This window comes from Colossoma macropomum, unplaced genomic scaffold (genome assembly GCF_904425465.1).
Source record: "Colossoma macropomum unplaced genomic scaffold, Colossoma_macropomum, whole genome shotgun sequence".
Classification (NCBI taxonomy): Eukaryota; Metazoa; Chordata; class Actinopteri; order Characiformes; family Serrasalmidae; genus Colossoma; species Colossoma macropomum.
Window position 1 is genome coordinate 1 of NW_023495399.1, and position 62,339 is coordinate 62,339.

General features: G+C 38.0%; 1 protein-coding gene and 1 long non-coding RNA gene across 2 annotated transcripts; one reads left to right on the plus strand and one right to left on the minus strand.

Moving 5' to 3' along the window:
* Positions 1–8,609: 8,609 nt before the first annotated feature.
* Positions 8,610–10,684, minus strand: LOC118802051. Its single transcript, XR_005006618.1, has 3 exons — positions 9,787–10,684; positions 9,401–9,533; positions 8,610–8,783 (listed from the first exon to the last, which is right to left on the minus strand). It is a non-coding gene; the product is annotated as an uncharacterized LOC118802051 (long non-coding RNA).
* A 16,515-nt stretch (positions 10,685–27,199) lies between these two features.
* On the plus strand, positions 27,200–57,201 carry LOC118802050 (NACHT, LRR and PYD domains-containing protein 12-like). Its single transcript, XM_036562502.1, has 9 exons — positions 27,200–27,297; positions 32,324–32,881; positions 35,615–37,567; positions 41,169–41,342; positions 45,291–45,464; positions 50,320–50,493; positions 52,769–52,942; positions 55,824–55,870; positions 56,061–57,201. Exons 2-9 carry the CDS (start codon positions 32,400–32,402, stop codon positions 56,612–56,614), a joined length of 3,732 nt encoding a protein of 1,243 aa, XP_036418395.1. The 5' UTR covers positions 27,200–27,297; positions 32,324–32,399; the 3' UTR covers positions 56,615–57,201.
* Positions 57,202–62,339: the final 5,138 nt, after the last annotated feature.

Here is a 62,339-nt window from a genome sequence, read left to right on the forward strand (position 1 = left end):
GTGACGTCTTTAATTTGGCTTAAATTCAGTTGGAACGTCTTTCTAGTGCAATCGAAGGCGTCACAATGACAATAAAGGCGCTTGCATGAGGCGGATACCGGCAGGCGCCTTTAAATCCGCCCCTTTTTTCGTGTTTGTCGTGGTGACGTTTTTAATTTGACTTAAATTCCGTTGGAACGTCTTTCTAGTGCAATCGAACGCGTCACAATGGCAAAAAAGGCGCTTGCATGTGGCGGATACCGGCAGACGCCTTTAAATCCGCTTCTTTTTTCGTGTTTATCGTGGTGACGTCTTGACTTTGGCTTAAATTCAGTTGGAATGTCTTTCCACCGCAATCGAAGGCGTCACAATGACAACGCAGGTATGAAGGACCCGGTCTGCCAAAATGAAAAATAAATAAAATAAAAAAAGACTCAGTAAATTAATCAACAAATAAAAAAAACTGAATTATGTATATATTGCTTATTTTGATTGTAATTATACACATTTCCTTTTTTCTGCAGTGATATATTTCTCAGTTTATTTATTTCTATATTATTTATTATTTTTATTAATGTTTATGTTCATTTTTATATTTTTTTCTGTATCTATATTTTTAACAATTGTTTATTTTTATTGATTAATTAATTCATTTATTTTTTCATTAATTCATTTATTTATTTCTGTATTTCTTTGTTCATATGATAATGAAGGGGCATGTTTTTCACGTTCAGGCTTAGCAATCAAGACCAGGAGTTGAAGAGTTGATTCAAGTAGAAGAGTGATAAAGACAAAATGTCGGGGCGAAGGTCGATCTCTGAGCTGCTCAGAGAGGCAGCTGCTCGCCTGGATGAAATGGAGCAATGTATGTATTTTGAGCTATGATGTAAAAGTATATATTTATATATATTAAGGGTTATTTTGGTCTCTGACTATACTTTGATGACTTCGTAGTTTTAGTATCAGCCACTATACCTTCAGACCAATGTCTTAAACGAATTACAAATACAAAGCTTACGTGAATTAGCGTTAAGATGCATAGATTGTTTAGAGAGTGAGATCGTATATGCTTAAAAAACTGCTTGGCACGGCCAACTCAAGCTGGTTTAACATTAGCTGATTAACGTTAACCTCCAGCTTAGCCTTTTGACCAGTAGCTACTGCATTTCCCGAAAGCGTCGTTAAGCATACGCCGTGGTAACCGTGGAAAGAGAGAGTGTTAAAAATGATAATCTGTCATTTAGCTATGGTAGTTGTTCAACGACACTTTCAAGAAACGCACCCCAAAATAGGATATGTTAGCATGACCAAGTTCATCAAGCTTGCCATGCCAACCATGACAATGTTTGCGGCTTGTCAGGCTCTTTGACTGTCTGAAAACAGCTACTAGCAAAGCTGGTCTTAGCTGGATTCTTTAGCAGAAATGTCTTATGGTGATGGCCATTCAGGTAATAATGCTCTTTGCTATTTGGTGATCGATCAGTCTTGACTACATGCTGCAACGTTTTCAGTTGTTGAAAACGTAAATGAATGCATTGTGTTCCTGTTCCAGCCGCATGTTCATGCTTGTTTGCTGATGCTCTTGTCAACTAAAAGTGCTTGGCACTATACGCGTCCACGTACAAGAGCGTGGGTGGAGAGCATAAACATATGTGTTAAGGAAAAATTAATTGCATTGTCTTTAGTACTTTCTCTATCCTGGATTAAAATAAACCCAGTGAGCTAAATAATTAATTCTAAATAATTGTCATGTTAACAACATATTCTTCTGGCACTGTATCAGGTACTGCATCTGGCACCACTGGGACTGTTTTGGGTACTGCATGTGGCACTACTGGGACTGTTTCGGGTACTGCATCTGGCACCACTGGGACTGTTTCGGGTACTGCTTCTGGCACTACTGGGACTCAACTTTTCTCTCAGCACCCCGCTGTAGATTTGGTAATGGAGGAGAGTCTGGAGACAGGTTCAGTTGAGGGTTTGTACTCAGTGTGTTACAGATTAAGGGACAAGTCAGGAGTTTACAGAATTTAAGGTTTCTGAATATTTTCTGAATATTTTTCAGAATTTCTGTGGCACTTTAAATTTGAGTTGCCCATTAGGATAAATGTACCAGGGAGTCAGACCCCTCGCCTGGTGATGGACAGATGTAGATTTTTAATTCTACTGCCTGATATTTTATGTCTGTCTGTACAGCAAACTCATCTGGCACTTCAGTGTCAAGGAGTCCAGTGTGTGTTGATGGTCAGCACATGCCCAACAGTGTACTTTATCTCTCAGGTGATCCTGGAAAGTCCATAAGAAATTGCTTTTTAAAATGTTAAACCTTACTGGACAGAATCAATCTGAACATCTCAAGCAACTCAGAATTTTTATGTATATTTTTTGCATTTCATATTTTTTTTGATATGTAAATTAAATCTGACTCTGTTTTTCTGTTAAGCTTGGATTACAGTACCAGATCCAGCCAAGGCAGTTCAGCTGTTCACCCAGTCAACACTTGAGGCTAATAAAGACACAGACAACCTGAACTTCACCCTGAGCTTGAGGGATTCCTTGGTGGAAAGGAACAGGGCTATCATTACTTTTTACAAAAGGCCAGAGGTGCAGTTGTCTAATCCACTGCAGTGCAAATTGACTGGTAATGATCCTAATTATTGATTAAATAACACAGTCATAAAATATACTGAGAATGACGCATAATATACCTATTAAGTACCACCTAAGAATGTGCGTATGATGGGTGATTGACATATGACCTTGTGGGACGAACAATGATTTTTGGTAAATCATTTATTGATACATCATCTTTGGTAAATCATCATTTAGCCTGTTTCTTATTTATGAAATTACGTGGCCTGATTTATTTAGTCACACTGGGGCTGTAGTTATCCTCCAGTTGCTGGCTTGCTTCTTTTTTCTTTAGACTTTCAGTCGTTCATTATGGCTACATTTATAAGAAAAATGAGGAGATATTAATAATAGACTTTAAAAAGTTAATATGTGTAAAATCTCAGAGACCCCAATTACAGAGTTATTGTCAAACATTCACAAAAACCAATACAAAGCAATATTGGAGACGCAGCATCAAAGCAAAATTTGTATGATCTCCAGAGGAACTTGATCACATGCCTCGTCTGCTGGCCTTTAGAATGTAATGCTTACTCAGAGGAGGCAGTTCATTAGATACGTACTGGGTACGTTCTCTGTATTCTCACATATGAAACTTTGATTTGCTTGATTCTTGAAGTCGTCTCAGCAATGGTAAGCAGGGACGAAGTCTGCTTCACTGCATTGCCTGACTTTCAGTGTTTCAATCTGAAAGGTGACACAGCAATCGGTGAGGGAGTCAACAGGTATGTGCTGTCTACAGTGATGGAACATCTTCAGAATGGCTTCCTTCTTGAGGAAGAGACGGGTACATCTACTGATTCTGGTAGCCTTGCAGCCTTTAAAACACACTTTTGTCCCTTTAAAATGGACACCCGTCAATCAAAATTAATTGTGTTAATTGTGTAAAGACTTTGCTCTTTGAGGGCGAGCAAGACCATCTTGTTCCTTCCGCATCTCGGGCACTTTTGGAAAGTGATTTTTGTGTCATAGCTGGACGCATAACTGGGCACTGTTTTTAAATGATGGCCCACGTCTTGCTGGGTTGAGCCCTGCCATAGTGCATGTACTCTTTGGAGGCGAGCAAGAGACGGCAGCAATTAGCGTATCTGACTGCGTGGACCAGGATGTTCGGGATGTCATCCACCTGGTTTGGAAAAAATATTTTTAATGTTAGTTTATTTACCAAAGCCATTTTTAAATATGTTTACTTTCTTCAAAAGACACATTATTTGTAATGTCTGTTCTGATCTTGTAAATTTGTTTGCATTTGAACCTTTTTGCAAACTCTCAGTTTTCATCGAACCCTCTGATGTCTTTAATCAGTTGGAAGGAACCCAGGAACTTTCTGAGGACCAGAAATCCATGGTCCTCTCTGTGAGCTGCCCTGGGACTTGCCTGGTGTTACGTCAGAAAACAGGTGGTGGCTTAGGGAGAAAATTCTTCTCCATGCCGTAAGATTTTATTTTATTCTTTAAGTTTAATACTTGTGAAGTTCAGCCTGACTCTGCCTCTGGATTTGAGGGTTATTCTGCAGGAAAGTTAAACGTCTTCCTCCGAGATAGAAAATGACATTTGGGTTTATGTTAGTTTGCATAAAATCAAATATGCAGTAATGAATGTTAAAATGTTTAATGGTGTTCTTGAAATAATGAAAGGACATGAAATGAAAACAAGACATTGTTTATGACCCAGATGTGTATTTATGCTGTAAAGACTGCAGGTGTGACATGATGCAGCTCTAGACACCCTGCTGGGAAAGAATTCTGAACATACACAACCTTGTTCAAGCTTTGATTTCCACCAAGAGTCCTCTAATAATGATGATTTAAAAGAAATGCTGGACATGTAGTCAATGAGTTTCACACGTTTAAAATATTTTTATTTATTTTCTTCCTGTTGATACAAAACAAATACTGTGTTTTCTGATATCATTGGATTTTACACTTACAGTACTGTATAAAGCCCTTTTTCAAACAACCCTAAAGAAATGGCAGTTATGTTGTCTTATGTTATGTTATGTTATATTATGTTATGTTATGTTATATTATGTTATGTTATGTTATGTTATTTTATGTTATGTTATGTTATGTTATGTAATGTTATGTTATGTTATGTTATGTTATGTTATGTTATGTTTTGTTTAGTTTGTGCATATTACTTTCTGAAGTTTCAGAAACTTGTCAAACATTTTGTAATACATTTACAGGGTTCTTGGAAGAACTACCAAGCAAGTGAAGCAAATTAAGAGAGGCCTGAAAGACACTGGTGTTTTGGAGCTTTTCAGCTCTGGACCAGACACTGTGCCAATCTTATTCCCAAGGGCCACTGAGGCAGAGATAACATCTCAAGTAAGTCAAACAAATAACAGCAGAGTTGCCCATCTATGATAAAGTTCAGCCTTAAAAAAGCAGTAAAGCTACTGCCTCTAAGTCTAAGAGCTAAGAACGCTCATTCTTAGATGATTCTGGATGAGATTATCTGGCCACGGGAGGAAGATGATGACAAAGACATCCTTACGCTGGAGGACCAGTGCCGTGTTCTGGGCTTTTTCCAGAAGTTTATAGAAACTGGTATTTTGCCACATTTGATGTTATAATAACTTAATTTCTAAGATTTATATATATGATAGAATATGACAACAGTTGCTGATACTGTTTTGGGGGGGTCTTTTTCAGGGTCCTCTGAGGTCTTGAAGAGTTTGCTGTCATTCTGGACTGGCTGGGATGTCCTTCCTCCATCACTGGAGGTGGAAGTTGTTGATTGTGACCTTCCCCAATCATCAACAGGCTTTTTAACTCTAAAGCTTTCGAAAAATACTGCAAATTATGAAGATTTCCACCGAGACCTGATAGCGAGCATCTCCTCCTCCTCCTCTGGATTCGGTCAGATTTGAGCCAAAGACAACATTAACACTTTTTTTGTTGAAAAGCTTTATTTGCATTTCTTTGTTTAATAAAATTGGTGAGATTTCATACATGCATTACTGTTAACTGTTCAATTAGAACAATGTTCAATAAAAAGGTTTAATTTACAAAAAAGTGTTTTAAACATTTAATTTTATTAAAGTAATAACATACATAAACATAAACTACCTAAATGTCAAAGCCTGGAGTCACAGTAGGTGTCAACGAAGTTATGATTGCAGAAAACCAACCAATAACACTACATATGAGGACCCTGAGAGGAGAAAACACCACGATAGTAAGGAAGTGTTGTTACACTGAATTGGGTTAGAGAACTGAGGGCTGGAGTCCAGCGCAGTTTGTTGATTTCTCTGCTCTGACCCAACAACTAACTCTGGGAATCACTGCTGAGTTGAATGGGGTGTGTTTGAGCAGAGGAATCGGCCAACTATGCTGGACTCCTAACTGGAGTTTTATATCATACCCAGTTTTATGCCCCCATCACACATGATGAGACCACCTTACTCATCTGACCAATTTAAAAAAAAGGTATTTGTTGCATGCAAAATGTAGCTTTGGACCAAAAATTTAAACTTAGAATTACAGCACAAACATTTGGCCAGCATGTGTGCTTTTGTGAATAGCAGGGGTACAAACACTCACTGGCCACTTTATCTGAAACATGTATAAGACATTTCCTGCTGGTATAGTTAAAAATTGCACCACATATATTCCATGCACATCTGTGTTGATCATTTCTAGCTTCATCACTGGTCGTTTCCTGAGTTTGCTGTTGCCTGGATATATTTGGATGTGACGATGCTCTTGGCTCCAGCAGTGTTGCTGTACCATTTCAGTGTTCCTGCTGGTCCACCACTCAAAACATATCAGATCAACAATGATTAGTAACTGACCAATGATGAATGGTGGCTAAGCTGTTGTTTCTAATAAAGTGGCCAGTTAGTGGAAGTACAACATAGGTGTTTCTAATAAAGTGGTCAGTGAGTGGAAGAACAAGGTAAGTATTTCTTGTAAAGTGGCCAGTTAGTGGAAGCACAAGCTAAATAAGAATTAATGAATGGTTATTAATTGCAAAGGCAATGACCTCAACAATTATGACCCTTCAACAGGGTATGCTACAATTCTAGGTAAACAAAATGATAACATCATAACGATAGGATGCCTGCACATATTTGCTATATAGGCATCACAGCAAACTCAGAGAAAAAACAGTGCTCATATGTTTTTAGTGCTGGCTCTGCTTAATAATTACCATCTCACAAGGTTGTGTGCTATGGATATCAAATAATATTAGAATAACATCCAAAACCCAAACATGTCAGCAGATGTCTGTCCTTTAAACATCTGAAAGTATATCTGTTAACACCACAACTGTCTCACAGTACAGATTTAATACATTGGAAAAAGGACCTCGTGGATTTGGCCGTCTCTGCACTTCCACTTCAGATAGTGGCCGGGGAAGCTGAACCTCAGGAACTGTGACTCCTTCGTGGTGGTATCCATGTGGACCTTCCCAGTCAATCCCATACTCAGGATCAACCTAGAATTATATTGAACATTAAAATTTGAGCAGCACATTATTTGCCTTTTTTCAAAGTGTATATTTAAGGAGGACCAAAAAAAGAAGCACAGAAAGAACAAGCATGTTTTGGTACGTGTGTAATTCATTATGGCCAGCATAAGGGCATGCTTGAAAATGCATAAACTGTAACCAGTCATTGAACATATCACTAATAATGTAAGAATGTGTGGTAAAGTACATCATTGTTATTTGATGAACTACTTAATACATGAAAAAATTAGTATTAATCCTAAATTCCTTAGCTTGTACAAAATTGTTTGGCTATCTATAGATAAAGGTTTACTTCTAGCCTTGTTTCAAACATACCTGGGGAGGGTCTTGATGCCCCTCAAGTTGGTTCTGCATCCATAGTTGAAGTGGTGACTGGTTCTCCTCTGTGCGCAATCTATGGTGGTTCCAGCCATCCTTGAAGAACTGCAAATGCCTCTGAATATGTGGAAGAAAGGTCCAGTGCAGTGCGTAGATGTGGTCTCTTCATCTGGGCTGAGTAGGCCCTCCCTCTCCAGGTTGCAGAAAATGGTGTAGAAGAGACCTAAAACTCCCCCAAAGGCATCTCTCCACGATCTGTCTATCCTAGGTAGAGTGAGAAAGCATGAAAAAATGTAGTTGACTAAACCCAAAGAAAAAGCGTTTTAGTTGGACTCTACCAAAGTCTGTTTGAAAATGAATGTGAACACAAAGTCTTTACAGAATGGTTCCTCTGATTGTGTGTGCTTCTCCCAGTGATGTGGGAATTCCTATTTAGGCCTCTAGTGGACACCATGAAATGTGCAGCCTGAACATTTTCTCCTCCTTTGTCAGACCTGACACGTGAAGGCACTCCATAGGTATTGACCACTTCAGGGAAGCTGCCTGTGACTGTTGAGGCCCGGTTGTTGGTGGCAGCATTAAGGTACACAATTAGACGACTAAAGCCGTCAATGCCACCATGAACTACTATTCCCCATCTGTAATTTAAGAAATTGAAAATCGTAACATATTACAGAAATGAAACTACTTACTAGTAGACACTACTCTGTTATCTGAAACATACTATAAACACACATGAATTCCTAATTCTATTTTATTAAACTTAATAAACTAAAGAATGTATTTTATGTTTTTACAGTACAGCATATAAACTTCCACCAATGTTTTAGATGATGGAAAGAATTTGGTAATTAAATATAACAAAGTGATTAACAATGAACACGCCTCCTCATGAAGTCATAAGAAAGATACATTTAATTTCCATATACATAATGTCTCTAATGCTCTACACTCCGTGTGCGACTGTATGTTCAGTATAAACCAAGGCTGCCCAGGTCCAGTCCTTGTGATTTACCACACAAGGGAATTTTTTAATCAAGACCTTCAGGAGCTTCTGAGAATTAGAACCAGAAGTGATGGAACTAAACTGTCTATGTTGCCTCACTAAGAACAGATATGGGCAGCCCTGGCACAAATAAAACCATACATGCAAAAAGAACTGTATGATTTTACACTGTATGAACTGTATGATGTATTTAAAACAGTGTTCATATAAGCACATCCTTACCGAATAAGTTTATGGTTGCCATCTATATGCCACAAACTGTTAGGAGCAGGCACAGAATACCTTCTGCGGCGCACCGTCTGCAGCTGAAGAGCACGCGTTTCACTTCCTTCTGGATCTTCACGGCACACAGCTTCTTGAACGCGACGTCCTTCATAAAAGTAAATGTACAGATTTCAGTTAAATGCTTTTTTTCCTATAAATTAAGATTCTAAAGGTCATTATTATATGTCTACTGCACAAACCAAAAATAGCCTTCATCTAGAGATGCCACTGATACGATACCAGGTATTGGTTTTAGCTTGATATCAGTAGAAAATGCTGGATGGGCTATAAGTGGGAAATTAATAAACTGGATCCAACTTTGTATAAAATCTACCCTGAAACGGTCAGTCACACTGTGTGATGTGATTTTAGCTGTGTCGTTACAGCATCATAGACTACTTTTACACTTTCATATTAAGTTAAATGAATCAATTAAAAATTAGATCATTTAACAGCTTAGTAGATTTTGAAGAAAAAAAATATCAGAACGAAGGACTCGATCTCGGTATCTGTTTTAAAAAATAAAAAAGTGGTATCATGGCAACTCCGTCTTCCTCATGAGACTACGGGGAAGCTGAAACTGCTATCGCTCCATACATTGTCCCATTACTCTTAATAGCATATAAATATTAGTTTTAAATGTATTTTACGTCATATATAACCTGTTACACTTGCACAAGCAGACTGTCATCATTACTTTAATGCCTGCAAAGAAACACTCACTTTGTATCCGAATGCCTCGAGCGTTGAGATGCCAGCCATCATTTTATATCCTGTATTTGGATGACAACTGAGGATCTCGCATACTTTTGCATCCAGCTCTTCATTATCAGTGTTGGTAAACATGTCAGAGACCCTTAAAATAAGAATTAAGTTGTGTTGTCAGATAACAAAAGAACTTCATCAGGCTTACTATGCAAGAATTTTGCACTCCTCCCAACAGTTAGGTTAGCATGTTTTTAAAAGCTGAGCATGCATATAGACTGTTAGCACACTTTGCATGCACACGTACCTCAGACCATGCACTGTACCTCAGACCGTGCTCTGCCATTCGCCGGTAAACTGTTCTTTCACTCCATAAAGACCTGCAACGTCACGAACAGACAGACCTGCTGATGAGTAACTCTCGATGGCTCCACAGGCCGGATGTGAGAAGGGCGTCCGAATGTCTGAGTTTGATCTGAATTCTGCAGAAAAAGCCGATTATTCGCCTCCTCTAAAGCTCTGAACACTATGGGGTCGACATCTGAATCAGCAGAGGCAGCTAAATGGAGCAGACTGTCCCCACAGCCTCCACACGAACCAGTAAACAACCCAGACCTGCATTTTCAGCCACATCAGCCGAGACTCTCAGATCTCTGACTGTCTGCTGCTGTAAGAAGCCGTTACTGTACTGTCTGGTCCTTAGTTACCGCTGAGAGAGCAAGACATGAACAGTCGATCTACAGAGTCTGACATCGATCAACTGATAGGAATATTAAGACGCTGTGACATCATTGACTGACAGCCCCTTTATTAGCATAAGGACAAGGAAATACTGAAATAAATAGAGAGATAAATAAATGTAGAAATGAATAGTTATGGAAATAAATTAATAAAAAAAGAAAAAGGTTAATAAAGAAACATATCAATAACAAAATAAATGCTCTTATCTCGGTTCTGTTGCAGGGAGACCCGCTGCTTTGGCTGCTGGCTGGACCCAAAAGGAAGTTCGGCACTTAGTCCAGCAGTACTTTACCCTCAGGTTAACATAACCAGTCACCTTATTGGCTGGCTGGATCAATAATGTAAAATATCTCCACAAATCAGTGAAAAGGAGATGTATGAACTCAATAAAGTTTATTTTTTTAATATTTGTGTCCTTATTTATTTTATTTTATTTTCTCAGCTCATTTCATATAGACTGAGTTTGGTTCTGACTCAGAAGTACTTATAACTAAATATTTTACAGTTGTTACTCTTAGTTCTCTTCTTTTAGAATGAAGAATGAGTTATTCATGGTTCTAATGTTCTGTAGCTTAACTCTTATTAATAAACTGTGTTTTATTCAGGTTTTTATTTAGGCTTTTACAACCTGGGTCACCTGTGGAATCTGCTTTTGCTGTTGATCAATATGAGGACCACAGCTGTGAAAAAGAAAGGTAAGGAAATCATTATAAGGCTGAGAGACGAGAATAAAGCAGTAAGAGACTCCAACCAATCCTGAGGCTCACCAAACCTGACCGTGTAGAACTTTATTAAGAAGAAAGAGAATCAGAGAGCTTTGTAACCATTAAGGCCTCAACAGCCGACAGCAGAAGAATCAGCACCGAGCAGTGCAGCCTCTGTATTTCTGTTTATAAAGTCTTCTGCACACAGCAGCCACTGACAAACCCACACCTGCCTCTTGGTGACTTTATGAATAGGACTTATTTACCAGGCCACACATTCTGCGCAGCGTGGCGTAATATGGTTACACTGGTCACTGCTGAGTTTTACTAATCTAGCCCATTATCTAAAATAGTGTTTGTCAATATTGTTGAACTTTTCTATTAAACGCTTTAAAAGTCTTTCCATTTTATACAAAACTGTAAAAAACAAAAACACAGACGAATCTGTGGTCCGCATAGACGCTATTAACAACACTGATCACGGAAGACAGTTCATTTACCTGTAGATTCATAAAATGTACTTCCTAGCAAAATCGAAAGAACGCACAATATAAACACACAGCTTAGCTCTGTCTGTAGCTTTTCCCCCTGAGAGGTAGCTGGTTGGTCATGGGGTTGAAATGCTGCAGAAACAAAAACAGACAAAAATAACCATCATAAAAACACTGTTATCTACAGCAGATACTATTAAGAGAAGTGTTTTAGCACTATTGAATGTAACAAAATACAAAACAGTGAACAAAATTAAATCACTGTCTCTGTCGTTTGCCTGTAGTTTGCTTTTGTCTGCAGTGACCCTCTTCCTCACAGACAAATCTGGGGTTTACAGACACATCATTGTCTGATCATTGCAGCACATTCATATGAACTGAGGTGGTGATAAAAGGCTGTGCGTTCATTTTTGTGTAGTAACCGTTTATGATTATATAACGTTGAGGTGTCCCAGAATGTCTAACTAGCTAATTTGCTTTTATATTACTGGACAGCCTCTTTTTTCAATGGCTTTTACCTGCTTACCAAGCTAACACTAACTACTAAGCTAGCTAGCTAATTCTGAAAAGTGCAGCATTAAAGTATGCTAGCTAACGTTTGCTACACAAACAATAGACAAACCCAAAACACAATAAGACGTAACAAACATATATATTTGGAAAACTCCACATATAGTAGAATCGCACACGGCTGGTGTTTTAAGCTTTGTTCGCAGACTTCGTGTACTTGGCGCTTGATTCATGTTGCCTCTACGCACTTCAGCGCAGCCTCTTCATCCAACACTATGGCGCTCTTGGAAACTGGAAGAGCCGTAATGCCTGCAGGAAGATCGCGGAGCCGTCTTTGCGCGGTGACTCTAAGGTGGAGCTCAGGTGGGTCCTGGATTTCCTTAGTATTGTCCCAGCTGGTTACTGTTGTCACAGTAGGTGTTATTCCAAACACACGAACTGTGTTTAACAGATTTATGATATTCACAGTCATGTCTAATTACCATCGAATGTGGATGGCCAATCACAGCGCTCCATTTTCCGCGCGACAGCAAGACTGATCAAATGGATGCAAAAAATGAAGCTGTTGGCAGATTTAATATAAAATAACCAAGACTATCAGATCTGGCTCCATCTTTGAGGCTCGAGATGCAGCTTATTCTCATGGATGAAGTTTTTCTATAGGTAACCTAATTTATATTCTGAGAAACAGTCCTAGAAGTTCACACTGTGCTCTGCTTGAGTATTTTAGGAAGTGTTGATTTGTTCTGTCCATTTGCTCTACAGGTTTGCGCAAGGCTTACGTATGAGGCAGGGTGATATGAAGACAGAAGGTATAGCAGAAAGTTCAAGAACACTGTCAAAGATGCCTCATGTGTAAGAAAAGTGTGCACACGTGCTGTGAGGCACTATGAAAGGACAGTACAGCGCCTTGGGGAGGAAAGGGAGTTTGTGGCCATTGACGAAAGCAACTTCCGACAAAAACAAAAGGTCTGTATCAATACAGGATTTAAAAGAAGCAAATCCTACATGTTTTATTCTTCCCTGAAATCCACTTATGATATTTGAGTGGATGTCTGTACCAAAAACAGTCATAATTCATTTTTACATGACCATTTTCCTCTTTTGATCAGGTAAATTAAACCGGTTGGTTTTGTTACTGAGCCTTTTAGATAAAGGTAAACTACCTTTGCTCTGACTGGCAGCTCTATATTGTATCTCATTCAAAAAGCAGGGACTAAACTGCTGTATACTGAATAAACAGATATATATATATATATATATATATATATATATATATATATATATATATATATATATATATATACATATATATATCATATCTAGATATATGTATGTTATTTTTCCGCAAGAATAATGATTTTAAAATGGGCTAATTTTGCAGCTAGTGTTTGTAATGTGGACTGGGTAGTTTGAAAATGTTACAGTTTCACATTTATTACATTATAATTAACTTTATTTACAGAGCTCAGTTATCTAACATTCAAACCATCCATGTGAAAAAGTAACTGTTCCCTTAATCAGCCCTGCTGAATGTGAAACTCACTCATATTGAAGTTCACCATCAGAGTTATGGTATCACCATAAGCACTAGGCCATGATCAAAAGAACATCCAGAAAAGGGTTCAAAACATTTCTAAGGTTCTAGAAAATCTAGAAAATTGCGCCAAAAACGAAAACCCAAAGAACATTGATGAATCTTCACTTGAGTAACTGGCCAGCCAGAATTTCCTCAAAGGCACCGCAGCAGATCATCCAAGAAGTCTCCAAATGTTCCAGGAGAACATTCACAGAATGAGGTCTCTCTGGCCTCAGCTGTGTTCATGACCCAGCAGCGACAGTGGCATTCATTTGAGGGCAGCAGTGCAGAAAACACTGGTAACCAAAAGAAACATAAATGCTTGATTCACAATTACAAACAAAAGCACCTGGACAGTCTCTAAGCCTTCTGGGAGAATGTTCTGTGGACAGACCAGTCTGAAGTGTGACCTTCTGGATAACAAGAATGAATGAATGGCTTGAAACTAATCCTGCATTTTACAGCAAGAACACCACCCCAACAGTCACGCTTGGTGGTGGTAGTGGGTCAGTGTGGGGATGTTTCACTGCATTGGGACCTGGAGAACCTGCTATTATTGAAGGATCCATGAATTCTGTTCTCTACAGAGAATTTTAAGTGGACTGTCTGTCTTCTTAGGTGCCCAGTCAAAATGTTAACTTGAACCCAAAATCCCAGTGAAGCATGAGCGCACTGCGAGTGTCATCATCAGTGACGAATGGAGGGCATATAGGGGTGTTCTCAGCCATTTGGGCTACAGACACTTCACAGTAAATCATTCAAGATGGTTTGTGGATCCTGCAACGAGCTCACACCCAGCATTTGGAGAGGGCATGGTTAACCTACAAATCAGCAGTGTGGCAGATGAGGGGGAACAGAACTGAAAAACCTTTGAAAGAACATCTGAAAGTGATAGAACGGTCACACTGATTTGGTAACAGGCATAAGAAAGGTACTCTTTGTCGTTGACTTAAGGACATAAGGTTTCAGTTCCCTGTGTAAAAGTGAACTGAGACTCATTTAGTGGAAGCATGATAAAGAACACAAATCTCTGAGTTTGTATAACCAGTGCACATAAAGTTGCTGGGCTAACTTCTGAATTATTCATATGTTTTCAAATTACTGTGTTCCAGCTGGTCATGTACACTAATTGGTCATTTTTTTTAAAAGTCCCTACCTTGTAGCTCCACTTTGCTGGTGTACAGTTAGAGACTGTAGCTCATCTGTTGATGCACAGTTTGTGTTTTTGGTGGTGTGGTGTTTTGTGTGTGTGGTGGGCCCCTCTTAACCTAGCAGACACACTGACATGCCTGTGCCACACACAATAACATGTCAGTGTTACTGCTGTGTTTAGAACCCAAATAAAATCTGGTCAGCAGTGGGCCTGTGGTCAGAAACTGACCAGGGGACTGACAGAATGTGCTGTAAGAGATGGACTATAGTCTGTGTTTGTACAAATATACAGTTGACCTTTAAGGTTGGTGGAACTCATTAAGTGACCAGTGAGTGGAAGGGAAAGAGAGACGTTTCTAAAGATGAGGACTTGGGCTTAGTGCGTTTACTGATTGTCTGTTTTAGACCCCGTAGCCTACATGTTTCTTGCATTTTCATTTTTTTCCCTGGAGTCCACTTATGGTACTTGTGTGGTTTTATGAACCACAATGGTCATAATTCATTTTTATACAATCATTTTTACACCAACCTCTCTTTATTCCTTAGAATTAAGCAGACTGTTTTTGTTACTGTGCCTTTAAGACTAATACAGGTAAATCAGCTCTGTTCTGATTGGCTCACCTGTATTGTGCCTGATTCAAAAATAAGTGATATATACAGTTGTATGCAAAAGTTTGGCCACCCTTAGTCAAATTTCATGTTTTGTTGATGTTCTAAGTGTAAAGAAATCACATTCTCTACAGAGACCAGACTTCTGCACATTTTAATGAACAATTACTGTTTATGTGCTGAATTCGACATACTGGGGAAATTGATTGCATATTTAATATGTTTTTTCCTGATCAAAATCAGGAAATAAATAGAAATTGTGGTGTAAAACTTGCAGAATAGCGTTTGTTCTCTGTAGAGGATTTCTTAGCTTATTTTCAAAATGAACAACAGATGTTCGAACTTTTTTACATAATAAGAACAATGAATTCAATACAGGCTGTTTTTTCAGCTTAGCTTCCATGAATGCATAGACTGGGCAGTGAACAGTACATTAGCAGCTAATGCTGTTCTGTAATTCTCCTTTCTGGACATTTATAAGAGTTAATCAGCAAAGCTGTATTTTTCTTATGGCATTTTACAGTCATTACTGATCTCATTTAGTCTAACTGTGTTCAGTTTCTGTAACCGGTACAGGTAATGCATGTCTGAAACGCCTGAAATGTTACTGTGAAATATGTTTATTCAGCAGTTTGTTTTATTACCTGTTTTTTTGTTTCTTTTATTATTGTGAGAGCTTTGGTACGTGATGCCAGTACCTCCATGTACACTATTCAGATTCAAAATTACATAATAATTACTTTGAGGGCCACAAACGTCATGGCCTCATGAAGAAGTAATGATTTAGTGACGCTAAATATTTCGCCACTTTACTTTGAGAGTCACAAACATCATGACCTCATGAAGAAGTGATGATTTAGTGATGCTCATCATTCTTGTTCTATGAAGTTTTGTCTGACCATTCAGTTTGTCCCAGTTGACCTGATGAATGAAGACCTGTATGAACATCATGAATAACTCGTCACCTGATGATATTTATATCTTAATCACTACATGAATTAATATAGTGCTCCTGCATTAAAGCATGAGACATGCTTACTTTATGCATATTCATGATGAGTCATGATGTATTACATGTATGATTAATGATGACTCACTCATGAAATAAAGCATGAATTAAAGCCATTTCATGAACCCTGATTGTAAAGTGTTACCACTTTTTTAATTCTGATATTAATAATCTCTCTCTGGAATTTACAATCAGGGCTGAATTTAGTGATTCTGGGTGAAAGGCTGTGAGTTCCTGAGTGGCGCCGACAGCTACACTGCAAAAAACATATTGTGGAGAGAAATCGTCTTAAATCTAGTATTAAATCTGTTTGACGTCGTTTTATATTTTGTATCATTTTGAGAGATTAAGATTATTTAACTAAGTATAATAAGTTAATTATCAAGTTAATAAGATTATTTAACTGAATTCTAGGCATTTCTTACTTTTTATTAAGTAATTTTATTGTGAAATTCTCTCATTTTAAAGTCGTGTAGTGAGTTCCATTCTGGAGGCAGCTGCCCAACTGGTCACTGCCTTCAAAGGTTCCTCTCTTGTTGGGCAGCATTTTAGCTGAAAAGGAACCTTAGTAGGCATCTCATTCAGGACGGAGCTTCAGAGCCATCATACGTCAGAACTTTCACTGAGCTGTACACGTTTTACCTGTTTGACTCTCAGATGCTGGTCAGTTTACACTCCCTTTAGTGAATAAGGACAGTTCTGAACACTGAATTCACTGTCCTCATCCACCTTAATGAACCTGCTTTATTTCTCACACATAAAGGATAAAAACTACCTATAATTTTATACAAAATGCTAAAATTATACCACACAGTCTGTTAAGCTGCTAATATGCCTTTTATTTAATGCGTTCTGATCTGATTTATGAGCTCCTAGTCTGAAATTTAGCCTAACGCTAACACGGATGTGGCTGTGATGAGCAGAGCAGTACAAGACGAGCAGAGCAGCTAAAATAAGCATCTGTGGTGTTTATTTTAAAATCATTTTATTCTGAATTTCTACATCATCCAGTATGTTAAAGTATTTCTCGTCGTTCAGGGAGAACGTCGGTTTACAGCGCTGGTTCCGCCGTGTTTCCCCCACCAGACGCTCGGCAGGTGAACTGATTCAGTCATTCAGAGCTGTTTTCTCCCTGTAACAGCTCCTCTTCCTCAGCCCCTCAGACAGCGGCTCTCCACTACTGTAATGTTTGTTCCTGATAATAGAAAAAATCTCTGAGTACAGAATCAAATCAGTTATTATTTACATATAAAAAGCGCTACTAAACAGTAAACAGCCAAAGTTTTAAACTGAACTCTCGTTTAAAGAGCCAGTGTGTTTACACAGTTAGCCCACTAGCTAAGCTAACTAACGTTAACTTCACCTAATGAGTTACAAACACAGCCTGTCAGGTCAGGTTAGACAAGCAAACTGCCTTTCGAAAATATCGAAAATGATATCAAGGCATGTCACAAAAAACACAATAGATGTTATGAATATCCATTGAAGAAGAGGAGAAAAAAGGAAGAAGAAGGAGGGATAGAATTGTTTGTGTGTGGGTGTGTGTGTGTGTGTGTGTGTGGGTGTGTTTGTGTGTGTATGTGTGTGTGTGTGTGTGTGTGTGTGTGTTTGTGTGTGTGTGTGTGTGTGTGTGTGTGTGTGTGTGTGCGCGTGTGTGTGTGTGTGTGTGTGTGTGTGTGTGTGTGGGTGTGTTTGTGTGTGTGTGTGTGTGTGTATGTGTGTGTGTGTGTGTGTGTGTGTGTGTGTGTATGTGTGTATGTGTATGTGTGTGTGTGTGTGTGTGTGTGTGCGTGTCCTCATTATGAGATTGTATTATGTACAGTCCCAGTCAAAACGATAGCTTTTGCGCACTCGTGGCACTCGTTCTCTCAATCATCTTCATGAGTTCGCCACCTGGAACGGTTTTAATTAACAGGTGTTAATTTAATTGAGAGGCTGATGAGTAATACATTATTCAAATTTACAAAAAATTTACAAAAAGCTTTTTTACAGACATTGTAAATAAATAGTTTTTTTCTGTATTTTTCATGTTAAGAGAATATACCTGTAAAATACAGGAAAATCACCTTTTTCAATAAATCTGCTGTAAAAATACAGTCAAAGTCTGTTATTTTAAAATATAAGAATCCACATTTTTTCATTCTTTAAAGTTTATTTAATTTAGTAAACATCATTGTAAAAACACAGTTAGCAGAGTAAAAACACAGTAATCAGTGTAAAAATACAGACCAAAAAAGTGTTTTATATTTTTCCTACTCTGTGTGGATTTATTTAAAAATACAACAAAAAATACATTGTTTTTTTAAGCGCGTTTGCTGTAATTCTAAGTAATAAACACATTATAAAACCTAATGAAAATTAATACAGGGTAGTGTTACGACCCCTGGTCGTAATAAACCCTTTGTGTGCCTTGTGCTGGCATTTTGTGTTTTGCCTGTTGTGTGTCCCCTTATGGGCAGGTACATGATTGGCCAGACGGGGGCGCACAGAGGTATAAGAGGTCACCGAGCCACCATCTTGGGAGATGTTCAGGCAGAGAACTTGAAGAGATGAGAATTCCCACTCTGCAATGTCTTCCTAGAGGGCGCTCCCGAGTGAGTCCAAAATGAATGGGTTAATATTGAGCATTTGAGCAAAATCATAGTTTATAAATGCTGAGACATTTTTAATGTAAAAGAATGCGACCATTTCCTGAACACAGAACAGCATAGAACATTTTAATAGTGCTGTTACATTTTTAAGAGCTTTTAAACTCGAGTTATAGGAGTTTAAAACAAGTCCTCATGTACGTCCATGACATCAGTGAGCACAAAAACAGCCAATGAGCTGCTTGCCAATCAAATCATCATGCTCTAGCAGTAATGCCAGCGACCTGCTGCCCAAAACCCGTTTGCTGAAGTAAAAAGGAAACATACAGGTGAGATTTCTTTGCTTATTTAGTGAAATCCATCCTTCTACTGTCTAAAACTAAAGGAGAGTTCTGGGCGAGAGATTAGAAACTATTTTAACTTTTCATTTTTAGCCGTTGAGCTCCATTCATTGAGGACTCACTTGCGGGTGCCCTCTGCTGTTTAGCAGTCCTGTTTTTGATATAACTAGAGGAATAGGGAGTGGCCAGGCTCCTCATAAACCGGCTTTAGTTCAGGGCTTTCTCCCCTCTGACTTGACCTGGAAGAATACCTGTCCAGACCAGCACTCTTCACTTCTGTCTGCTTTGCTTCGCTTTGTGACTGTTTGATTGAGCTTTGGGAGCTGGGGGAAAATAGGGGACGGGTGACGTGTTGTTTTGGTTACCTTTTCTCCTGTTTAAGGTAGGGAGTTTGGGTAGCCTTTATGTCTTCTGTTTCTTTTGTTTTTGATTTAGTAAGTTTGAAATCATGAGTTGTTTTGTTTGTTATTTTGGCTAAAGCTTTTCCCTGAAGCCAACAACCCAGCTTTTCAGTTACGGCCTGACCCTCGGCCGGGTCGTAACAGTAGCAATAATAATAATAATAATAAAACAACACCATTGCCTGTTGTAACTTAACAGTAATTTGTTGTTTTAAAACAGTAAATGTATGGTAAATTAATTTAAGCTTCCATATTATTGACTGGTAAACAGCATCAGACCAGATATTTTGACTAAAATGATGAGGTTTAAATAATTCAAATAACTATCAAACCATTCAGTAATTCATAACACTTCTCTTTAAAATAGGCAGTAATTGTAATATCAGCTCAAAGGTATATTATTGTCTTACATTTGGTAGAATTAAAGTTTTGAAACCACAAAAAATAAGTTTAGCAGACAGTTGTGTGTTCACTGGACAAAATCGTGGTTATGGTCTGTTCAGCCAATGAATGTGGAGAATCCCTTTTTGAATCTGAGCGCGAGCTGCACCAGGAGCACGTCGGTCACACTGAATTACACAGGAAGATCCCAGCCTGGCTGCCCTGAAGTCCCTGTTCACACTGTGTCCTCATGTTCAGCTCCGAGGTGATGACTTGGTTTTATTTTTTTACATACCTGCTGCTTTGCTGCAGTGAAAACGGCTTAGTTTGCATTTAGTTTCTTTATTACGAATAGCAGTGTTAGCAGCAGTGAGCTAACAGTAGTAAGCTAGGTTAGGTGATTTAGTGCACTGATTTAACAGGAGGGTCAGCTGAGTTGACTGAGTGTCCGGATTTAACATTATCAAAAGCTGGAGCGTTCACCCCAGAGTCGCCAGGGTCGCTGTTTTGCCACCAAATTGGGCTCGTTTGAAAATGAAGCCGTGAGTGAAGTTTTGAAAGAGAGAGAGAGAGAGAGAGAGAGAGAGAGAGAGAGAGAGAGAGAGAGAGAGAGAGGTGCAGTAACCATTAGGTAGCTAGTCAATGCAAACAGAATTAAAGGACAAACCTAAATGTTTACTGATGTCTATCAGGAGTATTTGGACAAGTTATAGTATTCAGTGTTCAGTGAAATAATCTCTACAGTAAAGGACCTTAAATAAAGAACTGTGTAAAAGTCACAGGCAGCCTAGAAAATACTTCAAAACAATTCATCTAAAAGTGTTTTTGCTGGTTATTCACATGCTGGTTAGAAGAAAACAGTTAGAAAAACACAGTTCTGAATCCTGATTTCTCACTGCAAATCAGAAGGGATCTGTTAGATTCCAGCACTCCTGATTTAATTTAATGAAGGATTGATTAGATAAGCTAGTGCTGAATCTCTAATACCTGTCTCCTGTCTGTATAGTGCACTATGTGAATTATGACGTTTTGGCTTCTTTTGCTCTGAATGTCCTGTAGTGAACTGGACTGGTGGTTGAATCACCAGCATCTCTGTTAGACACAGAATGCAGTGTTTGATTGCAGGAGCTTATAGCACCCAGTGTATGATCAGCCTAGCATTGCATAGTATTGCATATATGCAATTTACAGTTTCTTTTGCAGTTGAATTCTTTACATTTTGAGCCAGTTTCCACTTCTGGTGGGAAGGTTTTAAGTACACTATGGACTGGAGAGTTTTGCTGGACCTGGCAACCCTGGTTAATCCCTTTAACGAGTTAAGTTACATCAGTCTTAGAAATTTAATGTGATGGTGCAGCTGTTAAGTTCAGTTTAAGCAAACAGTATCAAACGTTACTTAGTAGTGGTCACTATTGTATTACTGAGCTTATTTAATGTGCTAACCTGGCAGTAACAGTAAAGGTGAAAGATGTAGCTCTTGATAGAAGTACAAAGAGCTGCATGTGATTATTGTTATCAGCCTGACTAGGTCAGCAATGAAAGCCCAGTAAAAATGTTTGGGAGCTCTACTTGTGCTTTTTTCTGTTTTTATTTTTTTTATTTTATTTTTTTTTGTCTTTTCTGCCCCGGTCAGGCAAAGTGACGTGACCAAGGTATGTTTTTTGGTTATGTTCACACAACATTAGAAAATGAAATAATGATGCAGTATGAAGGATGGAATGTTGCTGTTTGTGCTACAGCTTAGCCTGACAGATTAATCACTTTTATATTTAGATTTATATCACAAGCTGCAATATTTATTATAGAAAATATAAATTAACAAGGTTTAAATGAGGAAATTTCAACAAATCATACAGAGCTTGTGAACTGCCTGTAGATGAGTTTTATCAACGCATGTGCTGTATATGTGATAACCACCAAATAGTAGTCTTGCTCACTCAGTGTTCCAGCGCCTCAAGCCAGAAAAAGTGGATATTCTGGTTGTCTTGGCCAAAAAAGATATAATTTATATTACTTTATAGAAGATAACTGCATTTAAATCCATATTGCAATATTGGGCAGAAAAATTGCAATTAGATATTTTCCCCAAATCATTTAGCCCTCAGTACAGCTTGCACATACTATGATTTAAGATTATTATTATATTTTTTTTAGAAATTTTTCATAAAGACTATATCATCAAACTGCCGCTCATTATGCCTGAATATCAGACAGTTACAATGACAGACATAGAGAGAAAAGTGGCAAATCAGTCATCATAAGTCAGTAACTTCCAAATGATAAGCTAATTCAGATATTAAGCCTACAATTACAGATGAAAACAGTAACAACAACAGTGGTCATGATTTCAGATTTTTTGCATTTTACGTTACAGTGGTATGCATGCTAAACTGATTTAAAGTGCACAGGATCTGTCAGGTTACAGGCTAAAGCAGATAAATGTTTGATTTTCTTTTTTCACAGGTGAGGCAGTGGTCACTGCTTTAATGGTAGCTAACAAGATCATCGAGAGATCCCACAGTGTCCAGAGCCTGGAGTTATGGAATTATCTTCCTTATAGATGCCTCCTAAGATGACCGTCACCTTTCTCAGAGTTGATCTGTTATGTAGTGATGGTTAAGGGTGACTGGACTGAGACTGAAGAAAACACAGTGCACAGTGATAGTGAACTTTTCTGGAAATGTGGTTTGTATTTTAAAGATTAGGACATGACGTTCTATGAGATATTTGATGTGAGCATTGCATATAATTAAAGTCCTAATCCTTAAAATACAAACCACATTTCCAGAAAAGTTGTGATATTTTGTAAAATGTGATAAAATCAAGAATCTGTGATTTGTTAATTCACTTGAATCTGTATTAACTGACTTTTGCTGCCAGACATCTTACCGTGTAGCTGCTACACATTTTGTGAAAGTAGCTACAAAGTAACTAACTACTAATTTTTCAGTAGCTGTCCCAACCCTGCTTGCTTGTACAGCAGCTTTTTTTCGTTTCACTTGTGAGATGATTTGTTATTTGGATGGCCCACTGTAGACGATTTTTAGATACTCATTTTTAACGAACTTTAAATTAATTCTATTTTTAACTAACATTCAACTAAATATCTATTAAATGCAACTGAACTTGAAGTTGTGTGTGAAAGATTCTATTAAACCATCCCTAACCATAGACCTAACCCTAACCCCAAGCAAAAACCTACTCCTAAACCTGACCTTAACCGTAATATTGTTGATAATCACCTGAGTATCTCCATAAAGTCTGGTAATAATATAAGTATCTGTAGATCACCTACAGGGACTGTCCAAATAAAGTGTGACTTTTTTATTGATTCTGTAGAAATTCTGCTATTTTTGCCCGTTGCTTGTCTTGATGACTTAATGTGGGCTAAACTGTTCCGATAAGAAGCTGAAGATAAGATTACTAAATTTAGATCAGATTTACTTCTGTAATACAAATTTGTGAAAAAAAATTATCTTAACCTGTCAGATCTTCAGTTAAGACAAAAAGATAAGAATTTTCTGTAACATGGCTGAATCCTCACATCTGATGGTGGTTCCACATAAGAAGTTAAGTTCTTTGAGTTCTTTTAGTCTGTTAGGTCTGCGATTGTGGAATGAGCTTCATCACAGAGATTCTGAATCTTTACATTTTTTTTGGAAAAGACTCATCGAGATTAATGTGTTATTTAAGTACTTGGTTTTTGCTCTTGTGGTATTTCACTTATTATTATTATTATTATTATTATTATTATTAATCATAATAATAATTATTATATAATATATATTTATTGTTCATTTATCCATGTTTTCTTATTTTATATAGGTAATTTATCTTCTGAAAAGCACCTTGTAATGAGTGTTATGATAGTGTGCTATATAAAAAAATATTTTGAATACAATTATTATTGTATTCTGTGTTGAATCCTATGGTAGGATTTTGCCAAATGTTTGAGTGTTTTCATGATGTCAGTTTCAGTTTTTGATTTTACATATTTTCACTGGACTTTTTGAAATGACAATATTAATAAAGCTTTACAGCTCTGCTAATGAACGGTAGGTGGGATATTGAGATGTTACGCTATTCTGGTTGTTCTATTTCTGACCAACCAGGAGTTTTTCTGTTGTCTGTATCACATCTAGCTTGGAACACTAAACTTGAATGTTCGGTGTATCATCATTTTCTAGTAGAATTACTGATTGTAGAGTGAATTTAGCCACTAATTCTACTACAGAACCATGTATGCTCAGACTTCTCAGGTCTTTTCAGTTTTGAAAATAGATGTTTTCACAGTGCGCTTAGATTAATCTAATACAATTCAAAATCATATTATTATTATTATTGTTGTTGTTGTTGTTGTTGTTGTTGTTAAAATGTGTGTTTTGAGTTTGAAATCACAAAGTCGGTCATCCCTGGATATGTAGCTTTTAAACAAAGTGTTTAACAGTTAATAATATTACACAGATCTGTAATATAAGAGGAATCAGATGTAAATATATATGAACTGTGTCATCTTGTACACATAGACCTACTTCTGCTGTGGAACAGAGAGAAAGCTGGTGTGTTGTCCAGATAGAGACGCTGTGTGGTTTAAATGTTATTATATCTGTATGAGTCAGACACACCATTCATTTTTTTTACATTTAATTTTAAAGTTCATTCCTAATTGTTGAATTTATATATATATATATATATATATATATATATATATATATATATATATATATATATAGCCAAAAGTATTTACTGACCCATCCAAATCATTGAATTCAGGTGTTCCAATCACTTCCATAGCCACAGGCGTATAAAAAAAGCACCTAGGCCTGCAGACTGCTTCTACAAACATTAGTGAAAGAATGTGTCGCTCTCAGGAGCTCAGTGAACTCCAGCGTGGTACCGTGATCGGATGCCACCTGTGCAACAAGTCCAGTCGTGAAATTTTCTCACTACTAAATATTCCACAGTCAACTGTCAGTGGTATTATAACAAAGTGGAAGCGATTGGGAACGACAGCAACTCAGCCATGAAGTGGTCGGCCACGTAAAATGACAGGGCGGGGTCAGCGGATGCTGAGGCGCATAGTGCGCAGAGGTCGCCAACTTCCTGCAGAGTTAATTGCTACAGACCTCCAAACTTCATGTGGCCTTCAGATTAGCACAAGAACAGCGTAGAGAGCTTCATGGAATGGGTTTCCATGGCCGAATGGGTTTCCATATTTTTCAGGAGTTGGGCTCGGCCCCTTAGTTCCAGTGAAAGGAACTCTTGATGCTTCAGCAGACCAAGAGATTTTGGACAATTTTATGCTCCCAACTTTGTTCCAACATGACTGCATACCAGTGCACAAAGCAAGGTCCATAAAGACATGGATGAGTGAGTTTGGCATATTAAACCCTATGGATTAAGAATGGGATCTCACTCAAGTTCATATGCGTGTGAAGGCAGACGAGCGAATACTTTTGGAAATGGAAATAGAAATAGAAATAGAAATACATACATACATATACATATATAGGGCGGCATGGTGGCACAGTGGGTAGCGCTGTCGCCTCACAGCAAGAATGGCCTAGGTTCGATTCCCAGCCGGGTGACCAGGGTCATTTCTGTGTGGAGTTTGCCTGTTCCCCCTGTGTCTGCGTGGGTTTACTCCCACAGTCCAAAAACATGCAGTCAGGCCAATTGGATGTGCTAAATTGCCCCTAGGTGTGTGTATGTCTGTCTGCCCTGTGATGGACTGGTGACCTGTCCAGGGTGTATCCTGCCTTCCGCCCAATGACAGCTGGGATAGGCTCCAGCACCCCACCATGACCCAGAAGGATAAGTGGTTTAGATGATATATATAAAACATATGTTTGGTGACAATTCCTTTTTCATTCAGTGTGGGTGTTTATGCCTGTGTTGTGTTTTGTGAATTGTCTGCTTTGTTAAATTATCTGTATCATTCATTTTATACTGTATCAGTTGTAAATCTGTCTTTTTAATCATAGAAACTGTAGTAACACAAATTTCAGTCCACAACTCTTTATTCTAAGATATTTTCCCCCATTTTGTGATTCATAGTGATTCTGTTCTGTCGTCCAGACTGATTAATTTATATAATTAAAAAAGTACATTTTTGTGGATATTAAGCTTTCAGTCTTTTCAGCTAATGGGGAAAGTTATAGATTATGTTTTGTGTTTATGTTTGGAAAATATGACAAATTTTAACAGCACTGTGTCTTATCAATGCAACACTTTTATATCAGTCTTTGAAAAGTCATAAATTTGATTATATACTGCAGTGAAATCTCTTAACCTACTGGGACCCACATCAGATCCCAGAGATAAGACCAGTGTTGTGAAAAAATGGCACCTGAAATATTTTGAGAGTGACTGGAGCAGCCAGTTATGACAGAAAGATACGATGGTCTTACTGGGTGATGACTGTACTAAGAGCTTTGGGCATCTGGGCTCATAGTCCTAGCAGATAAAACCAGAAAATAGTTATGATCTTTTTAAACAGACTTTCCAACCAGTAAAGCGTCAATGGTGCCTGACTAAACTACAAGTATTCCAGTGCGCCTGGAAGGAGAGCCTTATACACTAGAGAAGGGCACTCACTGCAGCACGCTCGGTTTATCTCTCCTCTCTGGCTGAAAACAATAAGATTGATTCTACATTACTGTTTAACACAGTTTCTAAATTAACTAAGAACCAATCAGCTACTGACCCCCAGCCACCATCAGCCGAAAGAAATAATGATTTTTTGGATATCTTCAATGATAAAATTGAAACGATCAGGCAAAAAATTCAAAATGCAGTTATACTCTACAAACCTGCAGCCTTACAAAGCCAATCCAGATTTTGAGTACATTATAACTATAGCAGAGAGGCTGGAATTCTTTACCTCACTATATCAAATAGACCTGATTAAAATGATTTCCTCCTTTTTGCATACTAGATCTAATTCCTACAAATGTACTCAAAGAACAATGTACTCAGAAATGCAAAGTGATTTATACAGTAAAATGAGCAAAATATTGGAAAGATTATGGTTTCATCAAAATTAACTAAACTTTTAGATTTTCTTCATGCAGCCTCTTGTGTAGAACAGTATAAATAACAGAAATAATGAATGAATGAATTAATAAATACATAAATAAAAAACCTTAAGTGAATAAAAATAATTATTTTGTTAAAAACCACATTCTTTCCAAAAAAAAAAAAGCTGAAAGGTGATTCATTATCGGTTTGTCCACAAGCTTTAGGAAACATCTATGAGGGAAAGTTGAGTGGACCTAAGTGATCACTGCACCACTTCCTCAAAGGACTAAACCGAAAGCAGCTCCGGTAAACAGGTAAGGAAAACTGTGACATGTCGCCCTCATAGTCCGAGAGAAGACCCCCCAGATCAGCGCTCTGGACTCAACACGGTGAGATTATCAATAACAGAAATGAGGAATATTGACTGAGATTAAAGCAGGACCGGGTGTTGGTGTTTCCTCCCGGTTTAAACCCGTTTTAATCCGAACTCAGAGATGGATTAAAGTTATGCACTCAGGTTACAAGATGTCTGAGGGTCAAAGACGTCGACACAAACATCAGAGAGATTAAAGGACTAAAAGGTTTTAGTATAAACAGGTTTGACTGTAGAGAAACACTACAGAACTATACAGTGGGAACAGCGAGCAGTGCTGGTTATATTCAGCTCTACTCCTGTTTTAGTCCGATAGTTGGACCAGTTTGATTTAATATATTTTACATTTTTATGTTACTGAACTCGCAGATTGTCTGAATGTAAAGCGTGTTGTTAATGTGCAGTAGCGCTGTTTCACCAGAAGAGGGAGCATAAAGACTGCAGAGCAACATGCTGTCTCTACAGGAAGGTCGATCTCCAGGACCAGGGTTAACACTGCTTTTGAAGAAAATAGTTGGTCATGATTTGAACATTATGGAACTGGAGAACCTAATATTGAAATTCTTTCCCAATGTAATAAAATGTAACAAAATTAATTTAGTCAAAGATGTAACAATAATAACTGGCCCATCAATGTAATACAGTAACACTGTATAATAACTTTGACATCATTAACTTATAATTCAACAAATAATCTGTACATCAAACTTTGAACATCTACAAATGTTTATATGTCCATGTAAATGTTTATGTCCATTCATATTTGCAAGTGACATGCAGTGGTATTCAAAAGTTTTGACACCCTGATCAAATTAGACAGTTTATTGATATTCTAAGTGGAAAATATAGAGAACACACTCTGGGACATTTTAATACACACTCACTGTTTATTTGCAAATCATTTTTTAGTCCAACGAATGTGGAACTTTCTTAGAGATAAATAAGCTTAATTCTTTATCAAGTGTGACTTGAGTTTATATAACTTAACGGTTTAGTTAAAAATCCTGTTAACAGTTGTGTGTAAATCATGTGTTCTTCAGTTATAGATTTGTAGTGGTTAATGAAAAAAAAACTGATCATAGTTTATGTTTCCAGTAAATGTGCTTCTCAGTTTCCTATGCATGTTAACACTTTCAACTGCATCAACAGGGTTACATTTATTTTTGACTTCATGTTTGCTTTACTTACAGTCACTTATGACCAGACATTCACTGTATCTGGTAAATATTACATTCAGTCATTATATACAAGTATTTCACAGTAAAACTAAAGTAGGCCAAAAATGAAATGAATCAATGACCTTTAATTATGAATTTTAACACAGTGAAAACTTATTTTCCAAATACATTTAAATAGTAATGCTCTAAAGAAGGAGTCTGGACAAAGTCAGTAAGTCAGATGAAAGAAACATGTTATAAAAAAACACCACAGTAAAGTGAGGGGGAGCACTTACACCAGTGTAAGGTTGAGCATAAACCACACCTTTAAATGCATTTGAATTTATTAAACCATCTCAGTCCTAAGTCAAAATGCCAGTGCTTCAGTTTAGTTGCCTTCATGAAAGCAAAAGACTAAAAGCAACATCAGGTGATTTCAAAAGGCCTGAATATACTGTGGTGTTTTTTGAGTTGTTTTTTTTTCAGTTGAGGCCACTGAGTTTGAAGAAATCGAGTGGCACATTAACAATCTTGAAGGTGGATGGTGAAGAAGACATGGCCTGAAGGAATGGATAAATAAGTGCAACGATTGCCCCCTCCTGGTTGTTTCCAGCCAGCCGAGAGCTAGATGGCTCACTGAGGAAGACGATGAAGGAAACGGTGTGGCAAGGCTCGGCAGCAGAGTCCAGCTGGAGCCTTGTGAGAGAGAGAGAGACAGCGCATCACTCACTGTGCTACAACAGTGAGGGCCCCTGGAAGCCATACTCTGTACAGCTGCAAGTGGTTGCATTACAGCTATGTCTGGTGCTGGAGGGGAAAGCACTACAGGTGCTTGTGGATCTGCTGCCAGAACAAAATGATGATGCTGACCACGGCCCTCCAGCGATGCTTTGGGCAGGCGCCAGTGGCACTGGTGGTCAAGTGGCTACTCGTGGAGACTAAATGGAGAGCACATATGCATGCTGTTGATGGAGCTGAGCTCACTGGTTCGAAAGGCATACCTGGCATTCGAGAAGGCTGTGTGGGAGAGGTTGGCACTAGGGCACTCCCTGAGTTTGCCACAGCAGGAGGAGCTGAGACGGCATGTACAGGTCACTGCACCAGCCAGCCTTTTAGTAGCTGAGAGAGCAGAACTCAGCCTTGGCGTGAAAATGCCAGGGCAAGCAACACTGTGCGACGCGGCAAAGGAGCTTGAGGAAGAGACGACCTGCCAAGCAGCCCCTGATGAAAAAAAGCAGCGCCAAAGTGTCTGGTGTGCTGGCGCTGCAGGAAGAGAGGGCACCATGCTAGTCAATCCCATGAACCTTTGTTAGTGGGGAGACGTAACCTAGCCATAAAGATCCGCTGCCACCACGGACTTAGGGTTTAGTGCTGTATATCAGGAGACAGCATAGTGCCCTCAATCCAGGCGTCCACCCTTGCAACACTTGCCACCTGGGAGGTGAATACCATCTGACTCAAGTCAGTCACCATCAGCTGAGTTGATGTGAGAAGGGATAAAGGACAGGCTGGGACTCCCCGCACTCCAGAGACTTTATTTGGGCTGTGTGGGTCGCCCAGGATGGCCAGCCCTTGGGGGTACTATATGGCATCCACCATGTGCCATGTTGCTGTGAGGAGCTTATGGGGTGTGGCCATGCAAAATGGCTTTTGGGGGGCATTTGCCCATATGCACAATGTTTTCTGCATCGTCTTTTAGGCTGACACTACTTCTGAAGATAGAGGGATAAAATGTAAAAATAGAAAGGGAAGAGCTGGTGTCTTCAGTAAGCTGGTCACTTAAGTTAAAAAATGTTCAATAGATACATGCAAAAATGTGTATTAAGACTTGCTGAGTGGGTGCTTAATTGGTGGACTGATAAAGCAGATTATGCTGGCAATTATAACTTGATTTGGCATCGAGAAAGAGGCATGGAATGAAATCTAACTGCAGCTTAATGTAATATCTGTTTTATTCCAATGTACACTATATGGACAAAATTATGGGAACACACTTCTTAATCATTGCATTCAGGAGTTTCGCTCAGTCTCATTGCCACAGGTGTGTAAAATCAAGCACCTAGCCCTACAGTCTGCCTTTACAAATAAATGTGAAAAGAATGGATTGTTCTAAAGAGCTCACTGAATTTGAGTGTGGTACTTTAATAGGATGCCGCTGTTGCAACAGGTCAGTTTGTGAAATTTCATCCCTTCTAGAGCCACTGCAACTCAGTCACAGAATGTCAGACCAAGTAAAGTTACAGCGCAGGGTCACCAAGTGCTGAGGCACATAGTGCATAAAAGTGGCCAAGCTCTGCTGACTCAATAATTGCAGAGCTACAAACCTCCTCTGGCATCAACATCAGCACAAAAACTGTGTACCAGGAGCTTTATGGCATGAGTTTCCATGCATGCAATCCTTACATTATCAAGCACAATGCCAAGCATTGGATGGAGTTTTGTAAAGCACCGCCACTGGACTCTGGAGCAGTGGAAATATATTATGTGGAGTGACAAATCACGCTTTTCTATTTGGCAGTCTAAAGGACGGGTGTGGGTTTGGCGAATGCCAGGAGAACATTACCAGGCAGGTAACTGACTGTACTGTGCCAAGTGTAAAGTTTGGTGGAGGAGGGATGATGATATGGGGTTGTTTTTCAGGGGTTGGCCTAGAACCCTTAGTTCCAGTGAAGGGAAAACTTAATGCTTCAGTAGACCAGGACTTTGAGGACAACTGAATGCTTTCAACTTTGTGGGAATAGTTTGTGGAAGGATGTTTTCTGTTCTGCATGACAGTTTTTGCATGCCCCAGTGTACAAAGCAAGGTCCACAAAGGCATGGTTGGGTGGGTTTGGTGTGGAAAAACTTGACTGGCCTGCACAGAGCCCTCATCCTCAACCCCTAGAATGTAGCTTTTGAATGAGGCCATCTCATCAAACATCAGTGTCTGATCTCACAAATGCTCTTCTGGATGAATGAGCAAAAATTACCTTAGACACACTCCAAAATCTTGTAGAAGGCCTTCCCAGAAAAGTGGAAACTGTTATACTTGCAAAGAGCAGACCAACTCCATAATAATGCCTGTGGTTTTAGAATGGGATGTAATAAAAGCTCCTGTAGGTAATGAGTAGCTGTACCAGTACCTTTGTCCATATAATGTATAATGCCATGTATATGTGTGTGTGGGTACGTATATAAAATGTGTATATATTGTTACGACCCGCTCTAGGGTCAGGCCATAACAAAGAATAGGAGTGGGCTCTCTCCCCAGACCAGCTGCCAGACCAGACACCGGACACCATTTATACCAGAAAATGACAGGTTTATTTTCTTCAAAAACTCAATAAAGTTCAGGTGATGGCTTCAGGGACGAGCAGTTGCCAAAATAATAAACAAAACAACTAATGATTTCAAACTTAACTGACCTGAAAACAAAAGAAACATATAGGCTACCCTAACTCCCTACCTTAAACAGGAGAAAAGGTAATCAAAACAACATGGCACCCATCCCCTACTTTCCCCAAGCTCTCAAAGTTCAATCAAACAGTCACATTTTTAACAATAGCAGCAAAGCAAAGCAGACAGAAGTAAAGAGTGCAGGCTGGTATGGACAGGTGTTCTTCCAGGTCGTATCAAAGGGGAAAGAGCCCTGAATGTCTCCCAAGATGGTGGCTCAGTGACCTCTTATACTGCCAGGCGCCCCCGAGTGGTCAATCATGCACCTGCACACAACAATGGAAAAACACACAAAATGGCCACAAACAGACACAGAGAAGGGCAGTTATGACTGGGGGTTGTTACAATATATACCACTTCTTTGAAATTGAAACTAACACAAGTACACAACTAACAAGCATCATACAAAAGCATGAATTAACAAGGTAAAAACATCTATTTTGATTTCAGGCTGACTTCAACATCCTGCTTACAAGATCCAGAACTCTCCGCATTGAGCAATAAAAGAGAAACCAGCAGTGCGTCTATGAAGAGTGACCGCTCCATGGGGGACCCTCCTGTATTCAGCAGTGGAGGAGGAGAACCCAGCTCTGTGTCTATTAGGAGTGACTGGTCCATGGGGAACCCTCCTGTATTCAGCAGAGCAGGAGGAGAACCCAGCTGTCTGTCTGTGAAGAGTGATTGGTCCATGGGGAACCCTCCTGTATTCAGCAGTGCAGAAGGAGAACCCAGCTGTGTGTCTGTGAAGAGTGACTGGTCCATGGGAAACCCTCCTGTATTCAGCAGTGCAGGAGGAGAACGCAGCTGTGTGTCTATGAAGAGTGACCGGTCCATGGGGAACCCTCCTGTATTCAGCAGTGGAGGAGGAGAACCCAGCTGTGTGTCTGTGAAGAGTGACTGGTCCATGGGGAACTCTCCTGTATTCAGCAGTGGAGGAGGAGAACCCAACTATGTGTCCAAGAAACAGCCTCCTGGTTTCAGCAGTGAACCTTTGTCCTCTGACCCAGAGTAAGTTACTACCTTTCAGTGTTACACTGATGAGTAATAAAGTGATAATTTAAAAACTTTGAGAGATAGAGCACAGCATGCTTCCAGCTACTAACTAATATAAAGCTGTCAATCACATCAATAGAGTAAAAGATGAGTTCCTAATTCATGATAAATGATGATAAAAAAAGTTGACAAAATCAAACTCAAGAATTAAGTCTTAAATGATCATTGTTTTGTTTTATAAATGGTGGACATCAACTCAAGTAGTCAGGGGCTTCATCAGAATCTTTCCCCAAAATCTTCAAGATTTAGGGCATTTTCACATTAGAGCTTTTTTTCCGGACCCAGGTCTGCTTGCTCTGTGAGATTGATACATTTGGTCAAGTGTGAAAGCTGTTTTCGCAGCCAGGAGTGGTCTAGAGAACCAATGATCCTCCTGAAATCAGGGGTCTGGGGTTTCACTTCCGGCCAACTGTGGTGCGGTCTGCTTTACATATGGAAGCTATTCGTTCCTGGCGCCGCATGGGGGGTTGCACAATTGGTTCATTTTGTAACATGGTTTTACTTATCTTTTCAAGTTTCGTGGTGCCTCAACCCCTGCACACTAACCCAGCTCATGTGTGTGTAATGAAAGTTGTGAACTAACTCTTTTACATCCCTCTCCTAAATAATGTAAAAACTGTGCCAAAAGTCACTGTCACTGCAGATTTGGATGAGGCTAAAATCATTAAGAAACTTCAGTAGCCTAATAAATACTTTACCCCCCGACACCATGTAAAACTGGAAAACATGTAAAATATGTAAACCTTCCTAAACTGAACTCAGTCAGATAATTAATTTTGTTGGCTAAAGAAATATGTGTATGCTAAAATTGCCCCAAGGGGTGAGTGTGTGTGTGGGTGTGTATGTCTGTCTGTCTGCCTTGCGATGGACTGGTGACCTGTCCAGGGAGTTTCTTTCTTTCTGCCCAGTGCGTGTGTGTGTGTGTGTGAGTTTGTGTTTACCGGGCCTATCTCACATCAGCAAGAGTAGTTAGCCTGCTTAGCAAAAAAATGCTGCATCTGAGCTGGCTGATCTATCTCTGCCTTCTCAGTCACATCCTTATCAATGCCCAGATCAGATATAGTCAGTGGTTTTAATGGGTTTTATTTATTAAAACTAGGGCTGAGCGATAAACAAATAACAATTATAGTGATATAACTTTCCTTGGTAGAAATATAGAAATTATTTGATAAATGTTCAAAATAATATACTCTTCTCACGTTTCTGCATTCTACCGACAGCCCTGGTGGCATTTTCCATTGCAAGAAAAGTCACATATAGTCGAAAGTAAGTTTAAATGAAAGTAAACTAAAGATGTATGTGTGTGTATGTTTAGATGTGTGTGTGTGTGTGTGTGTGTGTGTGTGTGGCATTGCAGAGTGGGAGAACGCTAGCTTCCCAGGCTAGCTGTTTTTAGCAGCTGGCTAACGTGAAGCAGCACTCTGTCACTCACACAGCATGGCTGAATTGATGTTATTGTAGTGAACTACAGTGATGAAAGAAGACAAAAAGACAGATCTTGGTGGCATTAACTGCAGGGTGATGCACCCGACAAACAATATCCTAATTTTAGGTGGGAGAGAATCACAATGCAGTGAATGCCACCAATGTCCATCTTTCACACAGCGACTGTCAGATATATTACAGTACTTCTAGTCATGTTTACGCTTTGTACTAAGCTAACTTTGTTGATTTTAGCACCTGTAACCAGATAACCTAGCATTTGTCACCACAGCTGTGCTGTGCATGTAAGAGTGCTGCATTGGCCGGCTGGTAAAAACAGGTAATGTGGGAAACTTTCTCCCACTATCCCAGGACAAAGTTGCAAAATGTTCCTCTTTTTTGGCAAATGTTTGTCATGTTCTGACCATAAAGAATAGTTAAAAAACACAATTTACTGTTTGGTTTCTTCAGCTTTCACTCAGAAGCAAAAATAAGCCTTTATATTTGAAACAAATTGTAATTTGACATTCATCTTGGTAAAAATTTTTATCTTGATAACATTTTTGGACACATTGCCCATCCTTAATTAAACCTTTTCTGAATGTTTGATATAACACTCGGTCATACACACTATATTAAATGCAGTGTGTTCTCTAGGACTTATCTTGTGTATTTATATTTGCTTGGAAAATCTGCATCTGAATACAGAATATGATGTGATATTTTGGCGAGTAAATAATCCAGGCTACCCAAAATTAACTGAATGCATTCATGCTCAATTGACCTTCAGCATTTTGGAAACACTGGGATAGGTTCATACAACTCTGTAACCATGGTACGCTAAGTCAAATTCATATATTTACCATGATAGTGATCAGCCTTTTTTAATCTAAACTGATTTTTTAATCTGATTGGCTGAGCCACTTTCAGAGATAAAATACTAGATATTGAATTCTAAAACCCTTATCAAGTAAGTCACCTTCCACTTCTTCTATTCTGACAACTGCAATTTGCAACAAATAATCTGAACAGAGTGATAATCCCACCAGCATGATATTCTGAAAGAAAAGGGCAATAGCGCCTTGCTGATACCAAACATGCTGGTAATGTTCATTCATGAAAGAGAAAATGTGTTATTGTGATGTTTTTTTGCCCTTAATGTACACCACTATATTATGTATATGGAAAAAAACATATGTGAAAAGTGGTTTCATCAATTCTTATTCCTAGTGAACATGTTTGTGTTACTGTGCTTGATCCCATCAGGCAGAACTCCACAGAAACAGCACTACAGATAAACACTCTGGTTGAAGAAACTGAAAACCTGCATCTGGATTCTTATCATGTAGTAAATGATGTGCTGAACAGAGTCTTAGAGGCACACAAAACCAGCATGAAGAACAAGTATGAGAGCTTATTTGAGGGAATCAAAACTGAAGAGAATAAAACCCTCCTGAACAGGATTTACACACAGCTGTACATCATAGAGGGGGAGAGTGAAGGAGTGAATGAAGAACATGAGGTTCTACAGATGGACAAAACATCCAGGAAACACTTACAAGACATTCCAATCAACTGCTTAGATATCTTTGAAGAAGAAACAGAAAAGCAGAATATTAGAGCTGTGAGAGCTAAACGTATCAGGCAAAATGGAAGAAAAGAGGATGAAGAACCAAAACAGCAAAAGATCAAAACTGTTCTGACTAAAGGAATCGCTGGCATTGGAAAAACTGTCTCAGTGCAGAAGTTCGTTCTGGACTGGGCTGAAGGAAAAGCCAATCAGGATGTAGATTTCATGATTGTGCTTCCGTTCCGGGAGCTGAATCTGATTAAAGATGATCAATACAGTCTTCATGGACTTCTGTGTGGTTTCCATCCTGAGCTCAAAGATCTGAACCCAGAGATTTATGATCAGATCAAAGCTGTGTTTATATTTGATGGTCTGGATGAAAGCAGAATTCCACTGAACTTTGAACAGTGTGAGAAAGTATCTGACATCACCATGACATCATCAGTGGGTGTGTTGATGACAAACCTCATCAAAGGAGAGCTGCTTCCCTCTGCTCTGATCTGGATCACCTCCCGACCAGCAGCAGCCAATCAGATCCCTCCTAAATACATCAACCGTGTGACAGAGATTCAGGGATTCAGTGACCCACAGAAGGAGGAGTACTTCAGGAAGAGGATCAGTGATGAAGACCAAGCCCAGAGAATCATCTCCCACATTAAGACAGTGAGGAGCCTCCACATCATGTGCCACATTCCAGTCTTCTGCTGGATCTCAGCCACTGTTCTTCAGAGAATCATGAAACAGCCTCATACAGAAATCCCTAAAACTCTGACTGAAATGTACTCACACTTCCTGATCACTCAGACAAACATGAAGAATGAGAAGTATGAGGAGAAAGAGAAGAGAGACCAAAAGAAACTTCTGGAGTCCAACAGAATCATGATTCTGAAATTGGCTGAACTGGCTTTCAAACAGCTGATGAAGGGCAATGTGATGTTCCATGAAGAGGACCTGAGAGAGTGCGGCATTGAGGTGACTGAAGCCTCAGTGCATTCTGGGATTTTCACTGAGATCTTTAGGGAGGAATGTGTGCTTTTCCAGAAGAAGGTCTACAGCTTTGTTCATCTGAGCTTTCAGGAGTTCCTGGCTGCTGTCTTTGTATTTCACTGCTGCGAGAGCAAAATCATGGAGCCACTGCAGTGTTTTAAACCAAGGTACAGAGGGCGGTCTGAGAATTTTTCATTGGATGAGCTGCTGGAAGGATCACTGCATAAAGCCTTAGAGAGTCAGAATGGACACCTGGACCTTTTCCTCCGTTTCCTGCTGGGAATTTCGCTGGAGTCCAATCAGAGACTCCTACAGGGTCTACTGATACACACACAGAGACAACCAGAGACAATTAAAGAGTACATCAAGGAAGTAATAAAAAAAAATACAGATGAACAAGATCACATCTCAACTGAGAGATCCATTAATCTGTTCTTCTGTCTGTCTGAAATGAATGACCAGACTCTCTTCAGAGAAATTGAGGAGTATCTAAAATCAGAGAAACACTCAGAAGATCTTTCTCCTCCACAGTGTTCAGCACTAGCCTATATGATCCTGAACACTGAAGAGGTGATGGATGAGTTGTACCTTAGAAAATACACAACATCAGAGGAGGGTTATAGGAGACTGATCCCAGCTGTGACTCTCTGCAGAAAAGCTCTGTAAGTCTATTATCTTCAGACTAATATAACTGTTAATATTTAAATATTGATGATTTAATATGACAACAAATCTGGTAAAGGGTTAAAATATATATTTTTAGTTATATAGTGTTTAGATTTTGGAGTCTTTCAGCAGTACATTCCTTTTCCACTTTACCATAAACCCTCCTTTGCAGCTTAACCTTGTTGGAGTCACTTGCAGACTGTAGCCCAGGGGTGCACAACTCTCAGTCCTGGAGGGTCAGTGTCCTGCAGAGTTTAGTGATTTACCTGTTCAAACACACCTGATTCAACTTCTGTTTTAAATGTCGGGTTTATTAGGGATGTTTGAGTACCCTCTCAGACTCTTAACTGTTTATTAACAGGTAATGTGGTATTTGTTAAAAAAAATACAAGCTTTTTTAACATTTATGAGAAATATTTTTCATAAAATCAACAAATGATCTTGGTTTCACTTTGATGATGGTCAAAGTGAAACCTATGTTCCAGCATGAGTGGAGACATGTGCATTGAGTGCAGAAAAAAGTTTCTAACTGACAGCAATGCTTAGCCAAGCAGATTGTAAAGTAAACATATTTTGTTCTGAACACCTGAGATTATAGAGCTATCAGATGTTGCAGATTACTTAAAGACAATAGGGTTCTTGCAGTATTTTTCATTGCTGACTAGTTAGCTGCAGGCATCAATCTTAATCCTCAACACTCTTTGTTTGTTCTGCCACTCCCTCTTTGGTGGATGTGCTAGAGAGACCAAAAGACTGAAAGATGGTAAATGATCATAACAATATTAATGTACAAAAAATAGTTTTCGCATTACTTTAGAATGTATATGCATCTCAATAAACAAAACAGAAAAACCAAATGCTAAAGGCTAGGCTTGTGTAGTTTTAAACCCAGTGTGGGAAATTGAAGAATAAATAGCTCTGTTAGCTTAGTACTCACATAACCCTGCAAATAACATTAATATACGATCAGAAATCAACACCATTGTAGTTGAGGATAAACAATGTCTACTTCAGATATATGAGAGCATATTAAATAGCAATAATTATAATTTAACCTATTTTACTCCTTTACCAAATACACTTGTTCATCTCATATCTAAGAAAGGGAGGAGGCTTACCCATGGTCAGAGATCATTCAGCCAGACAGATCACTCCATACTGTTTACAAATAGCTAGCTTATTTATTAATTGGGATAAATGAACAAGATACATGGAGCAAGGAATCATCAGTCTTATCAACAGATTGGCATTTATGGATCTAATACAGGAGATGAATCACAGATTACACAAGTTATTTAGAGACAAATCTTATTGAGGTCTCTGGTAAAAATGTAACGTAAATTTGCTGACATTAAAATACTCTCGCCTCAGAGGAAGGCTAGCAGAGGCAGCCTGGGAATCAGACCTGAGCATATGAGCAAGTTTCAGGCCTTACTGTGCCTGTGGGGAATAGGTTTGCGTTGTTCTAATTATGCAGGTTGTGGGTTTGGTTGCTTGGGCTCAGCAGGCAGCTTCTTATTGAGCTTATACAAGCACAGATCAGGGCAAACTCGGTATGGAACTTTTCACCATGGCAAGACACGTTTCCTTGGCTGGTGACAGCAGAATGGCTGGCTGGTTCAGAAGGGATGCCAGTTTCACTCACTCCACACCACTCGGCTACTCCAAGGCTCTGGTTTCATACAATAGTGACAAAGTACTAGTCAGTTTTCTAACTAGGCAACATAATTCAAGGCTCTATAAGACTAACATTCCGATATTTCTAAAATTATGATTAAATACAGAAAGGATATCATATGGACCATGTATATAACATATTTAAAAATCATAACACTTGAAGAACAAAAAGAAGAAGGTAGACATCCCTTAATAAAGGCTGTATGGAATGGCTAGACATTGTTACCGTCTGACAATGTCTTTGGGTGGTTAGAAACATAAGACAAACTAACAAGGCAGCAGAGTGATAAAACCATATCACAGTCTCTAATGATAAGGAAGAGTTAAGATGTGGTATACAAGGCTTCCTTAGTGTTGGAAAATGGAAAAGGCTCAGTGAAAAGAATATTAGATAGATAAGGCAGAGAGAGAAGGTCTGGGAAAACACACAGCTGTGTCCTTTGAGAGTCATAAAGGTTATTTAGTGTCTTCTGTCAAGAGAGAAGTAGAGTAAACCCCCTTTTCTAACCCTAACCATTTTATAAAAAAAAAGTCCATTACCTCTGGAGGCTGGAGCTTTTATCACCCATGTTGAACTTTGGATACCAAACCTGGGGTTTACTTTATGGAAAACCTGCTGGAGCAACTGCACAGGTTTCTACATTAGCCTTCTGGGGTCTGAGGGCATTTTCATAATCTTTGCATATATTCTTAAACTTGCATATGACCTTTTACCCATGTTATACATCAAAATGTTCAGAACCATCTAACTCTCTCTATAGTGAGGCACTTTTTATGTAGATCACTGCATAAAGAGATAATTCAACTATAAAGATAAAGAAAGAGTCTGATCACTGCATAAATTGTTTTGGTGCTTTAAATGGGTTTACCAAAGCCTTTGGTCCACAACAGTAGTGGAATGTATGTATAAAATAGTAAATAAATGTTCTCCTTTCATTACCTTCCAAAACTGCTGCAGCAACATCAGCGGCTGCAACCTTTTTACACACCAATTCACACAAAAACATAAAATGAAAGTTTTCCAACATGATAGGTAGGTTCTTAGTGATTTCCTGAGTGTCCATAGACAGACACATGAATCCACCAATTACAGATGAGACACAGACGACAGGCACACAAATCACCAGTGAGACACAGTAAGAGGCAGATAGCATGTGTCTCAACTTGTCTTCATTGGCTCATAATACTGGATGTGAGTCACGTACAATCTCTCAATAAGACAGAACTGAAAGGGCAGACTCGACAGATTCAAGAACATTTTGAACAATGTTTCTGCACTGTATTTTCAAAAAGATATTAATAGATACCCCAAGAAGCATCTCATTTGATACAAGGCGCATTTGTCAACCCCATTATTATATAATGATATGCACTTCTGGTACATATTCACAATTACGTGATCTAAAAAAATGTCAAGGATAAAGAAATTATGTGTTTATTCTGTACTTTATTTTATTCGGTTACAGTTCAGGTACTAGTATATTTGATGCTTTTTGTTAGAGTAGCTTTCAGATTTTGGTAAAGGTTGCATTGCTTAATGGCAGGGTTTCAACCCTTTTTTAGAACACTTTTTAAAAATGTAATGTCAACCATGATAAATGTTTAGTAAATACAATATAATTGTAATGATTGCACATAGGGTAAATTGGATTGTGTAGGGAGGAGGGACGTAGTGCTTGTGCAGTGTGGCTAAGAAGCACAGATATTATAAAGTGGCATAATTGTCAAACCGGCAGGAACCAGCAAACTAAGCAGACATTGCCACATACATGTTTGCCACTAAATCAATGGCATTTTCCTTATGCTTTTATTTAAGAAAGTATTATTTTAACACAAAACTCGTAAAGCTAATAAAGAAGAATTTACTTAAGTGTGGCATTCCTTGTTTTAATAATACTATATTGTGTTGTTCTTTTGCAGACTTGCTGGTTGTAATCTCAACACGGATTCCTTAGAAACTATCTGTTCTGCTCTACAATCAGCAAACTGCCCCCTCAAAGATCTGAACCTCAGTAGCAATGACCTGCAGGATTCAGGAGTGGAGCTGCTCTCTGCTGGACTGAAGAGTTCACACTGCAAACTAGAGAAACTCAGGTGAACTTTCTGTCAATTTATTCTTATTGTACTTGTACAACCACCAATAGAGTAATGGTAATACTACTTAAAAAATGGTAAAGAACATAAAGACGGTTTACTTTTAAACATGCAGTGTACAGTATGACAATATTTTAGATTGTGATAACAAGTTAGGTATTTACCATGATGCCATTTTTTCAGATTTGCACATTTCTAGCTTTGCTACAAGGTATTCTTTATATATTTCAGTATTAATATATGATAATCTACAGAAATGCATTAAAAGGTCAATAACATGAACCTTACTGGTTACTCCTTAGTTATCCTTACTTATTTAAGTGGACTGTTGTTATAATGTGATAGAGTTAGTACTCACCAATATGGAGAACTAGACTAACATGATAATTTTTTTCTATTTGTTTATTTATCAAGTTACTTGTTTATTTCAGTGTTCTTTTTTACTCTAATCATGCTAGAAATATATAAAATTGCCTTAAAGGACATGTACTGTTCTCTAAACCTGATTTACATTTCACTATAAGAGCTGTTGGATGGCACAGTGGCACAGAGGGGTAGCATTGTTGCCTTACAGCAGGAAGGGCTTGGGTATGATTCCCAGCCAGGCGACCAGCCTCCTTCCTATGTGGAGTTTGCATGTTCTCCGTGTCTCTGCGTGGGTTTCCTCTGGGTACTCCGGTTTTCTCCCACAGTCCAAAGATATGCAGTCAGGCGAATGGGATATGCTAAATTGCGTGTGTAAATGTATATATCTGTCTCTCTGCCCTGTGATGGACCTTTCTGGTGTATCCTGCACCTGGAAGGATAAGCAGCTTAGAAAATTTGTGTGTGGGTATCAGAGCTATTGTAATTCCACTCCCTTCACAGTCTAATCTAGTTTAAATATATATACAGAAGGTTTCATTGATAAGATGTAACATATAAAATAAAGAATGCGTTACAATAATGTCTGCTTGAAACTGTCTGTGTGTAGGCTAGAGCTGTATGCTATTAATCCAGTGTGGAAAAATGAGAAATGTAAAGTATCATTAAAACGGTGCTAACAAAATATAGCAAATACCCAAGAGGCTATCAGAAATTAGAATTATTGTAGCAGGACGTTAAGAAATGATCCTTTTTAAGTAACAGTTTCCCCAATAAGCACAGTTCTATATTACATATATCTGGTGCATGTTCATGATTACAACATTAAAAAAATTAAATAACTTTATTATATGTTGGAGCACCTTCATAGCTTTCAGCTGCCAAGCACTATGAGTTTCAACTCCAGACATATCTGCACATGGATGTATATATTAATATTTATAGAGACAAAGAAAATCACAAGTGTCATAGACAGTTTTACGTGTTTAATTTTTAATTATTATTTCATTGTACAAACTTTGTTTATATACAGTTATATACAGTTTTAAGGTGTTACGAGAGCAAGTAGGCAAAAATTTCAAACCAAGAGGTGCAAAAGTGGAGACAATGAAAAGCTACAATGCTGCTTGAATACACAAATTGGACTGATTTTAAAGTGTTGACATACTGCCTCTATGAACACACAGAGACCATGGCATCATACATCAACTACATCATAGAGGAAATACAGCAATGATACAGTGTACATAGATATAATAGTATGCATATCTGTATATCTACATATACCAATAGTCATTAAATTGACTATAAGACATAAGTACAAATTATTACGTCTCCCATTAATTTCCAATCAGTAACAATCTATAATATTAAAAAAACATCATATTACAATAGAATACATTCTGATGTAGATACATATAACTGAGCATATATGTAGTAAACTATGTAAGTGCAAACTCCACTTCAAAGTTTTTCTTAATGTGACATTGCAGAGGTTTTCTGTTCGCGTTTCTTATTAATCTAACATTAACCAGCTGATGAATAGATGTATGTAGCGTTATTTATTCAACAGAAAAAGGGAAAGAAAAAAAAAACAAAAAAAACCTCACATGGCGTCCGCCATTTTAACCACACAGTACACAGTACATCCACTGAAAATAAGCACATTAACTAACGTTTCAAACATGGCTATGGGAGTACTCACCTGTGTATAAATCATTTAGAGCAAAGCAGAAAGATATATTGGTGTCAATAGCTTCTCAGAAAATGCCTAGCAAAAGAAACAATATGAACATTAGGCACAAAGGCAAGGAAGCAAAACGCCCATCAGTTACCACTGGGGGGAGCTAAAACACCAAGCTTATTAACCATTTTATCGCTCTGCTCAAAAAACATTTTAATGCTCAAAAACATTACTTGCACCTCTGTAGTTCATGTCGCTATATTCATAGTGGTAAAATACACAAATATACTTACAAAAACTCTATCTTAAAACACTAGAATGAGTTATTTGGACAGAGTACTTCACAAACACAATTCAGGTTCAGGTCAGGTTCACTGCAGGCTGAGAAAAAAAATTCAACACGACAAAGGGAAAAAAACTATGGGTGCTGAGAAAGGACAAAATACATACGTATTCTCATAAGCCATGAAGAACAGTTACAAACTTGAAAGGTAGAACTTGAGGAAAGAATTTCAAGTGAACCTAATAACAAAAAATTTATATATATATGTATGTATAAATATATATGTATATATGTATATTCTGTTGGCAGACATATATATATATATATATATATATATATATATATATATATATATATATATATATATATAATATGAAATAATTAAGGTAAATTATTTGGTCGTCTGGGATTCTCTGCTCTCCCAACTGCTACAGCGAGCCTATCTGGACTAAGCGGTTAACAATGATGATGATGATGATGATGATGATGTTACACCTGCTACACTGTCACCCCTTCTTTTCAATCTCTACTTCAATTACTGTGTACTACCTGTCAACAACCTGAAGTTGGTGAATGGCACCACTATGGTTGACCTTACACCAATGGTGATAAGTCTGCCAACAGAATAGAAATTGAGCATCATATTCAGGCACCTGAAATTGGAGGGGAACACAGTCTGCATGAATAGACAGTACAGCAGAGAATGTTCTTCCTGAGGCAGTTGAAGATCCAGTAATCCAGTTCTACACAGTGATCACTGAGTGTAAACCATCTGGTTTGTTTTTTCCACTTCTGAAGAATAAGCCAAACTCCAGCTCATAATCATGACAGTGGAGAGAATCATTGGATGTAGTTTGCCAACTGTTTATGACATCTACAACAGCACAGTGATGAAGCACACTGGCAAGATTACAGCTGACCTCTGTCATCCTGTACCTCACCTCTTCCAGCTACTTCTCTCTGGTAGAAGATTAAGGGCCATATACAGTTTTGAGATTCAGGGCCATATACAGCTAGTCATGCTGAAAGCTTTTTCCCCCAGAGCTGTGGTGGTCAATAACTGTAGTGGACACTTTGCACTTTAAACTTAACCTGAACCTAACAATCCTCCCTGCCTGTATTACAGTAACTCATCTGTACCATAACGTTTATTTGTACAACTTTACAAAAGTAAATTCTTTACAGATATCCATATTAGTCTGTACTACACTGTATATAATAGTTATTATACTATACAGGAGAGATCTGTGAATAAATATTCACAGATCCCTCCTGTTGGACTCCTTTCACATTGTGCCTTTTGTATTTTCTCTCTCATTCCTTATTTTACTTATTTTATTTTATTGTCTTTGTACCTTAGTTAAATGTCTTATTTTCTTTGGAATATTTGTTAATAGTCTGTGTACTTCTCTGATCCTGTTTACTTTTTTACTTGCCATACATATTCCTTGTATGTAGAACATACTTGGCAAAACAAAGTGATTCTAGAAGTAAAAAACAAGATGCAAATTAATCAGATTAATAGATTGATCAGACCAATAAAGGGGGACTTTTAATTCTTAGACATTTGAATTCACACCCCTGTTTTAATTATACTGTCTTTATTATTCCTCTGCAGACTGGCTTCCTGTAATCTTAATAGCAAAGCTTGTGACATTCTCAGTTCTATTCTGCAATCAGCAAACGTCTCTTTGACAGAGCTGGACCTCAGTAACAATGACCTCCAGGATTCAGGAGTGGAGCTGCTCTCAGCAGGACTGAAGATTTCACCCTGTACACTGGAAATACTCAGGTAATTAATCACATTTGTCTAAATTGACCCTAGGTCTTGGTATGTGGAATGTAACCTCACTCGGGGGGAAGGGATCGGAGCTTGTGCAGGAGGATAAGAGGTACCAACTAGATATAGATGGGCTCACTTCCACCCACAGTGTTGGCTCTGGTACCAAACTCCTTGATAGGGGTTGGTCCCTCCCCTACTCAGGAGTTGCACAGGGTGATAGGTGCTGGGCAGGTGTGGGGATACTCACAAGTCCCCGGCTGGCTGCCATGCAGTTGGAGTTTGTCCCGGTGGGTGAGAGGGTCACCTCAAGGCAAATTAAAATTGCAGAGAGGAAAACTCTGACTGTTGTGTGTGCTTATGCACCGAACAAAAGGCATTCAGCCTTCTTGGAGCAAGTGGGCGGAGTTCTGGAAAGGGCCCTGCCTACAGACTCCATAGTCTTGCTGGGAGACTTCAGTGCCCATGTTGGTGATGACTGGGAGACCTGGAGAGGTGTGATTGGGAAGAATGGCCTCAAATGGTGAACGGTTATTGGACTTCTGTGCTAGGAATAGATTGTCCATAACAAACACCAAGTTCAAACACAAGGATGTTCATAAGTGTCCATGGTACCAGTGCTCCTTGGGTCAAAGGTCAATGATCAACTTTGTTGTCATTTCGTCTGACTTGGTATCTTCTGGACACTTAGGGGGAAGAGAGCTGCTGAGCTGTCAACCGATCACCATCTGGTGAGTTGGATCAGATGGCAGGGTAGACTGATGGTCAGACCCGGTAGGCCCAAGGGAATAGTGAGCATGTGCTGGGAATGACTGTCAGAGGCCCCTGTTCAGAATGATTTTAACTTCCTTTTCCAGGAGAGCTTTTCTCATATTTCGCAGCAGGTAGGGGACATGGAGTCTGAATGGACCCTGTTCAACACCTCCATTGTGGAAGCTGCCAGACATAGCTGTGGCCAAAAGCTTGTTGGTTTCTGTCAGGCTGGTAACCCAAGAACACCCTGGTGGTGAGGGAGGCCGTCAAACTGAAGAAAGAGGCCTTTAGGGACTGGATCACACTGCTCAGCCTCCCTGGGAAAGTTTATGCCAAGGTGCTGGAAAAAAGACTCTGACCAATAGTTGAACCTCGGGCTGAGGAGGAACAATGCGAATTCCATCCTGGCCATGTAAAAATGGACCAGCTTTTCACACTCTCACAGATTGTTGAGGGGGCATGGGAATTTGCGAATCCAGTCTACATGTGTTTTGTGGACTTGTAGAAGGCTTACAACGTGTTCCCTGAGATATCTTGTGGGAGGTCTTCTGGGAGTATGGAGTGCTAGGGGCTACTACTCTGGGCCATGTTCGTATACTTATACTTAAGTCAGACTCTTTCAGTGTTAGTTTGCCACTTTGTTGTTGCTTTTTGCTGTTTGTTGATTTATCCATCCTTTGAGCACTGTCCATTGTAGTTTGTTGAATTAGTTATATTGCCACATCAGTGGAGTATATGTTGAAATTGCATTTGATGAAAAATGGTGTAAATGATGCTTTAGACTTATAGCAGTAGCTGGCAATAGCTTCCAGAGATCCATCAATGGAATTTGTCAACTTGCCACTTGGAACTTGCTAATATTTATTTGAGCAAGAGGGATACAGTCACAGAGCAGCTGGGCTTTAGTCTATATGGTTGGTTCAAAAGGTCAAAATAGGCAAATGTGTTGATCGCATTACATTTTTAGCATTAATAATTTATAATTGTGCTTTCACAAACACACGCACACACACACACACACACACACATACTAATGCTATTCTTACTGGGAAGTTATCTTTCCAGGTTTCCTCTCGCTCAACATCAACCATTTCTTCTACTCAATTCCTTTCAAATATTATAGGATGGAAAGCAAATCTGAAAGAGATTTGATGAAGAGTTGTGGGAACATTAAAATTTAATCTTTGTAAGTCTGGCTTGATCCTCTTTAATACTCAGTCCTTGATGATCACACCTGCAATACTAGGCCATCTGGAAAATGTGTGCATGCATAGAGACTACTGGCCACCTCAAAAGGAAAAATTGGTGAGTCAAGGAAACTGCAAATGAATGAATGCAAATTCATTACTCACCCAAATGAATGTTTGATTAGGAGATATATATGTGTGGATTAATATCCAAGACATTTTTTTTTTAAGTCATGACATTTTTGTTTATTTTGTCACTAATACCACTAGAATGATGCACGTCCCCCAGTATTGGCCACCATTGGTCATTTTGGCTTTTCTCTAACTCATCTGTCTGCTTAAAACAGCATATTGTGTTTACAGATTAAGTTTGTTCTCTGTGGCACCCTTACTCTGTATATGTCATACTACAACACCAATTCCAAAAAAGTTGGGACGCTGTGTAAAATGTAAATAAATGTGAATAAAAACAGAATGCAAAGATTTGCAAATCTCATAGAGCCATATTTTATTCACAATAGAACATAAACCTCATATCAGTGTGTTGAAAATGTTGAAACTGAGACATTTTACCATTTCATGAAAAATATTAACTCATTTAGAACTTGGCAGCAATACATCTCAAAAAAGTTGGGTAAAAAAAGCTGAAAAAGTAAGTGCTACTAATAAAAAAACAGTTGGAGGGACAATTTGCAACTACATAATTCATAACTCACATAATTCGGCATAAAAAGAGCAATTTAGAGAGGCAGAGTCTCTCAGAAGCAAAGTTGGGCAGAGGTTCACCAGTCTGAGAAAAACTATTTCAGATGTTCCTCAATGTAAAATTGTGAATACTTTGGACATCCCACCCTCTGCTATACATAATATCTTCAAAAGATTCAGAGAATCTGGAGCAATCCCTGTACGCAAGGGACAAGGCTGACGGTCAATATTGGGTGCTCACGTTCTTTGGGCCCTCAGGCACCAGTGCAGAAGCAAAATGGAAAACTGTTCTGTGGTCAGATGAATCAAAATTTGAAATTCTTTTTGGAAACCACAGACGCCGTGTCCTGTGGACTCAAGAGGAGAGGGACCACACAGCTTGTTATCAGTGCACAGTTCAAAAGCCTGCATCTCTGATGGTATGGGGTTGCATTAGTGCCTATGGCATGGGCAGCTTACACATCTGGAATGGCACTATCAATGCTGAACAGTATATAGAGGTTTTAGAACAATATATGCTCCCATCCAGACAACGTCTCTTTCAGGGAAGGCTTTGCATATTTCAGTAAGACAATGCTAAACCACATATTGCATCCTTCACAACAGCATAGTATTGAAAAAGAAGTGCTGAACTGGCCTGTCTGCAGTCCAGACCTTTCACCAGTAGAAAACATTTAGTGCATCATGAAATGAAAAATCTGGCAAAGAAGACCCAGGAACTGTTGAGCAGCTAAAAGCCAACATCAGACAAGAGTGGGACAACATTCCTCTCCCAAAACTCTAGCAGATGGTCTCCTCACTTCCCAGATGTTTACAGACTGTTGTTAAAAGAAGAGGGGATGCTACACAATGGTGGACATGGCCCTGTCCCAATTTTTTGAGATGCGTTGTTGCTATCAAATTCTTAATGAGTTAATGTTTTTCATGAAATGGTAGAATGTCTCACTTTCAACATCAGATATGTGTTCTGTGTTCTATTGTGAATAAAATACATGATTTGCAAATCATTGCATTCTGTTCTCATTTACATTTGTTTACATTTTACACAGCGATCCAACTTTTTGAGAACTGGGGTTGTAGTTACTATAGCAGCTGCTTTCCTGTAAAACTTTGAGATAAATGTTCATTGTGAAATGGAAATATTGTTGTGTGTTCCTGCAGTTTAATACCCAAAGAATTACAACATTATTAGCAAATACTTACATATACAAATACTTAATATACTTAATATATATAATAATACTTAATAGCAAATACTTAAATATTGCTTTATCAAAGAATTCTTACTATTAGAAAATGTTACCAGCATTAAAAGTACCAAAAGGATATTTTAAACAGCCTAAATTACTTTATTAGGGGGCAAATAGCAATATTAAGCTGTTTCAGTACAATGGTCTTAAAGTAAGGCTGAATTAACCTTAACAACACAATAAAACACTTACAATAAGTAACAGTAAGTTACTATTTTATACTAATGATATGCTAATGCATGGTAGAAGCACTCAATGTATAGTACAAGTTGTTGGAACACCTGCTATGCTTCCAAATTTTAGTTTCAGGTGTCAATTTGTGCCAAATCAAAAAGTTATCTTTGTGTCCTGATTGTGTTATTGCCCATGATAACTCATCCAGACATCAGCATACACATTGTAAGAGATATATTTATCTCATTGTATTTTCACTCTCATTCCTTATTTCACTCATTCTATTTTTATTGTCTTTGTTCCTTATTTAAATGTCTATTTTCTTTGGAATATTTGTTAATAGTCTGTTTATCTAATCGGTTTATTTTTTTACTTGACATACATACATGTGGAACATACTTGGCAAAACAAAGTGATTCTGGATTTGAAAAACAAGTAGAGGATGAATGTTCTGTCAGAGCTACAGTGCTTTAACAAGTTTCCGAATTCTTTCAGACATAATAACGATTATTGTGTATTTAGTCTGTGGTTACCTGTTCTCAATGATGTAAGATGTCATGTGTCTGGACTTCAGTGGGAGATCAATTATTGGAAAGTGTGAAAGGACTTTAACACATCCATGTTGAATAATCAATCAATAGATGTATTTTTAAATGTTTTATTTAGGAAAATATTATTTTGCACAAAACTCTAATATAAACTTATATTCATCAGACCAGTAAAGAGGGACTTTTAATTCTTTGACATTGAAGTTCACATCCCTGTTTAAATTGTACTATTCTTATTATTTCTCTGCAGACTGGCATCCTGTAATCTTAATGGCAGAGCTTGTGAAACTCTTAGCTCTATTCTACATTTAGCAAACTACTCTCTGAAGGAGCTGGACCTCAGTAGCAATGACCTCAAGGATTCAGGAGTGGAGCTGCTCTCAGCAGGACTGAAGATTTCACACTGTACACTGGAAATACTCAGGTGACAATAAATTAATTAAAAAAATAAAGCAATTAATTACCATTTATTGCATTTTTAGTTAATCAACAGTAATGACATTTGCCAAATTTTACATTTACAACAGTGCATTTTTCATATAGTTAAAATAAACTTAAAATGTATGTATTTATTACTTTAAGTTACATTAAATTACAGTAACATTATTGTCATCATGTGACCACAGGATTCAAATGAACCTGAACATGAATTTCACAAAGGGTGAATGTGAAAATAGGCTGATTGGAATTTCCAATGTTCATTATCTGGTGAGAGCAACACTGGCTCTGTGTTCCTACTGATCTATAATTGTAGCCCTCTCGCTCTTGATCTTGTTCATACAGCTTATGGATTCTTGTTAATGTGGAGGCATATTGAGTTAATTTTGTGCCAAAAGTTTCAAATAAAATAATAAAATCCACAAGCAAAGTATTGAGTATCAAAATGTCTGAAATACATTCCAAGCACAAATAATGAGAGTTGAGTCAAACTTAGTTTTTTAAAAAGATTACTACTCATTTTCTCTCTTTTTCATATAAATTTACAAGTCTTTTTGCCAGATTTGTTTTAGTTTCCTATTTGCTGGTTTTGCTTATATATTTTTTGCTTCTGGAATCACTCTTTCATGTCTGAAATCTTTGTATTGCTTCTGACTTTGACACTTTTTAACAGGAGGTGGGTCTTAGAAGAGGGTGCTCACCTGCACTTTCTATTTGTCAACTGATTTGGAGTGACATGTTTTCAAAATACGTAGCCACACCCACTCTTAGATCTGTGATCTGCATTGAACATGCACTGCAGGAGTACTGCAATAGAGGATTGTGCTGACATGTCCACCATTAATGAGCAATGTTTGTCATGTATAGAGTATAATACATGCTCAGTATCTTGTGTGGAGCTGTGTAATTATATATATATATATATATATATATATATATATATATATATATATATATATGTATATATATATATATATATATCTGTTGAATGAAGCTGTACCATCTATTAAGATTAGAGCTGCTAGTGTGAACTAGTCTAGCAGTGTCCACTAAAGAGCTAACTATATCTGCACTCAAAAGGACCAGTTATTATATCAAACAGGATTACTCTGAATCTGAGGAAAGAATGATTGCCCCAACTTCAAGAAGCCTGTCAACAGGGATAAACTGCCTACTTTGCATACAATTTGCAGCATCTTACAGCCTCCAAAGCACCAAACAGGTGCTTCACAGGTTTGCCTGTCCCAATCAGCTCAAGGCCTACTAGCTTTGGCTACTGCAGAGTAAGCCTAAACCATCACTCACTGAATTGTAAATCATAGGCTCCCCCAACCCTAATGTGAACATTTGATAGTTAACCATAACATACTATTAGTTATGACCCCACAGGCAAGCTAGGGAACAATGGGACTGTGTTTAGATTTAAAGTATTAATACGGTAATATGTGAAATATTTCCCAGAATGCCTTTAAAATCTACAGGAACATTATGTAGACAATTACAGTAAAAATACTGTAGAAACAATACAAATAAATTAGAGTGATTTAAAAAGTGAATGTTGTGCAGCAATGTTTATTTCACCGAATATTATTAGTAACTTGTCTTTATGCAAGTTATCAAAAATACATCTTCTTGTGTTATGTATGTGGATTACTGGTAGCAAATACATGAATATGATATAGGGGGATGCAGAGTGAAATGCTACTCCAGTCACAGCCAATTAGGGAGATTCTGAAGATCTGGATTGGACTGAAATGAAATATTACTCTCTCATAAAATGTATTTTTTTTTAAGTTTACCTCAGATAAGATTCAACTCAGAATTTTATATTGTTTTGAATTTGCACTGTGAGCAGCAAACCAATTAGTAGGTCATCTTTATAATTGTTTTTTACTTGACCCATGCTGTGCTGCTGTTCTTCTTTTAAACTTTAGATTTACATTTAAACTCTGTTGACAATCACATAGAAATGGGTTAGTGGCCTCATTATACACAAAATTAGTGAATGGTTAATTGTGTAATGAGTTTAGGTATATTTAAGGCAATAGGTTGATAGGCAATAGGCAATAGATTATATTGCTATTTATTGCTAATAAAATAAGTTCACACTATTGGCTGTGTGAATTTGTTATTTTATTTTTAATATTCCATGTTTGATGTCAAAATATTGATGTATACCTTAAAGACTTTGGTGCTTGCTGTGTTAGTTTTGTACCACAGCTAGTTTTTGCTGTATGTAACTTTTTCCTTTCTTTCTGCAGATTGTCTGGTTGTATGGTTACAGATGAAGGCTGTTCTTCCTTGGCATCGGCTCTGAAATCGAACCCCTCCCACTTGAGAGAACTGGATTTGAGCTATAATCACCCAGGAGAGTCTGGAGTGAAGCTGCTCTCTGATCTACTGGAGGATCCTCACTGCACACTGGAGAAACTACAGTGAGTTACTATCTTACTGACCTACTGTCTCTATACACAGACTAACTGTAATTATACACATTATAAACATTACTGACCAATGTTTGGTCAATGACTGTAAAAGACTATGGTGGTGAATTACTGTTATTCTGTAGTGTTGAAATAATAATAATAATAATAATAATAGTTGCTATAAAGTACTTTGTAATATGCATATTATTATTATTATTATTATTATTATTATTATTATTATTATAGTGCTTTAAACATTTTTGCTTCAGTAATTTAATCAAAAACACTGGTTGTATGTGTGGTACATATGAATGGTGATGACACAGCAAAAAGGTCACACCCACAAAGTAGAACTTTACCAGTTCACACATTGTCTTCAGCTTGATTAGATTTCAGCTTGATAATTTACAGCTACCTCGGTTCAATCAGATAAAGTTACTTCAGCTTAATCAATTAACATTACTTCAACTTAACTGCTACTTCATCTTGATTAGTTACTGCTAGGTCAGCCTGATTATTTACTGCTATTTCAGCTTGATCAGTTACCACTGCTTTGGCTTGATTAATTACCAGCATATCAGCTTGAGTCATTACCATTACTTCAGTTTGATTGGTTAGCACTACTTAAGCTTGATTATTAACCAATACTTTAACTTCATTAGATACTGCTACTTTAGCTTGATTAGTTATCACTACTTCAGCTTGATTTTGTGCTGCTATTTCAGCTTATTTACTGCTGCTACTTAAGCTTATTTACTGCTGCTTCAGCTTGATTATTTACTGCTGCCTCAGCTGATTAGTTAATGCTACTTCAACTTGATTATTTACCATTAATTCAGTTTGAATCGTTATCACTACAGCTTTATTAACATTACAAATTACAACTTACAAAAGCCAACTTGCTCCTCAGAGGCTGAAAATAATTAGTCTACAGACATTTCGACACAACAGCACTGTTGTCAACTTTTCTGATTGAGAAAAAAAACTAAAAGCAGATCCAACAGTGCACTGGTTTCAAGTGAGGATAAGAAAATTAGACACACTGATGTTAAAGTTTCTTAACTAAGCTAAAGTTAGATTATTGTTAATTATCAATGATGATGCATTAATGTTATCTGTTTGCTGTTTTACACTGATAATGCTAAGATTGTATTTGGACGAGTGGATAACTGCAGTGGATGCTAGAAGTTAATGTTACTGACCTCTAATAAAATGGCGTTGTGTTGCCTTGTGTCTCGGATGCAGCCAGATGACAAGACAGTCCAGTGTGTGTGTGTGTGTGTGTGTGTGTGTGTGTGTGTGTGTGTGTGTGTGTATGTGTGTGTGAGAGAGAGAGAGAGAGAGAGAGAGAGAGAGAGAGAGAGAGAGAGAGATAGGGGTGCAGCAGAGGAGGGGAGGGGGGCTGTCTAGTAGTGAGAAATGCTTTGCTGAAGTAAGGAGGTAAAACACAATGTTGTTTATGTTATTCAAGATTCAAGAGTTTTATTGTAATATGCACAGTAAAACAGGTGTTTTGCACTGTACAATTAAATTCTTACCTGCCTCATAATAATAATTATATTATGGGAAGAGTAAAGATATTTTCAGATCATTACAAAACTGGTGAGATAAATTACACTATAGTGGGCTGCTACAGTCTAGGTAATGAATGGGGAAACATTGATTATTATTATTATTATTATTTAATTGATAGTAGTAAAATGCAGGACAGCCTTTGTATGATCACTGGTCTAATAATTATAATAAAAATGATAAAAAATAGAACGATAACAATAACAGATTGTCTAATTGACAGTATGACTAAAAACAGTAAAGACAGTGTACAGTTTATAATAATTAGTCTAAAAATTCTTTTATTTATATTCTTTTTTTCATTCATTTTTGTGTGGTATGTATAATATAATGTGCAATTGAGACTTAATGTTTATTTTCTTATATTTTTGTTTACAAAAAATATGCTTAGTTGCAGTAGTGTTCTTTATTGGATACACAGAGTTTTTTACTATTTTAACCATGAACAAAAATTCTTATACAGTTGTAGAAATGTACTGCTTAGTAATGTGTTTAGTGTTGTGCTATATGTCATTATATTCAGTATTTTGTGTTGCCTTTATTGTGACTGTACTTAGAACATTCTTCTGTCTATTCTTGTTTATCCCTACATGGCCACGTCTGTGACACCTGTCACTTGTCACTTGGGCCTAATCTTGACATCAGTCCAGCTATAAAGCTGCATCAGCCGAAAGTCTTATCGGCTGGTTGGGTGTCTGGTACCTGCGCGCAAACAAATAAACTTCACTTCTCCAGACATACGGCTGGTCCCCTGGTACAGTTAGGGGATTCTTCACAGTAAAGGCACATTTAGGCTGTTTACTGGTGTTCAGTGTTTCTGACCTGGTTATATTTACATATAGAGCATAAGTGTAATATCAGAAGAAGCATAATACATTCAAGCAGTATGTATGATTCATAACATACCCTTATATTTATTATCCATGACATCTGATCAGCTGAAAAAAGCCAGAATTGGGCATACTTTATATATAATGATTTGAATTTCACTCAATGAACATTTCACTCACTGAGCTGCACTAAATCTAATTAAACAGCACTAATTCTGTTCTTTATAATCAGTCATGCAGTTTGGATGTTTCTTCAGTACAGATAATTTATACCACATGCTCAGAAAATTTTGAGACATAATTATCATGATAATGAAAAATATCTTATTGCCCAGCCCTGTTTACACAGAGAGAGGGAGAGAGAGAGGTGTGGTGAACGCAGAAACAGATGAGAAATGTGTTCTGAGTGATTTAATTTCTGAATGTAATATATAATATTCAGAATAATTATATAAGTGTGTGTGTGTGTGTATGTGTTTGTTCTTCAGGGTGGATCATGGAGGGAAGATCAGGATGAAACCAGGAGTGAAGAAATGTAAGATACACACACACATACACACACACATATACACACACACACACACACACATATACACACACACACACACACACACACACACACACAAACAAACACACACACACACACACACATACTCTCTCTCTCTCTGTTGAACACTGTTTGTGTAAACATCTATGTGTGTGTGTGTGTGTGTGTGTGTACACAGATGCTGTTGATCTCACTCTGGATCCAAACACAGTGAACAGCCGTCTCTCTCTGTCTGAGGGGAACAGAAAGGTGGAGCGTTTGGGAGAAGATCAGTCATATTCAGATCATTCAGACAGTCTTGATGAGTGTGATGAGGTTCTGAGTGTGGAGAGACTGACTGGACGCTGTTACTGGGAGGTTCAGTGGAGCAGAGAGGCTGATATATCAGTGTCATACAGAGGAATCAGGAGGAAAGAAGGCAGTGATGAATGTGAGTTTAGACACAATAATCAGTCCTGGAGTCTGTGGTGCTCTGATGGAATTGGATACTCTGTCTTTTATAATAATGTGGTAACTTTCCTACCTGCCCCCGCCTCCCTCTCTAACAGAGTAGGAGTGTATCTGGACTGGGGGTCCGGCACTCTGTCTTTCTACACCATCTCCCCTGACACACACACACTGACCCACCTACACACACTCTACACCACATTCACTGAACCGCTCTACGCTGGATTTTGTGTTGATTTTGACTATATTTATGACTCCTCAGTGCGTCTATGTGAGATAGAATAACCTCTAAAGTGTGTGTGTGTGTGTGTGTGTGTGTGTGTGTGTACTGTGAGTTAAGGCAGGTTTACACTGCATCATTTCTGTCACGATAATGGCACTGCAGAAAAGAAAGAGAGAGACAGATGCAGGGCCTGTCTCTGTGTGTCTCATCTGTCCACTGCTCTGTTAAGCCCTCCTCCCAGTGTCTGCTACGTGCACTCTACTCCTCGTCCAGCGCAGGAACTCCAGTCCGTAAACTCTTAACACTCTCTGAAAAATCGCTTTCAAAACCCATTTTTGTAGAAGTCTGTTACAGAAGACATGAGCCTGTTTCCCTCAAGATCACTTTGGAGAACAGACATTCTATGGTGTCCTTTAAATCAGCCTTGAACAGCTCCAAACTCTCCTTCTGCACTGTGTAATGCATGTTTTTCAGATTAAAAAACTGATCCTCAGTACTAAAAGGAAGGATGATATATGAGATGCTTGGCTCTTTTGTTTTGCACACCAAACCAGAGGCCATATTACAGAAACATTTTAACTCTAAAATTTGATCTTTTTAGTCTCCATGACGATTTCAGTACGGACTGAATTTAGAACAGTAGCTATTACAGAATAACAGTTCCTAAATTCATAATCTCATCATCAACTCCAGATAAGAAAACAGTATCACACAAAAATCCTAACTAGACTAAACCTCCTAAATCCTGTCCTAACTTTAGGATAAACTCTAACAGGATCCTCACTTCTGTTTCAGTGTCCATTTCTATAGTTTTTAGGCAGCTGTGTCAGGCAGCATAGTTCACTACTAATGACACTACATTTATTTATGCTGTAAAACAGTAGTTTCACTTTTAAAGTTCTTTTCTAACTCATGTTTTAAATGATGATCCAAGATAATCTAAAATTTAGACTCTCTGAAAATGAAGCTTGCAAATATTTTGTGCCACGTCTGAGTGTAAAGTTTACAGTAAAGCACAAGTGAGGAGTGTCGGTGGCCATCATTTACCAAGAGGCGTCAAACTTTACTGGGTTTACAGGCAGTTCAAAACCCAAACATGTCAAAGCACAGAATCAGATATTTACACTTATTTAGAACCTGCTTCATCTGTGTCATTGTTAAAGTCTAAATGTAACACACATTTTTATGTATGTATGTATGTATGTGTGCATTAGTGCAGTGGACAGCAGTAATGGATGGAAATGTCTGTTGCATAACATTTTGTACAGCATTTTGATCAACATGTTTAAAATGTGCTTAATAGATAAAAGAATTTATGTAAACACAATTTCTGTGTCTTTTGTGTCTTTTTTTAATACTACTACTACTAATAATAATAATGATAATAATAATAATAATAATAATAATAATAAGTTACATTTATATAGCGCCTTTTACAAACCCAAAGACGCTTTAGCGAATGGAGAGGGGCAAAAAAACAACTACCACTTTGAAGAAGAAGAGTAGTGAGCAGTGAAAAGGAGGGTTTAAGGTGAACTTTAAATGAATTGAGGGTAGCGCAGTCACGATGAGATTGAAGTAGAGAGTTCCAAAGTTTGGGAGCAGTAACCCTGAAAGACCTGCCGCCCACTGTTGAGAGTCTTGTGCGTGGGACAGCGAGGAGTCCAGTGCCAGAAGATCTGAGGAAGCGAGAGGGACAGTACGGATGAAGGAGTTCACTGAGATAAATGGGGGCGAGACCATGAAGAGCTTTGAAGGTTAGAAGAAATTTATACTTGATACAGGAGAATATTGGTAACCAGTGAAGCTGATAGAGGATGGGAGTGATGTGTAAAGTGAGCTTGGTAAAAGTGAGACTCTGGCTACTGAATTCTGAATGAATTGAACCTGGTTAAACAAGTTAGCAGGGAGACCATTGAAGAGGGAGTTGCAATAATCCATGCTGCAGAAAAAAATAAGGCATTGACCAGCATTTTGGTGTCAACATTGTTGAGCAGAGGGCATTTTAGGGGCCAACTAACAAGGTTTCAGTTTTGTCTGCATTTAGTTTTAAGAAATAACTGGCCAGCCAGTGTTTTAAATCTGTGTTGCATGTACTTAATAACTGAGCTGAGACTGTGGGGGATGCAGTGCATATGTAGATCTAGATATCATCAGTGTAACTGTGGAATTTAAACCCATGATTACGAATGATCTGACCTAGTGGTGAGATGTATAATATGAAAAGCAAGGATCCAAGGACAAAGCCTTGGGGCACTCCCTGAGCACCTGGAGCAGTGGATGATTTTTGTGAACCAATAGAGAGAAACTGTTGCCTGTTAGTAAGATAGGATTGGAACCAAGCAAAAGCTAAGCCTGAAATGCCTATGGATGAAAGCCTGGAAATAAGCATATCCTGATTCACAGTGTCAAAGGCTGCAGTTAGGTCAAGGAGGATAAGGATATTAAGAAAACCAGCATCAACAGACATTAAAAGATCATCAACCACTGTTAATAGGGCAGTCTCAGTCCTGTGCAAGTTGCAAAGAACAGATTGGAAAAGCTCATATAGATTATTTCTGCTGAGAAAATAATCACTTTCTATGGAATTTGCAATCAGGGCTGAATTTAGTGATTCTGGGGCAAAAGGCTAATAAATATTAGAGGAATTTTGATGCTTGTAATTTCTGATGTTAATGAGAAAGAGGTCAGTATGTGAGAAAGAGTTGTGAAGTGGAGAAAAGTATAAATATTCTATTTTGAGTGGCTTTTTATAACTGCTAGTTGTCATTGAGGCCAAAGTCATTCATATACTGTTGGAATATTTCTGTTAATTACCAGATTCTTGCATTGCCAGAGATATTTGAACTTCTAGTGTTGGTTGGATTACTGTATCAAAATCACCTCAAATTATGATTTTTGAACTGCCACAGTCATTGAGATGACTGAAAAATGTATGCAAAAAGGACAGATCTTCAGTATTGGGGCCCCAGATTCTTGCAGTAGTCATGCCCAGATTATTGATGCTAACATTTATAACAATGTATCTATCATTTTGGTCTGCAGATATGGTAAGTAAATATATTCTTTTATGAATTAATATAGAGGCGCCTCTTTGTCTGGAGTTTTATGTGGATGAAAACATTTGCTTAACCCCTTAAAATCTCAGACTTATAACCAAACCAAACTGCATAAATAGTAGTTTTTTAGTTCATTAAGTGCAGGCTTTGTTAAATTAACTATATTATGGATTTACACTATTGTATATTTGTATTTTTAGTTATACAAACTGTAGTCACACTGATTTATGTCTAGAACTCTTTGTTGTGAGATATTTTCAACTTTTACATTCATACTGATACTGTTGTGTCTTCTTGAGTGCATCATTTATTTAATTTGACAAGTACTATTAGACTGGACATTTTCACTTCCTTCAGCTAATAAAGTTGTAGATTATGTTTTGTGTGTATGTTTAGAATTAATGATATTTTGAAAGATACTGTGTCTTTTCAAGGCAACACTCTTCTATCAGCTCATGAAAAGTAAATAAATCTTATTATTTGCTGCAGTGAAATCTCTGCTGCAGAAACAAGATCTTGATCCCTCTGTTTTCTTGAACCTTTGGTTGATCTCCAAATAACCTTTCTTATCTACAGTTTTACACAAGGTTATTGCCAGCCTGTTGTACTTTTTTGGAATCCGGGATGGTATGCAGAGTTTTTAGATCTTGATATCATATATAACAGTACAGAAACTGCACTGTTTAAGGTGGTAAATGATCTTTTATTGAGTGCAGCTTTTGATACTGTTAATCACGCTCTTTTTTTGCAGCACACGCAGATCATAGGGATTTCAGTCATTGTACTATACTGGTTCAATTCCTGTTTGAACTGGGCTTAAAGAATGTGCAACCTTGGGGGAGCTCCTCCCCCTTTAGTGTTATTCGTTCAAGACAGACTTGAAAAGCTTGAATTAACAGTATTGCTGTAAATGGTCACCTGATATCGCTGTCATATAGCATGAAGAATTTTGGGATTAAAATGGACCTACATTGTCAACTGATTCTCATATGCTATATATATTCTATAAAGTAACATAGTGTTTGTAAAACGTTTTTTTTGTATAAATATTGTGAGATTCAGGACCTTTTTGACGCAATGTGATGCTGAGAAGCTGATTAATGTGTTTGTGACCTTGCTGTGAGATCATTGTGTGCTGGTCTTCCATTTAAGAGCTGCGTGTTCAGAATTTTACTGCATCTATTCTAAACAGCACAGTTTTGCGTATCACTTCAGAATTTAGAGTCTGTGCACTGGCTGCCTTTTAGAGAAAGTTTGATTCATTTTAAAATTTGACCTTTGTTTAAAAATGTTTATGTTTCCAGGCTTCAGTATAATTGCAGGATCTCTTACTTCCTCAAAATACATGTTAAGTTTACACTGAGATCTGGGGCCATATTACAGAAAATGCTTAAGTCTGAGATCTTATCTGCTTTGTTGCCATGGCAACTTCAGTTAAGACAGAGGTTGGGACAGAAGCCATTAGAGCCATTAATCTTGTCTTATTTTCAGATATGAAAACGGTATTACAGAAACATCCAAAGTTGCCAAAATAACCTTAAAACAACTCCAGAGATTATTAAATAAATAAATAAATAAATCAAAGAAAGAAAACATTAAAGCGTAGAGAAAATTAGGATTAAATTACTAGAGGGTGGTGTCTGGTGATGCTCTGACAGGCTCTCCGCCTCCAGGTCTGACAGCTGTATTGTTGTCACGTTGCTATTACAAACTTACTGCTAGGACTCCAGTCCCACCTCAGAACCGCCAGGAATGCCTGCATTAATAACGATAACATCTGTAGTAGCTATAGTACTAACAAAAGTAATCCCAGGTCAAATTAAAGGGAAAAAGGAAACCCTGATTTTTACCTTCGTAGTGTATTTTTCTGATAATGCCCAAAACCCTTGTCCAAAGGGCTTAGCATAGGAGCGTCACCAGTCCCACCACCCCATGTTACTTGCTTGTACAGCAGATTTTTTTTCTTTTTCGTTTCACTGGTGAGGTTGATAGATTTTTTAGGTAACACTTTATTTGGACCACTGTAGATGCTTTGTAGATACTCTATTTCTAACTAACATTCAACTAAGTATCTATTAAATGCAAGTGAACTTGAAGTTGTGGATGAAAGATTCTATTAAATCTAACCCTAAAGCTCACACGAACCCTAACCTCAAGGAAAAACCTACACCTCTTCCTCAACCTAAACATAACCTTAATGTTGTTGATAATCAACTGAGTACCACTAGAAAATTTGTGAGTATAAATCTGTAGATCACCTACAGTGGACCGTCCAAAAAAACTGTAGTTCTGTAGTTCAATAAATTCCGCTATTTTTGCCCGTTCCCTGTCCTTGTCATGATGTGTTTATGTGGACGAAGATTTTCCGAATAAAATATGTTAAATAAAAACTTTTTCAACCAATATTAAAAGAACTTTCATAACTTCATCGAATTTGAAGTATAAAGCTCTTCTGTTTATCCATTTTACAGAAGTAATTTTATAGAAGTATACAGTATCTCCAATTAACTGTAGATATTCTACAGTTACTATATTATCGTTGTTTTGGCTCCAACAGCTCTGCATATGGTCGGTTGCTGGGTAACAGACATGCCAGTTGATTGTTGACTTCGATTGAATAGTTTAAGATCTCATTACTTGATATAAGAAGCTGAAGATAAGACTCCAAAATTTAGCTCAGATTTGTTTCTGTAATGCGAATTTGTGAAAAATCTTATCTTAACTTACC

Bases quoted from the DNA above. Each gene is read 5' to 3' on its own strand.
- LOC118802050 (XM_036562502.1), top strand. From the start codon at position 32,400: ATGAAGAGTGACCGCTCCATGGGGGACCCTCCTGTATTCAGCAGTGGA. The intron at 50,494-52,768 runs GTGACAATAAAT...TTCTTTCTGCAG, and splicing joins TGTACACTGGAAATACTCAG to ATTGTCTGGTTGTATGGTTA. The intron at 55,871-56,060 runs GTAAGATACACA...GTGTGTACACAG, and splicing joins GAAACCAGGAGTGAAGAAAT to ATGCTGTTGATCTCACTCTG.